The sequence below is a fragment of the Biomphalaria glabrata genome, chromosome 2 (assembly GCF_947242115.1).
Source record: "Biomphalaria glabrata chromosome 2, xgBioGlab47.1, whole genome shotgun sequence".
Classification (NCBI taxonomy): Eukaryota; Metazoa; Mollusca; class Gastropoda; family Planorbidae; genus Biomphalaria; species Biomphalaria glabrata.
In genome coordinates, this window is record NC_074712.1 from 35585957 (window position 1) to 35658045 (window position 72089).

General features: G+C 36.0%; 1 protein-coding gene and 1 long non-coding RNA gene across 2 annotated transcripts; one reads left to right on the forward strand and one right to left on the reverse strand.

Annotated features, from left to right (window-relative positions):
• The first annotated feature begins 3024 nt into the window (after positions 1-3024).
• Positions 3025-4842, forward strand: LOC106055269 (THAP domain-containing protein 1-like). The gene is made up of 3 exons (XM_056020269.1): positions 3025-3292; positions 4267-4357; positions 4474-4842. The coding sequence occupies exons 1-3, from the start codon at positions 3184-3186 to the stop codon at positions 4706-4708; spliced, it is 435 nt and encodes a 144-aa protein (XP_055876244.1). The 5' UTR covers positions 3025-3183; the 3' UTR covers positions 4709-4842.
• Positions 4843-5181: 339 nt separating this feature from the next.
• Positions 5182-7146, reverse strand: LOC129924582 (uncharacterized). Its single transcript, XR_008776562.1, has 2 exons — positions 6981-7146; positions 5182-5465 (listed from the first exon to the last, which is right to left on the reverse strand). It is a non-coding gene; the product is annotated as an uncharacterized LOC129924582 (long non-coding RNA).
• Between the last annotated feature and the right edge of the window lie 64943 nt (positions 7147-72089).

Below are 72089 nucleotides of genomic sequence, written 5' to 3' on the forward strand. Positions count from 1 at the left end.
TACTGATGTTTGTAACATTTTACGTTTCGAGAGATAGTCTTTTCCCTTTGCAACTTCTTGTGTGACTAAAGAGGCCAATCCTTGATACACAGCTGCGGTCACAGATTGGGCATCTGTAATCTCCAGGCACCGCTGCACTTTCATCCTTCTTTCTGCTACTGCACGTTGTCTATGGCATCTGCAATCGGGGACCCTTCCTTATGCTCGCTCTTCATGTGGATCTACCCAGTGCCACTTTTGATTTAGAAGAGCTTCATGTCACGTTTGCATACATCAGCATACCGTAAATGTGGACGACCAGGGGATCTCCTGCCTTCTGTACAGAATGTTTTTTTGGAAGTCGACCTTGTGGCATTCTATGAACGTGACAGAGCCAGCCAGTGCGTCTGGTGCTGATAACACAGCAAATGTCCTGGCACCCTGCTCTTCGTAGCATTTCCTCATTGGTTATTTTATCTTGCCACCTATATAGATATATATTTCCACATTCTAAACAGCAGTTCCCTGAAGTAGGCCATAATATAGATCACCTCTCCAGTCTCAATTACTCAGTTACTCATGGTAACAAAATAGATAAAACATCATATACACCTTTCATGTTGAATAAATAATGTCCACGTCTTGGTTATCATGTTCTTATGTTTCGGTAATTAGATTCTACTCATATTTCCACACTTACGTTTAGTGGTGGGAGGCTTGTGGTGAAGTGATTTATATTTTCTATTTATAGTTGCACCTTCCAATGTCCAATTTCACACGAGCGCACTAAACTATCTTGGCGGTAAACAAAAGACCACCACGTAATCATTTTATTCCTCTGGGGAAGTATTACATTGTATAGCACTTTAGATTGGGTTATAGACATGCACGCGCTTAGACATGCGTGTTCAGCATGACGAATAATTTCCGGGTTTAATTCTGTCTGACACTGGCGAATCTAACCATGAAACAGGAGAGGGTATAGTCAGCCGGGAAGACGTATTTGTTGGTAGAGAATTTGCACAAGGTCTGAAAATAAGTAGTTAATATTATAAGAAATTTATTATTATTAATAATAATTATTATTTAAATGTTCTTAATCTGCTGTAGCGCTCCGCTATTGGGCTCACGGAGGCGCGATAACCTGACAAAAGTTGGGGTGGGGGGGGGGGAGGAGCCGGTCAATTTCTTTTTCAAGGTCAAAAATTTGTATTTTCATTGAAGATGTTAATCGCTGTTTGATTATGAGCCAATAATAATGACATTAAGTAAATCTTATCTTAATTTATATACTACAGATCGTATTGTATCGTTTTCATGAGAAGCGTCTGCAACAATATTGATTCAAAATATCGACTTTTGAAGAAAAAACTAAAAAACTTTGCAACATAGCTTATATTAAGTGTATCAATTAGCTTGTATTAGTCATGTAATTAAATTTGTAATAGATCTATACTAACAATAATAAATCTGTGCGAATATAAATGTTTTTTTTTTACCTTTTTTTTTTTGTTTAGCGCAATTTCATGCTTTTAGCTTTCTCAATACGCTATGATCCTATCACTTGTCTGGACCAGTTGGAAGGATAGTTTTATACTTTTACACATGAACATACTAATTATAGACCATTCATTTCATATTTTAATCAAATTAACATTCAAATTTGTTTTTCTAAAGCATTTTTTACACATTCGTTCGCTATAGCTGCAAAGCCGTGTTGACATACATTTTAATAGTTCCATTCATGAGTCGCGTACATCTAACAAGAAAGGTCACGCATGCGCAGAGCGAAGGCTCCACGCACGCGCAGAACGAAATTTATCCAAACCAATATTTAACTTTAGATCTATATTTAACTATAGATCTAGTTCAAAGATGATAAATCTACTTAATACTTTAACAAATGAACATACAAAATAAAGTCCATTTCATATTTTAATCAAATATATGTCGGCTTACAAGCAAATATTTTTATTTAAAAAATGATTTAGGTCGATTAACTACTTTGATAGCTCCATTCATACTATTTTTACATTCACGCATTCGCTTTACTTATAACATTATTATTTCGTTTAATTGTTTCCAAAACACTCTCAGTGATTGTATCGATAGTGATACGCAAATTATGGGCCGCGGATAACATATTGCTAGTAGCTTATAATTGTGAGAGATTTTTTTTACACGAATTGTTTCATTTCTCAACTAAAATACTAGTATGATTAGCGTTGGGTGGGTGGGTGGGGGGTCGATAAATGCACCCCTCCCACACGCCCACCGCACCCCACCGTATCCGGCAACATAATATAACAAGGTTACAAAAGACAGTTTGTGTGGAAAAACAAACTCAAAATCGGCCCCCGAGGTTTACCACCCAGGCAAGCTTCAATATTTTCAGAAAGAACATCCGAATAAAATTATATCAAAGACAAATAAGAGATAAGAATGGAGAAAGAAGGTTAACAGATCTTGTGTAGTGCCCCGACGGTCCCGCAGATCAAAGGAAAGGTGAAAGTGAATGTAAAGTTAGATGTGAACCTGGCCTAACTAGTTCCCCTTTCAGACCTTGTGGTCTATAGGGCAGATGATGTAAAGTTCATCTGTTTTTGTGGCCCACGATTAACGAGGGTGTCATGTAGCCAGCACAACGACCAACCGCCGTTACTTTTCCCCAAATAATGTCAGGTACCCAGGGGCGGACTGGGTATCAAAATCGGTCCGGGCATTACCATATAAACCGGCCCACAAATGGCATGTCATATATTTTCGGTGGGAGAGGGGGGATTTTTATCCTACTCCGCAATTTATATTTTATATATTAGTGTGTGTGTATATGTAATTAATCTTCATTATATTCTGATCTTTCATTCTTTCAAACGTTTTTTCTTCCCTAGAATACTCTCTTCCTATAATTAGTGGAAAGACAGTACACACCACCAATGGATAGCTAGCAGGGCCGGTCCTACAGGTTGCGGGGCCCTATGCGAAACGGATTGCGCGGGGCCCATTGGGCCTCATTCACCGAAACGTACGGTCACGTGACAACCATCAACTATTCACTTGTGTGTATAGAATAGTATAGATTAGTACTGGAAAGATGGGGAAGCAATGCGTTGCATTTGACTAATAATTATGAACATAAAAAGAATGGAAAAAAAAAAAAGGTTTTCATCGTTTTCCTGTGAACAATCCAAAGCTATGTAAAGAATGGGTTGTCAAACTGCAATGAAACGAAAAAACTTCACTGCAAGTGTACACTCTGTAATATGTTCAGAGCATTTTGAGGAGGACTGTTTTATTTACCAGCCTTTTACAAGTAAGTAGATAGATCTATAATCTATAGAATCTATATATATAGATCTAATCTATATTTATATTCTAGATCTAGAAGTATTATACTAATATAATAGTAGTAGTAATACGATGATATTTAAGTCTTTGACAAGTAGGCCTAGAAAAAAATGGCCTAGATCTACATGATAAGAATCTAGATTGACTAGAATCACTAGTCACTAGATCTATACAAGTCTAGAGAATCTAGATCTAGACAAAATAGTTTAAAATATTAATTAGATCTAGTAATCTAGATTATTCTAGATCTACTCAAATCTATACTGTATAATCTGAATCTGTAGACCTATTCTACTATTCTAGACTAGTGACTAGAGTCTAGAACTCTAGATCTATATTTTTTATATTCTAATTCTATTAAATTTACAATCAGAATTAGATCTAGACCTAGATTTTTAAATCTGATTATTATTCAAAGTTTATAAATTAAATTTAAAGAGCATGTAAATAATAAAAGAACTAGATCTAGTCTAGATAGAATATTTCATATTTCTAGATTAGACTAGTGTCATTAGTGACTAGACTAGAAATTAGTAGCAGTAGATCTACTAGTAACTAGATGGATCTAGTCAATCTATAGAATAAGATATAGACTATAGAATTCTATTAGCGTTGATTCGACTTTAAATAATACTAAACAGCCTATTATTATTACTATTAATATTTGCTAAATTCTGATCTAGTTACAATCTAGTACGGTAGTAGTATATTAAATATCAACTTAGATGCCTACAAGTAGGAAAAAATAGTGGATCTAATGTTAATATTTAATCAGTAGGCCTCCCTATTCATATATATTATTAGGTTTATATGGCTTATTTTCAGATGGTATATAGATCTATAGGTCTAGTAACTTTCATGTAGATTATTTTGAAAAAAAAAATTTTGTTTTATAACTAATATACATTATTACAATATATTATTATATATTCCATTTAGATCGCAGACTTCTAAAGCCTGGTGCTGTGCCGACCAAGTTTTCTTTTTCCAAAAGTACACCAAGCCGAAAAAAGACCAAATATGAATTTAGGTAAATGTTTTGAAATACTTCAGTAATTATGTTTTACATTTTTTTATCTTAATTGTAAATATTTTTATGATGATCATGTTTGACTGTACACTTAAATATATTTTGTTTCCTTTTAGACAACCTCTTTTACCCCAGGACACCACCATTGAGGAGAAGACTAGAGATGTCACTGTGCAAACTAATGAAGACTTTATTACAGATCTTCTAAAGAGGGTAAATACTTTGGAACCAGGCAATGCTAGCCTTCTGGAAGAAGTTGCTCAGTTGAAATTGTGTTATGACTCTTTGAAACTAAAAGGAGATAACTTTTTTTGTTTAAGTAGCTGTTTAGAAGACAAATTATTGTTATGACTTATGAATTTTAGCAACATTTAAATTTAAAATTGGTGTGTATATATTTTATTAATATTTATTAATATAAACTTTTTTATTATGTACTTCTACAGATCAGTGCCCAAAAATATTAAATATTATTTCCTTATTTATATAGTTTTCCTCTTACAATGTTGTTACTTTGGTTTATTATGACTTATCAATTTTTCTCTGGCAACTTGAAATAATTGGTGTGCACATTTTATTAATATAAGCTTGTTTATTTCATGTTTAAAATATGTATATATTTTTAGTAATAATATCAGCTTCCTTGTGTACGATATACTTTTCACATCATTCAATAAAATAATACACTTATAAAGAAACAAAGATTTTATTTTGATTTAAATGAACTACAAAATGAATCGCAAACATCACAAAGCTAAAAAAATATAGATGGTAATGGTATAGTTCTGTCATAGAAGACAATGTCCGAGGTTAATCTTTTAGGATCGGCTTGTAGAACTGAAAATATAGGAGTGTTCTGAGGTAAGGCAGCCAAAGCAGACATTGAAACACTGGTATCAAAATTTTGTAGACCAGTCTTATCACAGCTAAAACTATCCTTCGTTTTCTGAGGCTTTAGGTGCAGGTTGATGCCATGTCTGAATTTTGTCTGTTGGTGCTGCATACATTTCTTTTTTGCTATAGTCTTCTAGAGCAGACAGAAGACCAAAAAGATGTTTACAACAGGCGGGCTTGCAACCCCTGCACACTGACACTCTCCTTCAATGACCTGAAAGAATAAATTTTTTTTTTTAAATTAATAAATACATATATTAATGCATTAAATGTTTTAAAATTAATAGGTGTGCATAGACTAATTTTATAAACCCCCCACGCACAGGTTGTAGATTATGCCCACTTCGCATACCTCTTGCACTGCCTCAGAATATATGATTTCTAATTTAAACTAAATCTATAATGTAGATAAAATGTAGTAGACATCTAGATTTATCAGTTTAGAATTATATTGGATCCTACAATGTTCATGACTTAAATTGTGTTAATTAGATTATAAATCTTGTCACTCTATTCTAGGTGATAAGTAAATGCTATATAAATATATTATATCTTGAATTCTAGAACTAGCCTTATTCCAGAAATAATCTCTAGAATCACTCTAGATAGAGACAAGTGTTTCTCAAAATGTGTTCCGCAGAACCTTACACCTGAATAAGTGTTCCATGAACTACTGGAATAATTAATTAGTAGGCTACCATGTGAATAAATCTTTAAAAAAAAATAAGAAAAGTTTTCCGCTAAATACTCATAGTGTGCGAAGTGTTCCGTTTTGAAGGAAAAGGTTTGGGAAACACTGCTCTAGACAGTCTAGACTAGGACTATAAGTATAGATCTATATATAGCTAGATCTAGTAAAGAAGGTCTTAACTACAATAAAGAATTACATAGCATAGGCCTCTAATTCTATATCTCAAAGTAATCTAGATCCAGGTAGATCTAGAGACTATATTACTAGCTATATTTATAATCTATATGTTATTATTTATAATGTAGATCTATTACATAATTAATAAATTAGTAGATCTATAATCATACATTTTCAACATTTCTAAATTTTCAAAGATCAATTCACAGGACCAGATCTAGGTCTAGAATAGATTAAAATTATAATATTATAGATTTAGAGACTATTAGAGATCTAGTTGTTGTTTTTTTTTTTACTAGTTTAGATCTAGAATCTAAATCTAGATGTTCTAAGTTTGATCTATCAACTTAAGTTAATCTTGTGAGTCTAAGTCAGTCTAGAGTACGAGAGTCTACAGCAAGATATAGAATCTAGATGTATATTTATATTAGATCTAGAGGCTAGTCTATCTAAAAAAAAATCTAGATTAGATAGAGCTAAGTAGATCTAGATCTAGATGGTTACTAAATTCTAGAATTTCTATCTAGACTAGTCTAGAGTCTAGATCTAAAAGTCTCAGTAGATCTAGACTAGATTAGATCTAGTCATAATAGTGCCTGGTAATCTATTGTATTCTAGATCTAGACCTAGTAGGCCTAACTAATCAGTTAAATAAGTCAATAACTGAATAAGTACTAGACTCTAGATCTAGTCTTTAACTTTAAGTAAGTAGATTGACTAATCTAGACAGATCATAGATCTATAGCTATACTGTATAGTGTATAGATCTAGTTATCTAGACTAGTAACAGTAAGATTTACTAAGATAAAGATAGTCATAGATTCTATCATATTCTATAATGGTAATTTGAAAAGAGCTTACCTTTCCATTGTAGCTAATCAGTCCAGTAACATTGTAATTAAATTACGTGTCTGTAATCATTTTCACATGCATATGCTGCATTTATAACATCGCAATATTCTAACAAGTTAACAAAAGTAAAATTTACAAGCAAGAGTGGTTTTCAAACAATAGATTCCATGTTGGTGTCTAGTTAAACTGATGGTTGTCACGTGACTTTAGGGGTGTTTGTTTACGATTGGTGAATGAGGTCCATTTGGTTTGTCATAAGGATAATAAGGGAAAAATAAGATTTTGTATTAGAAAATAAATTCTTTGCATTTTATTCATTCTTTACTAAGTACAAAATCACTGTCAAATTAACTTTACGAGCCATCTACAGTAGATATATCTATAGTAGTTTTCCAACAAAAAGAAGATTTGCATTTTAGATTTAAAATCGACTAGCGAGTAGGATTTGCGTTTTCTATATTGAATGACACCCCGAAATGACAATTTTGTCTGTTTTAAGGAGATTTATAAGATTTTAATAATCTCAGGACATTTTCATGACTTTTTCTTATATTTTTTAATTTTAGGAGAATTCCTGGAACCTTTTAATAATAAGTTAAATGGTTTAATTTAATAAATTACACCTAGAATTCGCATCGCGCGGGGCCTATGAAAGTGCGGGCCCACTGCGGCCACAAAGGTTGCAGTGGCCTAAGACCGACCCTGATAGCTAGGGAGTCCGGGGGAGCTCAGAGCTGTGAGCTCGCCCAGTGGGGTCCTGGGCTTCGCCCCGGAACCAAGCATTATTTCCGTTATTTTAAGCTTTAAAAATGCATATTCTGAGGTAATTAGCCTGCTACTCTTCCGCTAAAAAAATTCAAAAACCAAATCTGCTATTCATTGGAGTCCAGCGACTGGTAGAAAATGGTAAAATGCTTTAGTTTTTGTATTGGAGGGGAAGGGAAACCACAAAACCCCTTTTGGCTATGCTCATAAAATTTGGTGACTGTAGTTTGCTTAATTTGGCTGCACTGGGCAGTAAATAAAGTTTCCCTTTCAGACAATGAGGTCTGAGATAAGTGATGGTTTGAAGACCCTCCCCTCCCGGCTACGCCCATGTGTTATATTATAGGTGTAAGCCTAATTCTCATCAAAATATATAAAGTTTGATAACGCATCGAAAACTCAATGTATGCATTTGTATGATTACATAATGTATTCAATTTATACATGTATGTAGTCAGAAAACTATAAACAATATAATAGCAGCCTAATGAGTTTGAAGCTTTTTGATATTACTTATAAATTACAGACGTTTCTTCAAAAAATGCGATTGTTACATCTTACGCATTTCATGTGTCAATCTAGTCATGCATGTTATATGTGACTTAAAATATGCTAAATCATTGGTTTTCCTGGCTGACTCAGGCAACCCATTCCATTAAAAGAGAAGAGAAAGCAGAACGGTTAGAGAGGCACTTACTTAATGTGAAAATCTCTTGCTTCATCCTAGTACATTCTCAAAAAACGCGATTTTTTAAAGAATATACCATGACCCATTATTTAAAATATAAATCTCCTTTCATTAAATATCGGATGTGACAGCGCTTTATAAATTATTGTAATTATTGTTATAATTTTCATCATTAATGACTTCATACATGGCATAAGTTTGCCATTAATTATAATAGTTTAAAAATTGATTTAGATCTAGATTTATTTTTTAATTAAATATTTTTTTTTGTAAGCCTTAAGTGTAGTATTTTTAGATCTATGTTATAAAAATAAACAAAAAGAAACTTACTTTTTCTTTTCAAATCGCAGAAAAAGAGCTTTTTACCCATATTGGGTGATTTGCAATTTCGCGTCTGTGTGTATGTGTTAAAGATCATTACTATTAAGAAAACGTGTTCGGACCTTTGTGTCTTGCTGCTGTCACTTATTTTTTTTTAAGTTGTCTGCAATGAAATTTTTTTTTTATTTGGTCGCGACCAGACCGGCCCATTTGCAACCGGCCCACCGGGCATTTGCCCGTTTGCCCATATAGCCAGTCCGCCCCTGAACCCATTAGAGCTGAGTGGACTCTGAGGCGAAAAAGATTCCAAAGTTGAAATTCCCAGTCTTAACCAGGATTCGAACCCAGGACCCCCGGTTCGGAAGCCAAGCGCTTTACTGGTCAGTCACCGCGCCTCCCCTGGCCTAACTGATGTCTTATAATTGATCTAATTGTTTTGAAAAAGCTCAATCTCTTATTCGAACCCTCAAAAAAAAAAAAAAAAAAAAAAAAAAAAAAAAAAAATTCCGCAATTACATAAAAAAAGTTCAGAAAAATTAAGTTTACAAGATTACTATTCGTTTCTAATTAGGTCTAACTTATAATGCATACTAATTAGCTTTTTCTCTTTAAAAAACTGCTTGCATAACTGATTTTAAAAATTAGATCTTTCGCTTTCAGAAAAAAAAAAGTAGCCATTGCACCAGAACTTTGAATGGTCTAAAATATTGTGCTGTCGGATTTTCAATATCTTTTCTAGTTTACGAGATCTAAACGGGACGGACGGACAGATGGACAGACATTTCGCACAAAACTAATAGCGTCTTTTCCCCTTAACTATAGAAATAATTTGTGTATATTATTAGTGTGGTGACACGGTTGCTGTGTGGTCAACCGTGACACACGGTCAAGTGTTGAGTATCGAGAGTTAGGGGACTTGGGGGAAGTGACTAGTGTGTAAACACGAGAGAGAGAAAGGTCAGCGAGTGAAGCAGGAGATCTGTACATAACGTTGCCGTGTATATATATGTATTTGTTAAAATGTTCCACAATTAAAAAGACACTTTAAACGTAAAAGGACTTGTTTCTTCACAACTGGCGACCCCGACGAGATTCGAACTCGCAATCTTCTGATACAAATACATATATATACACGGCAACGTTATGTACAGATCTCCTGCTTCACTCGCTGACCTTTCTCTCTCTCGTGTTTACACACTAGTCACTTCCCCCAAGTCCCCTAACTCTCGATACTCAACACTTGACCGTGTGTCACGGTTGACCACACAGCAACCGTGTCACCACAATTAGTATATATTATTAAGATAAGTACATACTTTTGTGTAATTTCTCCACCGAAAATCGCCATGCGGGTCGGGTGTCGTTCAGTAGGCGGGGGGCGATCGCCCCTACCGCACCACGCCCTGGATCCACCATTAGTTCACCATAGATAGGCCTCTATACTATAAATCTAGGTCTATGGGCCCACTTTCCTTAATATGTCAATGCGCTCTTCTGTTGAGTAGTGCATCCAGAACAATGGTCAAGACGACCTCGTTGCTGTAAAGGACATCAGGCCGGCTCAGTGATACAGAGGTCACTTGTTAAGTTGATCTGTATACACGTACACGTTGAACTTGACTCTAAGAAAGCCTTTGATTATTTCTTAAGTCTAGATGAAACCAAAAAAAAAAAGGTTGTACAAATAATCTCCTCCTCCTTTTTCTGCTACGCCTCTAGCTGAGCTACATCTAGTTCAAGTGTGGAGGCAAGGGCACCACTTTTGTATATTCTTTTTTTCCTTTTGAGTTTACACCAATTACTCCCCTTTATGGGAGCTCTTCAATAAAAGTATGTTTTCAAAAATATCCTGTCTGGCTTCTGTTTAAATTCTGCTAACGTCCAGTTTAGTAGTGCAGCTATTTAGATGTAAATACCAGTGACGTAGTCATGTGATAATTTGTACAGTGCAAGTAATGACCACTTTCTTCTGCACTTTTAATTTTAAAAAAATAAGCTTATATCGACTCACTGTCTGGTAAAATGTTTGTACACGTTATTTCTCCCACACACAATCTCGGATCAAGAATCAATAAAAATTAACTAATTAGTTAATTAATTATTGTTAATTGTTTTGTTCGGAATCGAAAAAGGGGAATAAATGCTACTTTTATACAGAACAAAATTTCGCTCACTTCCTACTCTCGGATCAAACTAAAAATTTTGCCTAATTATTCATAGTCGATGACAATATATGATTGAATCAATAAACAAAAAAAAACCCCAATGAATTAATTAGTTAATTTATTTTGTTTTATATAGAAAAGGGGAGCTTATCCTTGCAGTCTTAATATACATAGTGGCTCTTTCCCTTGAATAAGCTTGTTAAAAATATTAGGGATTTTCCTATTTCGTTTACATTATATTACTACTAAAAACAAAACTGGGTCTTCCAGAAATGAACACTATATCTTATGACCGAATTGGTTATGCACAAGTCCGGATTACGTTTTAAAGTACTACATTTATTTTCTCCAATACTTGACGTCAATAGAACTGCATGCTGCGTTAGCTACTGCATAGTGTAAGAGACCCTTGTCGGGTCGCTTAATCAGGGGCGGACTGGCTATATGGGCAAACGGGCACATGCCCGGTGGGCCGGTACCAAATGGGCCGGTCTGGTCGCGACCAAAGAAAAAAAAATGTCAATGCAGACAACTTTAAAAAAAAAGTGACAGCAGCAAGACACAAAGGCCAGAACACGTTTTCTTGTTTGTTGGTTTTTAATTATTATTACAATTAATTTAATTTTAAATTCAACAAGAATGTCAAGAAAAATACAATATACACTGTATCATTTGCAAAACGTTAGACTTTACTTTCTACTATGCACGAGCGGCATAGACTGCTTGATGTCTTCGAGGCGGCTGTGTTTGGCCTAATCATTTTGCTGGTCGGCATGGACCTTTGATGGCGCTCCCATTTTTTTTCACCTCCTCCCCCCCCCCAATCTTGACAGTTAACGAAAAAGAGAGATGAGATATTTTAGGTTAGAAAACATTGATATATGCAGCAAATATATATATATATATATATAAAATAGGCTTAACAATACTCTTTAACAATACTTAATAGAAATTAACTTTAACACATACACACAGCCGCAAAATTGCAAACCGCCCAACTTATTCACAGCTCAATATGGGTATAAAGTTCTACTTTCTGCGATTTGAAAAGAAATAATAAGTTTCTTTTTGTTTATTTTTAAAAACATTTTCTAAAAATACTACACTTAAGGCTTACAAAAAAAATATTATTTAAAAAAAAATAGATCTAAATAAATTTGTATACTGTTACAATTAATGGCAAACTTATGCTTAGTATGAAGTCATTAATGATGAAAATTATTACAATAATTACAATAATTTATACATGGGCGTAGCCAGGATTTTTTTTCGGGGGGGGGGGGGTACAACCCTTTCCCGCGAATTTTTTTTTATATGTATTCATGTGTGTGTGTACATAATCTTTAATTGCATTCTGACCCTTCATTCTTTCGGAAGACGTTTATTGTGCCCTAGAATAGTGGGAAAATTCTAGATTCCCCGCCAATACTAGCAAGAGGGTCTGGGGGAGCGCAAGGAGCTCCCCCAGCGCGGGGCGAAGCCCCGCCGCCAAGCACTATTTCTGATATTGAAAGTCAACAAAATGCATATTCTAAGGTATCTACAGTGCATTTTCCTGCTATTGAAAAGTTTTATTTCAAATACCTAATGTGCTATTCTTACAGACTTAGACTCTCCCTCGACGTTTGGCGCATTTGCCGTCAAGCTGTTTCCATAAAATTGTAGATTCCCAGCCATTACTAGTAATGGGGTCTGGGGAGAGCGCTAGGAGCTCCCTTATCGCGGGGCGAAGCCCCGCCGCCAAGCACTATTTCTGGTCTTGAAAGCCAACAAAATGCATGTTCTGAGGTATCTACAGTGCATTTTCCTGCTATTAAAAAGTTTTATTTCAAAAACCTAATGTGCTATTCTTACTGACTTAGACCCTACCGCGCCATTCGGAGCATTTGACGTCAAGCTGTTTCCATAAAAATCTGTCACTGGTAATGTCTGAAGCCTCTTCCCACCTGTCATTAGGACCTCAATGAATAAGTGGCGTCAAGTTGTACTAGGTTATCATTGCAACTCTTCTTATGCGTAATTCATTTTGTCGGAGAACATGTCCCGCAAACCTCATGCGTCGTTCTCTCACAATCTTACTAAAGGGTCGACTCCCAGTTCGGCATAGGATTTCCTTGATTTAAACCCGATCTCTATAACTGACTCCTAAAATCTGTCTTAGCCATCTTTGTTGAGCCACATTTAGTGTTTTTCAATTTCGGCAGATGACTATTCACTGCAGTTTATTAAGGGAGCCCTGCCACTGGTAAAAATGTGTAACCTCTCTTGAATACGCTCTTGGAATTAAATGACTGTAGTTTGCTTTAGATTTTATATCGAAAAGAGAAGTTTTATCGTCAAAATCATCTGTTGGGGGTTTTCCAACTCAAAATGCGCTGTAGGGGGATCTTAAACTCAAAACCATCTGGAGGGGTTTTAAACTTTAAACAAACTCCATCTGTAGAAGAGGGGTTTAAACTCAAAACCCCCGGTTGGATTGGCTACGCTCAAATAATTTTAGTGTGTAATTTGCTTTTTTTTTAATATTGAAGAGGTATTTATTAGCATTAAACCCATCTGAATGGGGGTTTAAACTTAAATTCTTTTGGCAACGCTCATAGCATTTTGAGTTCGTAATTTGCTTTTTTCTTATACTGAAGATGTATTTTTTAGCCTCAAACCCCCTTAGCGGGGGGTTTAAACTCAAAACCCCTTTGGCTGCGCTCATAGATTTTAGAGTGAGTAATTTGCTTTTATTTATATTGAAGATGTACTTTTTAGCTTCAAACTCCACTGGAGGGGAGTTTAAACTTAAAACCCCTTTGACTACACTCATAACATTTTGAGTGTATAATTTGCTTTGTTTTTATTATTAAAGAGGTATTTTTTACCTCCAAACCCCGCTGAAGTGGGGTTTAAACTCAAAACTATGTCAAAACCCATTTAGCTACGCTCATAACATTTTGAGTGCCTAATTAGCTTTTTTTTATATTGAAGAGGGGGTTTATCGTAAATTTTGGAGGGGGTTTTAAAATCAAAATCTCCCTTAACTGTGCTCTTGGAATTAGGGGATTTTCGTTTGCATTTTTTTGTTTTGTTTTATAGAAGAGGGGGAGTTAACTGCAAAAACCCCAAGTAAGCGGTTTTAAACTCAAAGCCCCTAGTAAGGGATTTTAAACTCAAAACTCCTGGTAGGGGTTTTTAAACTCAAAACCCCCTGGTAGGGGGTTTTAAACTCAAAACCCCCTGGTAGGGGGTTTTAAACTCAAAACCCCATTGGTTGTGCTGGGGCAAGTGATGGTTTAGTATTAAAATCTCACCTAAAATAAACAAAATCAAAACAAAAAATCATTCACTAAATTCTGATCTTTATATAGCGCTGTCACATCCGATATTTAATGAAAGGAGATTTAATTTATATTTTAAATAATGAGTCATGGTATATTCATATATATAACGAATCGCGTTTTTGAGAATGTACTTGGACGAAGCAAGAGCTTTTCACATTAAGTAAGTACCTCTTTAACCGCGAGTTCTGCTTTCTCCTATATTTTAATGGAATGGGTTGCCTGAGTCAGACAGGAAACAAATGATTTAGCATATTTTAAGTCACAGATCAACATGCATGACTAGATTGACACATGAAATGCGTAGGACGTAACTATCTTATTTTTTTAGGAAACGTCTGTAATCTATAAGTAATACCAAAAAGCTTCAAACTCATTAGTCTGCTATTGCATTGTTTATAGTTTCCAGACTACATACATGTATAAATTGAATACATTATGTAATCCTACGAATGCATACATCCAGTTTTCGATGCGTTATCAAACTTTATATCTTTTGTAGAGAATTAGGCTTACACCTATAATATAACACGTGGGCGTAGTCGAGAGGGAAGGGGTTCAAACCATCACTTGCCTCAGACCTTATTGTCTGAAAGGGAAACTTTACTTACTGCCCGAGTGCAGCCAACTTAAGCAAACTACAATCACCAAATTTCATGAGAGTAGCCAAAAGAGGTTTTGTGGTTTCCCTTCCTCTCCAATACAAAAACTAAAGCATTTTACCATTTTCTACCAGTCGCTGAACTCCAGTGAATAGCAAATTTAGTTTTTGAATTTTTTTTAGCGGAAGAGTAGCAGGCTAATTGCACTGTATATACCTCAGAATATGCATTTTTTAAAGCTTGAAATAAAGGAAATGATGCTTGATTCCGGGGCTTCGCCCCGGACCCTACTGGAGGAGCAGACAGTGCTCCCCCGGACTCCCTACCTCTCCCTTAGCGGTGTGTACTGTCTTTCCACTAATTATAGGAAGAGAGTATTCTAGGGTAGAAAAAACGTTTGAAAGAATGAAAGATCAGAATATTAATTACACACACACACACACACACACACACACACACACACACACACACACACACACACACACACACACACACACACACACACACACACACACACACACACACACACACACACACACACACACACACACACACACACACACACACACACACACACACACACACACACACACACACACACACACACACACACACACATATATATATATATATATATATATATATATATATATATATATATATATATATATATATATATATATATATATATATATATATATATATATGTCACGAGTCAAGTCTGTGACCTATTTCGACCAGTTTCTAGAAGCTCGAGTTCAAACCAGTGCAAGTGTCCAGCGTAAACAAGTTAATTTTAGGTATCCAATCAAAGAAAGAGGTTAAGGGAAAAAATAGCACACGTCAGCTTCTAGAAGGTCAAAGTTACTAAAATAATTATCTGAGAAGGTTCCATGATTCTGGAATGTACGATCAAAGAAAGTATAAATAAGGGGAAAGTCAGTTAGTCGGGGTCCTCGCTCAGTTCTTGATTAGTAATAAGTTTTGTGTTATTAGCGGGTCCATTAAGTAAAGTTTTAGTAGTTGAAGTTGAAGTTATACTAAGTGAAGTTTTATGTATCTTTAAGTTTTATTTATGAAGTGTCAAGTTGTTATTGAATTAAGAAGTTAATTTGATGTGAAAGTTGAAGAAGTTATTAAAGAAGTTTGAAGATAATACAGAGAGATGTTTCTTTCTTCATTTCATTGAATTGTCAAGTTTAATCATATAATCCTCGGCAAGTGTGATCGTCATTTCATATGAATTCATCAACTTATTAATACAATCCTTTCGGACAGTTCATCACAATATATATATATATATATATATATATATATATAATATATAAATTGTGGAGTGGGGTAAAAATCGCCCCCCCCCCCCCCCCACCGAAAATATATGACATGCCCTTTGTGAGCAGGTTTATATGGTAATGCCCGGGCCGATTTTGATACCCAGTCCGTCCCTGCGCTTAATCATGTCACTTCGGGTGACTATAGTGGTCCTTCAATTTTTAATTGTCGCGAGAGTTGAGTTGTAGACTCTTGAAACTCTAGCTCGTCAAGAAGCTCCCTTCCGCCGGCCTGGCTGAACGATATTCTGTCTGCAAGAGGTCCAAGAAGATGTAAATGGTTCACATCCCTATTTTCAGTGATTCGAACCCCAAGATTCTAAGACTAGAGGCGAGGCCGAAGGCCGAGCATGCCGGGGGAAAGTTGCACAAATTTCATGCAATTTACCACTCTATTCGTGCTATTACTCCAATTATGTTTCATGAGTTTAATTATTACTTGGTATAAATCACAGATTTGAAATTAAATGGAAATAATTTATTGAAAATAAAATCTAGACAATGCGGAATTTTTTTTATTCGTAGTGAATAAATATGTAGTTATATCTGTTAGCCATGTATAACAAGCTAGACCGAGCAAGTTATATACGTCACTATCTCATTAGGACCGCAAGTCTTACAAGTTGGCTTAGATCTGTCCAGACCTAGGACATTACTGAAGAAGGCACATCAATCTTGGAATTAACTAGCCCTTTTGAAAGAGTTTCTTCTATATTGCTTTAATCTGTAATGAGATATGACCTACCAGGTTTTCTTGTATAGTATTTATTGTCTACGATATAGCTGATCATTTCCAAAGAAATGTTGCTTACATTCTGAAAGTTTTAAAGGTCTTGTGCAAGAGCTGATTGGCTTACCTCACTCATGTAGCCTATTAGGCAGAGGCAAATTAAGTTTAGTTTGGCCCATGGTTTTACATCATACATACGGCTATAAAAAGAAAGAGAGGGAGAGAGAGAGAGAGAAAGTTCTTGAGTTCTCTCTATCAATCAATCGTTTTTACCCCTTGAACGCTGCTTCAAGACAGAGGTGTTCAGCAACAAAACACAAACACAATGTCGTCCATTATTCATTATTTATAGTAAGACGATTCATTTTACAACTTTTGATATCTTTGTGTCTTGAAGACACTATTTTCAACTTTCAGCTGTTTTTTCCCCACATTTTCCTTTCCTCCATTTTCTTTCCATGTAACTCTCCAATTTTTTTGTCAATCTTTCTATTTTGTTTCTTTTTTTTTTCTTTTTTTTTTCTATCTAATCTTTTTTTTTTCTAGATCTATCTTTCTTTTTTTTACTCTTTTCTGATACATTTTTACAAAATTCACTAAAAAATATTCTCAACCGACAGCCCGTGAAAGAAAAGCTAATTACACCTGTAAAAAAAAACCAGCCCAGGCTTAGACAAAAACTCTAGAAGGCTCTATCATTTTGAAAGAATAAGAAAAGAAAAACAACACTTGATTTAACTGGACATGAACAGAAGGGGGAGGGGGAGGTCTATCAACGGGCTAATGATTTTAATTAGTTTCAATGTTTCGATGTATTTAAGTGAGACTCTACCATAGTTATTAGAAGTGAAGTGCATTTTTTAACCTTACCGATGTAACATACAATTTCATGTTTCAATCTAGATCTAGTAATTGAACATCAATAATCAAAGCATTCTCGTCCACTAGCGGATCCAGAACTTTGGAGTGGGGGGGGGGAGCGATTTTTTTCCAAACCCTTACCTTAATGCCCAGTAAAAACTAACCCTATGGATAAACGCGCCTAAAAAAATATATATATAAAAATATATATATATACAAGCCTGACATTACCCGCGGCCTGCGGGTCTAAGTTTGTGTTTACTAATCTAGTGGATTGGATTTAGATGTATGTTAAACTTAGCTAATAATCCTTTCAAGTTTTTTTCTCTTTCGCTACGAAAATAAAATTAGTTTTGCGAAAAATGGGTTTACCCGAAGCCGATACATTCATATCCTATACTCTTAAGCGAGCAATTCTTGTATGTATGTATGTATAGGATATATTTATATTTATATATATATATAAATTTTATTTCGAAAACGGCTCTAACGATTTTCTTTAAAATTTCAAGGTATGTGCATATTAGTGAGAAAAAAATTCTCAACTCATTGGCCGCATCGGGAAAACTCGAGGTCGACCGTTATATCAGTTTGAAAATGCCTCATTATCGAAAAATTAATTTTGGCTAGAATGTTTTATGAATGAAAATTTTCCATGACGTAAACGGGAAAAACGCTGTTTACGTCACTAGGCTTACCGCAGTATACTAAAATATGTCTTTGCAAACAATAACGAGTTTTAAAGGATCAATAGACCTAATTAAACATTTGCGCACCATCTTACTGTAGATTGATTTATTATAGAACTATGAAGGAAAAGTAATGAAATTAAATGTGCCGATATATGATTAGTTATTGTGTTTTAAGTGCTTAATAAGTTGTTTACACTTTAATTGTGTAGAGCGGTGTAGATACCTTTTACTTTGTTGTTTATTTTGCTGGTGACCTCCAGCTGTCTCGTTCTGAGGTTGCATGCAACCATGTGCTCTCTTCTATGTCAGCTAAGGCAAGTTGGCGCCTAAACTGGTCTTTTAAGGGTTTCGGTGTTACGTCGACCACTTTTTAGCTCACCAAAAAAGACTGCCTTTGGCATGCGTTCGTCTGAGATTCGTCTCCCATACAGGATACTGCTCTGTCCAGCGTAACTGTCGGACTTTAAGAATTCCCTCTATACAAAGGCCGCGGATACACATTTGAGACCAAAAGAAAATTTGCTGCCGATGACAGACGCAGACGCTAAAAGAAAATCTTAATCGAGCATCGCGGACAATGGTTATGCTTGCCCTGGATGTGGCAAGATATGTAGGTCACAGCTGCAATCCTCATTAATTTTCGGACTCTAAGACAAGCCTTATTATTAATTTTCGGACTCTAAGACAAGCCTTATTATTATTATTATTTTGCTGGTGAATTATTACCATGTGTTCATGCTTCAGTGTCTAGCTCTCCTGTACCAAAACAAAGGAAATGGTCATAACACAACTTCTCTACGCCTTACTTGCTCACACTAAACATGATATCCATCTAGCGGTCAACGAGTTTGCGTACACTGCAGCCTCTTTTGATTTAACTATAAACCTCGGTAAAAAGCTTGGAGTTAGGGCCAGGAGAGATCTGAATGGATGGATGTGTAAAAGCAGGCCATAGCACCACTAGGATGGATGGATGGCAAAAGCCGGTATGAACTTCCTATAGTCCGACAGTCAGGCTGGGCAGGGCACGTAACCCGTATGGGTAACGAGCATATTGTTTGGCGTAACAGAGGTGCCCCACGGAAACGTTTCTTTAGAAAACTAATGCCATGATTTAAGTCTAATAAGAAAAAATGCGCCATTTTACTTTGTCACTAAGTGCATGTTTTACCCTATAACGTAGAGAAGTTACATTGCAAAGACTTTCTTCCAAGACAATAATAGTAAGCCTACAATAGTTTTACGCAAAAGATGGATTGTAAAACTATAAGACGGACGTGAGCTGTAGTTTGTCTAGACTGTAGGAGGACTTTAAATTTAATCGACATGTACAATTAGGCCTACAATTAGAACTAACAGAACACTAAAACAACTCTTCAGATTAGTAGTCTTTATCCGATCGTTCATTTTCGTAATTACAAGAATATTCCCAAAATGACTTCGGGTATATAACCTTCCGAAATTATTTAACAGAGCGAGGTTCGGCCACCTGGTACAAAAATATTCTCAAAATGACTTCGGGTATATATCCTTCCTTAACAAATTATTCATCCGAGCGAGGCTCGGTCACCTGATATTCTATTAAAAACGAAAAGAGCGATAGCTTTGTTAAATGAATGGGATTATAAAGTGAACAATGGACCTCATTCACCAATCGTAAACAAACAACATTTAGTCACGAGATCTTATTGATAAAAACAACGGAAAAAACTGTCACGTGACAACCATCATGAATTAAACATGAGATCGTAAATTATATAGAAGAGATAGAGCACCACGTGGCTAAATGTTGTTTGTTTACGATTGGTGAATCAGGTCCATTAAACGAAATAATTTTTAGTAAACGATTTATGAATGAATATAGATCTAGGCCAGGGGGCGGCAACCTTTTGAGTCGGAAGAGCCAAAAATTACAATTTACAAAATTTTTAAATTTTAAAGAGCCACAACGTTTTTTTTTTTTTCTTGCCAACAATACGTAGTACTCACATAACTATTTTTTTTATGGAAAAAAAAAAGAATCTTTTCATAAGACAAAATATTTATTTATTTATTCATGTATAGGCCTAAGTAGTGTTTTCACAGCAAAAGTAGATAATATATATATATATATATATATATATATATATATATATATATATATATATATTTATATATATATATATTTTATATATATATATATATATATGGCATTATCGGATCATTATGTAGTATGCGTTGGTAGCAAATACAGCAGTTAATCATTTATTTGCAACACTAACTTGTACTTCAATAACAAGCAATTAAGCAAACAAATTCAATGGGAGCGATGGCTTTGGTTTTAGAAAGTTTGGATACATTTGGCTCATAACTTGTTGTTTTTAGTTTTAAACACGACTCTAAATTTTCATTTTTTTGTACATGCATTTATGGACTTTCAACTCTTCCAACTTGCTTTTCAACTCTTTAAATTTTCAACTCCACAAAGTTTTTCTTTCAATCCATGGCATTTCTAGAAATCCAGTATCAATTTCAACAGTTGTATTGATATTATCGCGATATTTCTTTAGACATTTAATAAAAAAGTAAATTACCGCTATTCTGCAAAATTTTTTTTTTTTAAAGAAGCCTAATCTTCTACCTTCTACCATCGGCTGGGTTTCCATTTCCTTGTGGTTTAACATTCAGCTCATTTAATTTCGCTGTTATGTAAAGTTAAAAATTTTGCAACCTTTTGCTGTTCTCTAATTCAGGGTGATAAATATCTTTTTTTTAAATTTAGGAATGTATTTTATTCATTCAAGCACAAGCCAAAACGTTTCAACATCTTACCTTTGGAAAGCCATCACACTTTATTGTGAAGGAGATCGGAATACAAAGTTTCCATTTCGCTTAAGAATTCTTTAAACTGACGATGGTTAAGTGCTTTTGACAAGATGCTAATAACAATCTTGACTACCGAACTTATGACCTCAACTATTTCGGCCTGATTCATTTGGTCAAAAAGCGCTTCTTGATGTATTATTCAGTGAAACGTAAGAATTTCGCAATTTATTTTGCTTCGAAGAATCGTAGTTGCTCCTTTATTTTTTCCTGTCTGGCTCAATCAGTTGTTATTTAAACGATTTTAATGTCTTCAAGGTATTTTTGCTCGGCATACGCTCTATCATCCCCTCTAGTTTGTCTCCAGAGCGGTAGCAATCCAAGTTCTTCTTTTGGAACTTGGGAAGACATACATGACAAAAGGATCAACTTATGCTGTCTTTTATGTTGCCAATTCATCTATAGCAAGTGATAAGACAGAAGAATATTGAATATCTTCCACCTGCAAATATGTTACATTTAAAGACATATTAGCTATTCTATCTTGTACTGTTTTAGCTTTGATTTTTTTTCAAGTTTTTTTTTTCGAAATCATGAAAATGTTTTCCAGATACACGTATAAAGCAGTCTTTGACATACCATATGTAAATGGTTTGCCTTTTTGTGCAAGTTCTAGTGGTACGTACTCAGAGGCGTAACTAGGGATTTGGGGGCCCGGGGGGATTGACCTCTTTGGGGCCCCTTGCATTTTGACATTAGACATATGACATGAGATAATGTACGCAAAAATAAATAAGCCACTAAAAAAAAATAGTTCAGTATATCAGTAAACTTAACAAAAAGTAATCATCAAGACTCTTAATGAATAATACCGTTGTTTATTAGTTAAATATTGCACAAGTGACAAATCTAAATTGATATCGCTTCACGTCGTGCATTCTGTGCAGCAAAGACATCTATAACATCAACTACATCGATACTTTCTAGTATTTGTAACTTCACTGACATTAAAACCATGATAAGCCTTTCTTGCGTCATTGTGCTCCGGAAATAGTGTTTGATAAACTTGAGCTTTGAGAATGATCTCTCACATGACGTAATGGAAGTGGCCTGAGTTAGTGGTATTCGGTATTGCGAGCTTTCATTTGATAAAAATTTATTACAAAGACGAAAGTAGGCCTATTTTCTAATTAAAAAAAAAAATTTTGACATTATGCTTATCCCTACCCAGACTAGGCCCCGCGCGATCCGTTTCGCATAGGGCCCCGCAAATGCTAGGGCCGGCCCTGCTAGTAGATATCACTCTTAAGAACTTTAAAAGGAAGGGCGTGATAATAACTTCAAAAGGAAGGATGTGTTAATATTGTATGATATTACGTCATTATTTTTTGTTTATGTTTTGTGCGAACGCAAAAGGATTAGATGTAAATAAAAAGAGAGTTTCCATTGGATTGAGGAAAGATGAATAAAGGGGTAATAACTCGAGTGTGAAGTATAATTCTGAAATTATAGACGCCAAACCCGAATAATGGACAATTTTAGCATTATTAAGAATAACTTTTAGATCTGTTATACTCGATTCTGTAAATTTTGCTTCAAGGTTAATTAGTGTAGCCATATAATACTCGCCATTTAGCTCTATTATTTGTAAAGGTAACAAGATACCTGGAATTCAATGTATATCATGCAGTTTTATTCGTAGCAACAAAGTTTAAAATATAGGACTAATGTTTAAAAAAAAATTTGATCTCTGTGGGAAAAAATATTTTTAAAATGTCAACAAAGTCAACGTACTGATAGACCTAGATCTAGTCTTTGTGATAAATTTAATCCATAAATGTTGCAAAAAAAGACACCCGTTGACACTATTTGTCAATCAAATATATTAATTTATGTATTTACAAATTTATTTCGGACACCCATTTGGGGGCCCCCCCTAGGTGGGGGCCCGGGGGGATTTTAAAATTCTCCCCCCATCCCCCCCTTAGTTACGCCACTGTACGTACTGGTACCCAAGGTAGATTGCTTAAATTCTAACGTTGAGAAGATAATTCGCTTCTAACTCATTTACCTGAAACAATAAACTATACGTCACAGCCAAAAGCGAATTAAAGCGTACATAGAAGCATCAGACGACGGCGTCATTCAAGAGCTTCCGACGGACTGATTACAGTGACGACGCGTGTAATGGGGGAGGGGTGTGGTGAAAGGCGAGTACAAGTGGCTGAAAAAGATAGAATCAGTGCCTAATCCTCGTTAAACGATTCAGAACTTTTTGAAAAAAAAAATTCGATAAAATAAATATTATTTGCGTATGGAACGAAAGAGCCGCAGCTTTACATCCAAAGAGCCGCATGTGGCTCGCGAGCCGTAGCTTGCCGACCCCTGATCTAGGCCTATCTCAACTCGGCTTCGCAGCTTTAGTAAACGAATGTAGTCTCTTAAAAAATTCAAAAAACAAATATGAATGTATTTTTGATCAAAATATGAAATGAATGGACTATAATTACATGGGCGTAGCCAGGGGGGGGGGTGTTCAACCCCCCCCCCCGAAATGAAATCCCCCCCCCCCGAAAGGGGGGGGGAGTGGGAATTTAGTGATTGATTTTTTGCTTTGATTTTGTTTATTTTAGGTGAGATTTTAATACTAAACCATCACTTGCCCCAGCACAACCAAAAAGGTTTTGAGTTTAAAAACCCCTACCAGGGGGTTTTGAGTTTAAAAACCCCCTACCAGGGGGGTTTTGAGTTTGAAAACCCCCTACCAGGGGGGGTTCGAGTTTAAAAACCCCTACCAGAGGGGTTCGAGTTTAAAACCCCCTACTAGGGGTTTGAGTTTAAAACCCCCTACCAGGGGTTTTGAGTTTTAAACCCCCTACCTGGGGTTTTTGCAGTTAACTCCCCCTCTTCTATAAAACAAAACAACAAAAAATGCAAACTAAAATCCCCTAATTCCAAGAGCACAGTTAAGGAAGATTTTGATTTTAAAACCCCGTCTAAAATTTACGATAAACCCCCTCTTTAATATAAAAAAAAAGCTAATTACGCACTCAAAATGTTATGAGCGTAGCCAAATGGGTTTTGACTCAGTTTTGAGTTTAAACCCCACTTCAGCGGGGTTTGAAGGTAAAAAATACCTCTTTAATAATAAAAACAAAGCAAATTATACACTAAAAATGTTATGAGTGTAGTCTAAGGGGTTTTGAGTTTAAACTCCCCTCCAGTGGAGTTTAAAGCTAAAAAAGTACCTCTTCAATATAAATAAAAGAAAATTACTCACTCTAAAATCTATGAGCGTAGACAAAGGGGTTTTGAGTTTAAACCCCCCGCCAGGGGGGTTTGAGGATAAAAAATACATCTTCAGTGTAAGAAAAAAAGCAAATTACGCACTCAAAATGCTATGAGCGTTGCCGAAAGGGTTTTGAGTTTAAACCCCCATTTAGAGGGGTTTGATGCTAAAAATACATCTCCAATATAAAAAAAAGCAAATTACACACTAAAATTATTTAAGCGTAGCCAAGCCAGATGGCTTTTTTTTTTAAAGTTTAAAACCCCTCCAGATGGTTTTGAGTCTAAGGTCCCCATACAGAGCATTTTGAGGTGGAAACCCCCCAGCAGAAGATTTTGACGATAAAACTTCTCTTTTCGATATAAAATCTAAAGCAAACTACAGTCACTTAATTCCAAGAGAGTAATCAAGAGAGGTTACACATTTTTACCAGTGGCAGGGCTCCATTAATAAACTGCAGTGAATAGTCATCTACCGAAATCGAAAAACACTAAATGTAGCTCAACAAAGATGGCTAAGACAGATTTTAGGAGTCAGTTATAGAGATCGGGTCTAAATCAAGGAAATCTTATGCCGAACTGGGAGTCGACCCCTTACTAAGATTGTGAGAGAACGACGCATGAGGTTTGCGGGACATGTTCTCTGACAAAATGTATTACGCATAAGAAGAGTTGCAATGATATCCTAGTACAACTTGACGCCACTCATTCATGGAGGTCCTCATGGTAGGTGGGAAGAGGCTTCAGACATTACCAGTGACAGATTTTTATGGAAACAGCTTGACGTCAAATGCTCCGAACGGCGAGGTAGTGTCTAAGTCAGTAAGAATAGCACATTAGGTTTTTGAAATAAAACTTTTTAATAGCAGGAAAATGCAGTGTAGATACCTCAGAATATGCATTTTGTTGGCTTTCAATACCAGAAATAGTGCTTGGGACGGGGCTTCGCCCCGCGCTGGGGAGCTCCTAGCGCTCCCCAGACCCCTTGCTAATAATGGCGGGGAGTCTACAATTTTATGAAAACAGCTTGATGGCAAATGCGCCGAACGACGAGGGAGGGTCTAAGTCAGTAAGAATAGCACATTAGTTTTTGAAATAGAACTTTTTAATAGCAGGAAAATGCACTGTAGATACCTCAGAATATGCATTTTGTTGGTTTTCAATATCAGAAATAGTGCTTGGCGGCGGGGCTTCTCCCCGCGCTGGGGAGCACCTAGCGCTCCCCCAGATCACTTTGCTAGTAATGTCGGGGAATATATTTTCCACAAACTCATGGAAGAACCTATTCTAGGGCACAATAAACGTCTTCCGAAAGAATGAAGGGTCAGAATGTAATAAAGATTATATACACACACACACACACATAAATACATATATTTTTTTTCGCGGGGGGGGGGGGGGGGGGGTCAGGGGGGGATTCACCCCCCCCCAACCCCCCCCCCCCGAAAAAAATTCCTGGCTACGCCCATGTATAATTAGTATGTTCATGTTAAAGTATAAAACTATCTGTGCGAAGAGAAGTTTTATCATCTTAGAGTTGAATTAGAGTTTTAGATCTAGGGATGGGATTATAAAGTAAACAATTAAACGAATTAATATTTAGTACGCGATTCATTACGGTATTGTCTAATGAAAGAATGTTCGTCAGAAAATCTGTAGTCACAGATGTAAGGAACTAATTTATGTAAAAAATGCTTTTGAAACACAAAATTGAAGGTTAATTCTATTATATAATGAAATCAATGGATGTACTTTTGTATTTTCATTTGTCAAAGTAAAAAACTATCTGCGCAAAGTGTATTTCTTAAAATTAGATCTAGGTCTAAATCCTTTCGATCTTTTCTAATGTCAACATTGTAGACATGGCCTAGATCCATAAAATACTACAGCTGTAATAGAGTCGGACAACTTTATTTTTTTTAGGGTCTTAAGTTTGTTTTAGGGCTACAATACATACACTACGGTCTAAGTTTGTACCCAAGAAACATTCCTGCCAAGTTTTATCAAGATTGGTCAAGCGGTTTTGATGTCTATAAGTCACATACATACATACGCCTTACTTTGTACTTTTCTAGCCTGACATTACCCGCGGCCTGGGGTCAAAGTTTGTGTTTACTAAACTAGTGTATTGGATTTAGATGTATGTTAAACTTAGCTAATGATCCTTTCAAGTTTTTTCTCTTTCGATACGAAAATAAAATTAGTTTTGCGAAAATGGGTTTACCCGAAGCCGATACATTCATATCTATTAAAAACGAAAAGAGCGATAGCTTTGTTAAATGAATGGGATTATAAAGTGAACAATTAAACGAAATAATTTTTAGTACGCGATTCATCAATGAATATAGATCTAGGCCTATCTCAACTCGGCTTCGCAGCTTTCGTAAACGAATGTAGTCTCTTAAAAATGCTTTGGAAAACCAAATTTGAATGTTAATTTGATCAAAATATGAAATGAATGGACTATAATTAGTATTTTCATGTTTTTAAGTATAAAACTATCTGTGCGAAGAGAAGTTTTATCATCTTAGAGTTGAATTAGAGTTTTAGATCTAGTAGGGATGGGATTATAAAGTAAACAATTAAACGAATTAATTTTTAGTATGCGATTCATTACGGTATTGTCTAATGAAAGAATGTTCGTCTGGAAATTTGTAGTCTCAGAAATAAGGAACTAATTTATGTAAAATATGCTTTTGAAACACAAAATTGAAGGTTAATTTTATTATATAATGAAATCAATGGATCTTCTTTTGCATTTTCATGTGTCATCTGCGCAAAGTGTATTTCTTAAAATTAGATCTAGGTCTAAATCCTTTCGATCTTTTCTCATGTCAACATTGTAGACATGGCCTAGATTCATAAAATACTATAGCTGTAATAGAGTCGGACAACTTTATTTTTTTTTAAGGTCTTAAGTTTGTTTTAGGGCTACAATACATACACTACGGTCTAAGTTTGTACCCAAGAAACATTCCTGCCAAGTTTTATCAAGATTGGTCAAGCGGTTTTGATGTCTATAAGTCACATACATACATACACCTCACATTCTACTTTATAATATAGATAGCATGGGCGTAGCCAGGTGGGGGGGGTGTTCTTGGGGGTTCAACCCCCCCCCCCCCGAAATGAAATCCCCCCCTTGGGGGGGGGGGGAGTCGGAATTTAGTGACTGATTTTTTGCTTTGATTTTGTTTATTTTAGGTGAGATTTTAATACTAAACTATCACTTGCCCTAGCACAACCAAAAGGGTTTTGAGTTTAAAACCCCCTACTAGGGGGGTTGGAGTTTAAAAACCCCTACCTGGGGGGTTCGAATTTAAAAACCCCTACCAGGGGGGTTCGAGTTTAAAACCCCTACCAGAGCGGTTCGAGTTTAAAAACCCTACCAGGGGTTTTGAGTTTAAAACCCCCTACCAAGGGTTTTGAGTTTTAAACCCCCTACCTGGGTTTTTTGCAGTTAACTCCCCCTCTTCTATAAAACAAAACAAAAAAAATGCAAACGAAAATCCCCTAATTCCAAGAGCACAGTTAAGGAAGATTTTGATTTTAAAACCCCGTCTAAAATTTACGATAAACCCCCTCTTTAATATAAAAAAAAAGCTAATTACGCACTCAAAATGTTATGAGCGTAGCTAAATGGGTTTTGACTCAGCTTTGATTTTAAACCCCACTTGTAAAAAATACCTCTTTTTAATAATAAAAAAAAAAGCAAATTATACCCTAAAATGTTATTAGTGTAGTCTATGGGGTTTTGAGTTTAAACTCCCCTCCAGTGGATTTTAAAGCTAAAAAGTACCTCTTCAATATAAATAAAAGAAAATTACTCACTCTAAAATCTATGAGCGTAGTCAAAGGGTTTTTGAGTTTAAACCCCCCGTCATCTTCAGTGTAAGAAAAAAAGCAAATTACGCACTCAAAATGCTATGAGCGTTGCCGAAAGGGGTTTTGAGTTTAAACCCCCATTCAGAGGGGTTTGGTGCTAAAAATACATCTTCAATATAAAAAAAAAGCAAATTACACACTAAAATTATTTGAGCGTAGCCAAGCCAATCGCGGGTTTTGAGTTTATTCTACAGATGGCTTTTTTTTTAAAGTTTAAAACCCCTCCAGATGGTTTTGAGTCTAAGATCCCCCTACAGAGCATTTTGAGGTGGAAAACCCCCAACAAAAGATTTTGACGATAAAACTTCTCTTTTCGATATAAAATCTAAATGCAAACTACAGTCACTTAATTCCAAGAGCGTATTCAAGAGAGGTTACACATTTTTACATGTGGCAGGGCTCCATTAATAAACTGCAGTGAATAGTCATCTACCGAAATCGAAAAACACTAAATATAGCTCAACAAAGATGGCTAAGACAGATTTTAGGAGTCAGTTATAGAGATCGGATCTAAATCAAGGAAATCCTATGCCGAACTGGGAGTCGACCCCTTAGTAAGATTGTGAGAGAACGACGCATGAAGTTTGCGGGACATGTTCTCCGACAAAATGAATTACGCATAAGAAGAGTTGCAATGATAACCTAGTACAACTTTACGCCACTCATTCATGGAGGTCCTCATGGTAGGTGGGAAGAGGCTTCAGACATTACCAATGACAGATTTTTATGGAAACTGCTTGACGTCCAATGCTCCGAACGGCGTGGGAGAGTCTAAGTCAGTAAGAATAGCACATTAGGTTTTTAAAATAAAACTTTTTAATAGCATTAAAATGGACTGTAGATACCTCAGAATATGCATTTTGTTGGTTTTCAATATCAGAAATAGTGCTTGGCGGTGGGGCTTCGCCCCGCGCTGGGGAGCTCCTGGCGCGCCCCCAGACCCCCTTGCTCTAAATGGCGGTGAGTCCACAATTTTATGGAAACAGCTTGACGGCAAATGCGCCGAACGACGAGGGAGGGTCTAAGTCAGTAAGAATAGCACATTAGGTTTTTTAAATAGAACATTTTAATAGCAGGAAAATGCACTGTAGATACCTCAGAATATGCATTTTGTTGGTTTTCAATATCAGAAATAGTGCTTGTTGGCGGGGCTTTGCCCCGCGCTGGGGGAGCTCCTAGCGCTCCCCCAGACCCCTTTGCTAGTAATGGAAGAACCTATTCTAGAGCACAATAAACGTCTTCCGAAAGAATGAAGGGTCAGAATGTAATAAAGATTATGTACACACACACACACACACACACATAAATACATATAAAAAAGTCACCCCCCCAACCCCCCCCCCCCCCGAAAAAAATATGGTTACGCCCATGATAGATAGTTTATATACATATGGAAGACGTTTATTGTAGACTCCCCTTGCCAGCAAGGGGGTCTGGCGGAGCTCTCAGCGCTCCCCTAGCGCGGAGCGAAGCCCCGCCTCCGAGCACTATTTCTGGTATTGAAAGCCAACAAAATGCATATTCTGAGGTATCTACAGTGCATTATCTTGCTATTAAAAAGTTTTATTTCAAAAACCTAATGTGCTATTTTTTCTGACTTAGACCCTCTCGCGCCACTCGGCGCATTTTCCGGCAAGCTGTTATTTTGCTAAATTCATTTTGTCGGAGAACTTGCGACGTTCTGTCACAACCTTTCTAAGGATTCGACTCCCAGTTCGGCATATGATTTTTTTGATTTAGACCCGATCTCTATGACTGACTCCTAAAATCTGTCTTAGCCATCTTTGTTGAGCCACATTTAATGTTTTTCAATTTCGGCAGATGACTATTCACACTTTATTAATGGAGCCCAAGCCACTGGTAGAAATTTGTAACCTTTCTTGACTAATGGGTACCTGACATTAGTTGGCAAAAAGTAAAGGCGGTTGGTCGTTGTGCTGGCTACATGATACCCTCGTTAACCGTAGGCCACAAAAACAAATGAACTTTACATCATCTGCCCTATAGACCACAAGGTCTGAAAGGGGAACTAGTTAGGCAAGGTTCACATCTAACTTTACATTTACTTTCACCTATCCTTTGATCTGCGGGACCGTTGGGGCACTACACAAGATCTGTCAACCTTCTTTCTCCATTCTTATCTCTCATTAGTCTTTGATATAATTTCATTCGGATGTTCTTTCTGAAAATATTGGAGCCTGCCTGGGTGGACCACTTCGGGGGCCGATTTTGAGTTTGTGTTTCCACACAAACTGTCTTTTGTAACCTTGTTAAAATTATTTTTATTGTTTTTAAAATTCTATTCTGTCACTTCGCCAATGTATTTACTGCTTCGTGTACAGAAATAATTACCTCTCCATAAATAGAACTCATATACGAATAAAAAATATAACTCGTCTAGACAGCTATTACTAAATCAAGAGTGATCCGTCCTTTCATAGTAAACTATTCTTGACCTGTTGGTCTGCAGTGGAGTCAACTTGAAATACAATTTCAAAGATAGAATTAAGGAAGTCTAAATTTTAAGTGGTGATTTTTCCTTTAATTACTGTCATACATCAGTACTCGATTAATTAGAAGAAAACAAAAGGACAATCGGTTCTACCGTAGAGAATTATAATACTTGATATCAACTCGTTAAGTGTCGAAAGAGATTTTTAGGTCAAAACAAGTTTTTTTTTCTTCTGATTTTGGCCTGGGCACCATTTCTCTATAAGTACACATTTTCCTGTGCCTAGAATCCTATTGTCTATGAATCTATTTTATTTGTTTTAGAAAGTAAAAATGTTTGAGGGGCACGGTTGTCGAGTTTTAAGCTGCATGACTTCCAAACAGAGTTATCTAGAGTTCAATTTTCAGAAGCCACAAGTCAACTCAAATCCGATGGCTACCCAATGCCCTTCTTGACATTAGTTGGCTAAAGTTTACTATCAAGGGGACTAGAATTCGCATTCCCAACACGAGTTGAGCTTTGTGTTTTCTGAGTGCAGCACAGAATTCATCGCCCAGATACCCCCCCCCCCCTCTCCTTCGTCTATATGGCCATCAAAGAGATTGGACCGTAGCTTACTGAGCGTAGTAGAGCAGGAAAGATGCCTTATACAAAAGTCATTTAAAAACAATAGTAAATAATAAAACAAAATGGCCGTTATGTCGGTCTCATGACACCCTCATTAGCCGTAAAACATAACAAAACTGAACGTCTCATCCCCTTCGTTATGGGCCGCAAGGGAGACGTCATTAATTTATAGAAATGTTCGAAGAACTGGGTTTTTAAAGGGAACTAAATTTAGGATATAATTAAAAGATTCTCTGGCCTAATATGACAATGTTTAATAGCCTAAAAATGCTACTTTTAGACCCTTATTCTATCTTTTAGATCCCTATTAGATCTATATATTTTTGACCCCTGATGCTACCTTTAGACCCCTATTCTATTTTCTAGACACTTATCGCTACTTTTAGACCCCTATTCTATCTTTAAGATCCCAATTTCTGCTTATAGACCCCAATTATACCTTTTAAATCCCTTTTCCATCTTTTTGACCCCTATTCTTTCTTTGAGGCCCCTATTGCTACTTTTAGAACCCCATTTTTTCTTTCAAAATAACTTTTCTAAGTGTCTGATAAATGTCTCAAGTCAGTGTCCACCTTTGTAAAATCGCTGACCAATACAATATTAGGTAAGACCACTCCAAGAAACACAAAATGTCCGGTCCTATTTGTCAGGCAACAAATCCAGAGCTGGCTATTATGGGAGAGATCTTTGTAATGAACGCTTCTTTGTACACATCGTCTTCGGGACACGGGAGGATTGCCAAACACGAAGGAGAAATTTCTGAACCGCCATTATAGTCATTCCTCCAGTCATACGGCAGTCACCAGGGAGCTGGGACTCGGACTTGAAGATGTCAGCGGTAAGCGCTCAAATTGTCCACCATCTTCTGCCAACCTAATTATTTCGTAAGGCGGCGGGAAGATCGAGGTCGTTTGATTGGTTGGCCTGCGTCACGTGCGATAATACCAGCCATTAGCTGGACGCGAAGAGTGAACCGCCACAATCTCCACAGGAAAGTGCTTGTCAGGGACTCTTACTCTCAACAGGGACGACTAAAAGATGTGGTGGTGCTGGGAGGGAGGGAGGAGGGGGGAGTGGTAAGGCAAATCCATGGAACTTTTTTTTTTGTTTTTTGTTGGTTCACCTTCAGTATTCTTCTCGTTAATCTGACTTATGACGCTGACAAGAGCCATCATGAAGTGGCTACTTTGGGCTATATTTGTAGGTAATGAATGGTGACAAATAATTACTTTAAAATTTATTGTCCATTGTATACAGCTCACAAAGACACTAAAATAAATACAAAAAACTGAGTAACGGAAGTAAATAGCAGAGAATGCTTAACATCGGAGATGTACTGAAAAAAAAAATCTTTTGTAAATTTAATTATTCATTAGTAATTTTGTTTAAAGCTTTTATTCATCTGATGTATATTTAGTTTATAGAATGCCTGGGTGATTGAAGCAATGTAATTATTATTTAAGTATTACTATAATAAAGAATGGCAGGACAGACACAACTGAGGGAAATCGCCCAGAATTGAGTTAGATGACGTAGTACTGTTGCCTCCTATTCTCTGCTGAGAATCAAAAGGATTAAGTAAGTGAAATAAATGTTCTTGTGATTAACTTCTAAATTACAGTTGTTAAGACTTTGCTAGTTCTTCTTTGTGGAGGGAAAAAAGCTCTTCTGCTAAAATTGTATTTCCCCCATACATCAGAAAAACAAATACCCCAATCCTCAAACAAACATAGGCCCTAATGTCTAAGTATTTTATGTGTCAGCCTATTCCTGAGAAAGGTTATCAAAAATACTTTGAGAAGTTTTAGAAGAATTTTGCTCTACTCTGTGAGAAGCATCTCTTCACTGAGCTCCATTACCCCTTCAAACTATTGTCTCTGGGCATCAGGGTATCGTTGAAAACAAACTTCTGTCATCAGTCTAGCACTCTACACGTTCTTTGACCATATCACCATATTCTTCAGATAAGCATGTAATAAGGCTTGTCTTCGAGTCCGAAGATTAGTGAGGAATGCAATATTTCCAGTGGCTGCGCAGCCCTAACTGTGACCTACATTATTTAGCCACATCCAGGGCAAGCATTACCATTGTACGCAGGTGGTCGATTTAGATTCTCTTTTCGCCCCCTGCGTCTGTATTCGGCAGCGGATTTTTCAGATGACCATAAATAAAACTCAAAGGTATAAGTATAATAAACTCAGATGTACTTTATAAAATTCTGTGTATCCATGTAGGAATATTTATTGTATTAAAAAAAAAATGAAATTTCAATTTCAGGTTTATTTTTTCTGAAATCGAAATGTGAATACTAAATCTCATTTTTTTTTATAGTCTACATTGCACATGACATATGCCGGAATTTCCTTTTCTTTTCTGGCGTATACATTTTGCTTTGCTTTCAAATAATTTTTTTCTAAATATTTTAGTTCTTTTTTGCAATATCTCTATTCAAATTACAACTATATGGAGGGTGGAGGAACCTGGACAAAGATCTCGAAAAATTGCTGTAACGATTTTCCCAGAAACTTAACAGCTGATTATATCGCTGAGAAAAGATGAATTATTAGCTTGTTGGCCACATTGGGAAAAGTCTAGTTTGACCTTTAAAATTTTTCAAAGTAAAAATAGAAATAAATTTACATTTTGCTAGAGAACTAGGTCTAGATCTAGACCCAACATCGGTTTCAAAAGAACCAAAGCGTTCTTGAAACAACTATCGCGTTCGTGAATTTCCGAATGTAAGGCATTACTGATTTTTCATGAAAATTTTGCACATCGTCCTTCTAAATGTACATCTAAAAGCCTATCATTGGAATATTATTAAGTGTTGTAGATCTATTCATTCACTTAACCAGGATTCTTTCTCGGTGGTTTCGTGGGGTGGGGGTATTGGGGAAGGGGTAAAAATGTTCCATTTTTTTAAAGCTAACATTCGTAAGTTATTAACAGCAAAAAATCGCTCCCTAAAGCTGTTTAAAGGTGGTATCATCTTTTTAAAAACATATTTGTAAATGTTATTCTTGTTCCTTTATCACTGACTTTTTTCCCCCTTTATTTTCGTTATTGTTTTTTTTATTTTTTTTTTACCCCAAATTTCTGTTCCGACACTACTCACTACACTAATGCTTTGCTTTGGGGAGTGAACATTATTTCATATTGTCAGTGCACCTTGACCCTGTCCTTGAATCTGATTGGCTACTAGCGAGTTCATTGACTGGACACTTCAGTTGTTTACATTTCCCCAAATTAACCTCCAATCAAAAGTCACAACGCCCTTACACCGCGCAACTTTCCGGCACACCCAGACATCAATGGAGTGATGATTGAGATAAGGAGGCCCGACAGACTGATTGAGTTAGCCTGTTTAACAAACATAACATTCAAACCAGCGTGTTTATGCTTCATTAAACTATACGAAAAGAGGTTCATATACGTCAAAGCAATGTGATTTATGTGACTATAACAGACTATTACGTGGCGTACGTATCACGGATATCAACAACCGGGCCGACTCGGATTCGATGTCATGGGAGGCACGAGTGACGTCACTAGGGCTGGTGTTACCAGGTGCGGTTAGCTCATAGTGTGACCCACAATTCAAATCCCCCTCCCCCCCAAAAAAAAACCTATCGTAATTTTATTTTTGGGAAACATAACTTAGCTAATTATATCTTTAAAATGAGAGTAGATGGCTATAGTATAAAAATCGTTTGATTATGACATTTAATCAATATTTAGACCTAGACATATATTAAAATATGCGATTACTAAGATAAGAAAAAAGACTAAACATTATAATAATTTCTTTATTACACGTATTTATACCAGTATTTCTCAAAGTTTGATCAGTGACGCTCACTCAGACCAGTGCTTCTCAAATTTTGACTAGTGACTATCACCTATACAAATTCTTCTCAAACTTTAGTTTCGCTAAACAAAAACAATTAATAAAATATTTCCAAACGCTGAAAAAATATTATAAATTTGTTAGTCGTCTGCTTCTACAATAGTGCATTTGTTCCTACTTGGGTGTCACCTCCTGGTGTGTGTCCGCAGCCCCCCGCACAACAAATAATGACTCTACTGACGACTGAAACAAGTTCTGGACTGTCGATCGGTCGTCTAGATGGTCCCGGGTTCATACCCTGCTCGTTGCCATCCCCGGTGGTCCTGCGGGAGGTTTTGACTAGGAAGTAGATTATCATCAACTCTTAAGGAACATACGAAACATCTCCCCAAAAATCAGCCAAATAATAGATACAGTTCCAGATTAGAGGAAGATTCAAACCAATGCAATAAGTTGGCAGAAGACAACGAAGACGAAATAAACATCATAATATTTGGCATTTGGAGACATTTTGTAATCAAATATAAAATGTCCTTTAAAAAAAAAACAACAACTCTTAACTGAATGAATCTGATTTTTATAATCAGATATAAAATGCAATTCCAAAATCGTAACTGAATAAATCTAGCAATAAATGCTTTATTTCATCACACAGGTTAATGCCAGGCGGGCTATTCCGAAACTTCTCTGCTTTGAATGTGACCAGGCTTTCTCTACTAAATATAATTATTTAATTGGAATGATGTTTTTAACAAATACTATATATATATATATCATGGGCGTAGCCAGGATTGTTTTTCGGGGGGATCTCCCCCCCCCCCCCCGGCCACCACCTCCCCCCCCCCCCCGGCTGAAAAAAATTATATATATATGTGTGTGTGTACATAATTAATCTTTATTACATTCTGACCCTTTCGGAAGACGTTTACTGTGCCCTATAATAGGTTCTTCCTGGAATTAGTGGAAAACTTGTAAACTCCCCGCCCTTGTTAGCAAGGGGGTCTAGGGGAGCTCGCAGCGCTCCCCCAGCGCGGGGCGAAGCCCCTCCGCCAAGCACTATTTCAGGTATTGAAAGCCAACAGAATGCATATTCTGAGGTATCTACAGTGTATTATCTTGCAATTAAAATGTTTTATTTCAAAAACCTAATATGCTTTTCTTACTGACTTAGACCCTCTCGCGCCGTTTGGCGCATTTTCCGGCAAGCGGTTTCCGCAACTTTTATTATGCGTAATTCATTTTGTCGGAGAACATGTCCCGCAAAACCTCATGCGACGCTCTGTCACAACCTTACTAAGGGTTCGACTCCCAGTTCGGTATATGATTTCTTTGATTTATACCCGATCTCTAAAACTGACTTCTAAAATCTGCCTTAGCCATCTTTGTTGAGCCACATTTACTGTTTTTCAATTCGGCAGATGACTATTCACACTTTATTAATGGAGCCCAGCCACTGGTAGAAATTTGTAACCTCTCTTGACTACGCTCTTGGAATTACATGCCTGTATTTTGCTTTAGACTTTATCGAAGCAGGACGTTTTGGCGCCGCCGTTTTGGCATCGCCGTTTTGGCGCGAAGGTCGTTTTGGCGCGAGCCGTTTTGGCGACGGGACGTTTTGGCGCGAAACACATTATGTACGTTTATTGTATTATTTCTTTTAAAAGAATTATTCATATCTATGTTTTGCATGAGTGTTTGTGTTAAGACATATTTTTCACGTTCTAAATGTAAATGTGTGTTTGTTTTTCAGATCATTTTCTTTAATAAACATTTCTGCTTGCGTATGTGTGTTTATTAAGAGGCACACTTTATTTTCAAAAAGTTTTTAAACATATTACTTTAAAAATTAAAAACAAAATGAAATGATGAAAGACTAAAAATTGATGGAATTATTTGTTTACATTAACATTGGTTTATTTAATAACTGTATGGTATCTCCAACTATACATACCAAACACTTGCTAATATAAGTAAAAATATAATACCATGTTTCTCAAAATACTTTAAATTACGTATACATAGACACCATGGTTATTTGCCTTAGTCGCTGGAATTCAAGGGTTCATTTAAAAAAAGCTACGTGCTTATTAAATTATCGTCAAATGATATCTCGCGCCAAAACGTCCCGTCGCCAAAACGGCTCGCGCCAAAACGTCCCGTCGCCAAAACGGCGGCGCCAAAACGTCACGTACCGAGACTTTATATCGAAAAGGAAAGTTTTATGGTCAAAATCATCTGTTGAGGGGTTTTAAACTAAAACATCTCTGGAGTTTTTTTTTTTTTTTTTTATTCAAAACCCCCTTTAGCTACGGTCATAGAATTTGGTGACTGTAGTTTGCTTTAAAATAATATTGAAGAGAGAGGTTTTCAACTCAAAACGCTCTGTAGGGGAATTTTAAACTCAAAACCATCTGGAGGGGTTTTAAATTTTAAAAAAAGCCATCTGGAGGATGTAGATTTAAACTCAAAACCCCTCATTATCTTAGCTATGCTCAAAGAATTTTAGTGTAATTTGCTTTTTTTTTATATTGAAGAGGTATTTTTTAACATCAAAACCCTTAAACTCAAACCCCCCTTTGGCTACACTCATAGCATTTTGAGTGTGTAATTTGCTTTTTTTTTAATATTGAAGAGGTATTTTTCAGCTTCAAACCCCGCTGGCAGGAGGTTTTAAACTCAAAACTCCTTTGGCTACGCTCATAGATTTTATAGTGTGTAATTTGCTTTTTTATATTGAAGAGGTACTTTTTAGCTTCAAACTCCAACTGGAGGTGGGTGGGGGTTAAACCCAAAACCCTTTTGGCTACGCTCATAAAATTTTGAGTGTGAAATTTGCGTTTTTTATATTAATTTTTGGAGGCGGTTTTAAAGTCAAAATCTTCCTTAGCTGTTTTCTTGGAATTTGGGGATTGTCGTTTGCATTTTTTTAGTTTTGTTTATAGAAGAGGAGGATTTAACTGCAAAACCCCTGGTAGGGGGTTTTAAAAGTCAAAACCCCTGGTAGGGGGTTTTAAACTCAAAACCCCTGGTAGGGGGTTTTAAACTCAAAACCCCCTGGTAGAGGGATTTTTATCTCAAAAACCCCCTGATAGGGTTTTTTGACTCAAAACCCTCTGGTAGGGGAGTTTAAACTCAAAACCCCCTCGGCTGTGCTGTGGTAAGTGATGATTTAGCATTAAAATCTCACCTAAAATAAACAAAATGAAAGCAAAAAATCATTCACTGAATTCCGTCCCCCCCCCCCCCTTTCTGGGGGGGGATTTCATTTCGTGGGGGGGGGGGGTTGGGTTATATATATATATATATAAGTATATATATATAATAGTAAATAGGGCCTATTAAAAAAAGTAGACCAAACTGAATTACTGGCTGGTCGTGCATTATGCGCGCTGGACTATCGTTCGGACTTGTCGATGGTCCCGGGTTCATACCCTGCCCTCTTCCATCCCCCGTCGTCCTGTGGGAGGTTTGGACCATGAAGTAAATTATCTTCAACTCTGAAGGAACATTCGAAACATGTCAAACATTTTACAAACATTTTTAAATTTTTAGCAGAAAAAGCTATATTTGACACTTTTTAAAACGGGTTTTATTTTCGTTAAAAAAACTTGTTTCTTTCTTAATTCTTCCTGCCATTTACTTCTACTACTACTTACTTCACACTACTTTATATCATAGAGTTATACAAAATGTAGATATAAATGTTGTAAATGCTGTCTAGGACTTGATCTCGATCTACAACTCATCATCATCATCATCATCAAACTCCATTAGAGTGAGGGCTTAAGAGGCTCAAATCCTCTCTTGCAAAAGCCCTGGACAGAAACCCTGCTGTCTTGCGTAGTGCATAAATGTCGCCGTACAGGTCGAGAATTTTGAGTTTCCCAGACCTGTCGAGACGGAGATCAGCAAGTCTGGGGCAGTCAAACAGAATATGAGGCACGGTTTCCTCTTTTTCCCCGCAGCGGGGGCACCGTGAATCAAAATTTGGCCAAAGCCGCGAAAAAGATGAGCCAACAGGATAATGGCCTGCCCTGCACTGTGCTATAATAGCTTGCTCAGGCCTGGACAGCCTCTACAACTAGAATAGTCAATTTAAAATCTTTCAAAGACATCGTTTCCTTACTCTACTATGAATAGAAAGAACAAATTATGAAATGAGTTGTATTGTATTTAAATGTAATAATACAGTTTGGTTTAGAATCTATAATTGATTTAGATCTACTAAACCTATAGACTTTTTCATTCGCAAAGCTATTATTATAATCTCATACACAAAAATTAAAAGTTTGTAGATATGTGAACAGTGCCTACCCAGTGGCGTCACTAGGGTTGGTGTCACCCGGTGCGGTAAGCTAGGGGTGTCACCCCCCCTTAACCACAGGAAAAAAAATAATCTTCCCCTCAAAAACAAACAACTTTCTTTATGTTGAACACTAAAACTGTCAGCTAGTTAATAAATTGGTTCTACTCGAAAAATGGTTTTCGATTCTATTTTATTATGTCGCTGTTTTTCACATTTTATCAAATGTTATTGTATAAATTAAAATTGTACAATCATAGAATTAAGAAATATTGAGTTGAACATATTTTTTTTTACTAGAGATTATTTAAGAGCTCCTTACGGAAAAGGTCTTAAATTATACTAGTGTGTCTCAGCTGCTCCCAAAAAGGCAAATCAAGCACTGAACAGGTTTACGTCCTGCGAAACATCGTCAAAAAAAAGGTCCAGAATACCAACAAAGGACGAAAATTCAGTTTTGAAGATTAAAAAAAAAGTTTGATAGCGTCCAGCGGAATCACTCTGGAAAATAGCAAGAGAGTAAGGTATCTTGCAACAATTTGTCCAGATTCAGCGACATGTCTAAAGCAAACCAAGCTGTTTTCTCACAACAGACGGTGGAATTCTTTAAGATCGATACGGATATGAGATTAGGCTGTATCTTATCCCCATTTTTTTTCTGTAGCCATCGAGGATGTCATTAAACAGGCTGCCTTCGGATTTCAATGGCATAAACCAAACCGAGTTGGATTTTCAGACGAAATACAATTAAATGTATAGGCCTACACGATATGATGCCTTCAAAGTTATGCATACTGGGTGCTGGTTACCAAGTACATCCATCAACATTTTTCAGACGACATAGTATTACTTTGAAATACAATTAAATGTATATACGAGATGACGGATAAAGACGCCCTCAAAGTAATACATATAGGGTGCAGGTTATCCAGTTCCCGATCAACATGGGTCATACAGATTTTGAACAAATAGTAAAGTTAACCAATTTAGGGCAGTGTTATCTCAAGTGATGGAAATATATATCATGGTGTTGCATGTTGGATTAGAAAGCAGGAGCCGTCTTTCAATAAGTACGGCCTATCTGAACAAAAAAATAAATTAGATTAAAATCCACCTACTCAATACAACCATTGTCCCAACGGCCATCTACGCTTCGAGGTGTGGAAGGTTGAAAAGTGGCTAAGTAGTGATGGCTGAGAAGGATCCTACAAATCCTCCTGAGATAATGTTACCATTAGATAAATCTTTTCGCACACAGATATTCGCATTGACATTGATGTTTGTGGGACATAACATGAGACAAAACGAAACACATTGACTTAAGTCAGACTTAAGATAAAAGCCGAAAAGAGGAAATAAAAAACATGGCCGTCCACGTATAACCTGACGTCACACCTTTGTAGAAGTCCTGAATTTCTTAGGCACCTGCTGAGAAGTGGCTATGAAAGTTGCCTTAGACTGATTTCCGTGGAGAAAGCTTGCAGACTTATGCATCGATTGATGTGCGAGAGGCATACGTCTATGTGTTTTTCAACGCATTGCAACAAAATATGTTACGTTCCCCACTCAACTGGTCAGATAAGATGTTTGGGGGAGTGCTTTAAATGAACTCAAAGTTGTCCGGTGCGAAGCCCCGGGAGCCAAGCGTTTTTCTACATTTCTGAGCTTCAGAAACTCTTTCTCCTGGAGTCTACAAAACATGATAAAGTCAACTAGAATTAAATTAAAAAGGGTTGGGACATGTTGATACTAAATTGTGAGAGACATTTGTGGCAGTAATTTTTTTTTATAAAGTTTCATTTTGAAAAAGTGTATTTTTCCCACTTGAGTGTCATCTCAAATGTGATGGATGTCACCCGGTGCGGTCCGCACCTGCCTAGTGACGCCACTGTGCCTACCTACATATATTCTCCTAAATTTACTTTCGTAACTACAATTGGCGTAATGTGGATCAAACTGCGACTGTCATAGAGAGACAGCGGGAGGGAGGAAGAGACGATATGTTAAAACTAAAAGGACTGTTTTAGATCCGGTTGAAGAGACCTGCAGTTATGAGAGTCTGAGCTGTCTAGGACTAAGAGACATCATTCGTGCTATTAGTGAGCTGTATTGAGGACCTGAACCGACACTGAGAAGTGTCTCGGTGGTCTGTAATAATGTTTAGGTAGAAATTGACTTGTACAAATTAATAAGAAAAGAAATTATGTACCCTTGCCATTGATTAGCTTCATCTAAGTTTAACCTTATTTTAAATAGACTTATAGAAGACATCCATAGAAGTGTGGCTAAAATGCATTCTTTTCTAGTCAGTGGCGTAGAAAAATGCTTATAGTTTGACAGTTACGCTAGGCAGAGCAAGCATATATCCAGCATTAGGAACGACCTTGCGCAAGGGTAATAACTTTGGCAAGCTAGAAGTTGTTAGGCGTAACATTGGTGACTCCCGAAAACATTTAAATACCAGCTTATGCGCCATCTCGCTTCAAATTACATAGAAGAGAGAAACATAGATGCAGGCGAATCTGTGACTTGTAGAAATATTTTGCAAGTGCAGTGGCGGTGCAACGGGTAGGCGACGTAAGAAACCACCTACGGCAACGTGGTTTGTGGGACCTCGCGCAGAGACATGAGTTCAAAATAGCAATGCAGACAATGTTCAGGCATTCACCCACAAATGCTTACGACATAAAATGGGTGCTAAATGGCCAATAAAATAGACAAACTACAATCTGTTGGAAACAGCACAGCAAACATCAATAGAGCAGGAAATTAATTGATGCAAATGGAACTGGATTTGGATGACCATGTTGGAGGATAAGGAAAGAAATGTTGCAAAGAAGGCTTAGAGCTGGAACTCACATGGGAAGATAAAGGCTGTAAGACCAAAGTAAACATGGAAGAGAGCAACATAAATCAAAGAAAAGAAAGCAAGGTGGACATGGACCCAACAGTCATTGCCAGTAAACAGTGTACCATGGCGAAGTACTAATGTGGCCCTATGCCTCACTGGAACTTTAAAGGGCTCAATCAAATAAATCAATTGAATGAATGAAATAGTTTGTTTTTGTTTTTATTCACAGGGCACATCCAGCCATACTCGGTGATTGCGATTCGCTTATACACAAAATGTCAGTTTAAAATTTATCTTATCTATGGTATGTGATGTTAATGCATGTCAAAACGTGCTTTCTGTACAAGTCCATTTAATTCTATGTTCTTGAACAGTTATTCCCGACCTAATTCGACCTCATCGCAAATGTTAATTTCCGATAATTGTGTCGCGGGCCATAGGAATGAAAAGTTACAGAGATTAAATTGACCTGAAACTATTTTATTAGTAGCCCACGGATCTAATACTTACATTAATTAATTGTATATTTCACGTTTATCTTTTTTTTATTTGCGTTAGAAAATGCCTTTATTTCTCTACTTAAAAAAAAGAAAAACTTTGTAGCTAGCTATACCACCGACTCATTTTGTTGTTTCTTTTTGGTAAATATCCCCAACGATCCTCCAATCTCTATGCATAGTTTAGTAATTTTTTTTTCGCTTTTCAAATCAAGAATACCGTCATTTTTGTTGTATAATGCCTTTTATATGTTGATCTTTTCTTTTTAAAGTACTTGTTTGATCATATTATTAGACAAGACTAGCTGTTAAAAACATTATTTAAGATACAGAACTAATAAAAGTACAAAGAAAGCTAGATGAACATATTGAAATAATAATTCTACCTTTCTCATCATTTTAAGCTAAGAATATATATTTATTTAGACAAAATTATTATCTTTTAGGTTATCGTAGTAGAAATTCTCATTTTTTTACACACTAAAAAAAAAGTTTATTAAAAAAATGCGAGAACGAGACTTTGTACCATGTACCTTTGGCGCTAAAATGCAACATTCAACGTACATGCCACAGTAGCTATGTAAATATTACAAATTGAGGTTATATAAACATACTTTGAATTAAATTTTTTTTGTAAAAGATAAATCTAAAAATTTTTCTATACTATTTTACAAAATATTCCTTGAATATTTCTTCAAAATGCAGACATTTTAAAAAATTAAAACATTATATTTGATTTAAGACAGTTTAGTAAAAGAAAAGATAATGTTTTATGAAGTTGACATTTAAAATTAAATTGAAAAACTAGTCATTTTTATATAAATTAAAAATAGATGACATCTCTTTCCAACAGTTATCAGCCTTTGACGATGACCTTTCGGTAGATTATTTTCGTAGTACTATGATATAGAGAACTCTATGGACATTTATAATAGCAAAATTTTGCATATTTCGTCCAAAAAAATTGTTATTCAAAGTAAGTAGAAAAATTATCATAACATACATCATTTCCGTTTTAGCATTGTATATTATAAAACATTTAACAAACAAATTATATATTATTTATCTATTTAAAACATAATAATAAAATGTTTAAACTTGTACTATTTCAATAAAAACCAATTTTACCTTGTATATTTTTTTTTTATAAAATTTCAAAGAAATTGATCTCCCTATATATCACACTATAAACTATAACATCATTCATCCCTATTTATTTGACGTGGACAGGAATAATCCATTTGGTTACACAACAACAAACAAGCACTAACATCTATAAAAAGGTTGTTCTAAAAACAAACGAGTTGAAAGGCGATTCGTACTTCAAATTGTCCTCTCCATAAGTAATGTAAAAGTTTTGCTTAAGACTATACATCCTGTGGCTTGATATCTGAAATCTATGTCTGTGTATTTTGTAATTATAAATAAATACATCATCTATTTATACTTCCTTAAATGACCCTGCATTTTACATAAGAAACCTCATACAATAGTTAAATATTGATTAAAAAGAAGAAACAAAAAACGACCAAAAAAGATTTAAAATACAAACTACAGTGTGCGAGTTGAACCACACGAAAGCACTGATTTATTAGAATTAGATCAATGAGATTAAAGTGACGGATGTTTAAATGAATATTTCCAACGAGATTCTCAAATTTGTTCAAATTCCCTGGGATTGGGGAGCGAAGAATTATGATTAGAGGGTAGTGGGCTTAGCTACTAATAAAATGCCCCGACACCCTCCTCTCCCACTTCCATCTCCTTGTTGTCTGTCGGATGACTCCAAGCGAACGTCGACTACAGACGGAGTCATCCAAAATATTTGCATAGGTTTGAAAAGAGCAAACACCGGCATATTGAGGAACAAGACATGAGATCGATTCCACTGGATACACGTGGACATAAGGATTGAAATGAATGCCCTCGACGGGGATGGATTAGAAAAAGGAGATGTTTTTTTTATTCTTTTTTGTGAGCATTAAATGTTTGCACCCTGCGTGACGTAAGGTTGACAGGATGTCATTGAGTTGTGCATCACGAGGAGAGAGTGACGTCAATAGTTTGGGGCTAAGCAAAAAAAATAAAAATACAAGCAATAATAAGACATGTGCATGAGGATTAAGTAAGAGTGCAGTAGATCACGTGGCTACGCAGACACAGCTATGACCTACATATAATGTCACATCTGATCAGACGATGCCGTTGTCAGCCGCGGGTCTATTTAAATTCCCTTTTTCGACGTCACCGCATGTCTTTAGCAAGCAATAAATGCATGTCAAGGTGCATATACAGTTAAGAAAAATACAGTGCTTCGCAGACCTATGTCTTTAGAATGCTTGGAGTTAATGTCAACTTGATACAAACAATGTTTATGTTATGTGTCTTTTGTGCAAAAGAATTTTACGAATTAATGTTGATGTTTTTTTCAAGTAATTTGTACAAAGCTTACATCAATTCACTCTGTCTGGTAAAAAGTTTGTACACGTGATTTTTCCTACACACGTTCTCGGATCAAGTTGATTTTTGAACAATTATTTATTGTACCTAACAAAACTTGAATCAATTAAAAAATATTTTGTTTGATGTCGAATAAGGAAAATAAGGTCTACATTATTAATAGATATAGTTCTAAGGGCGGAGTTCTTTCCCTTAGATAAGCTTTGTTTTTTTTAAAAATGATTTTAACAAATATATTTTACTTTTTTTCCTTGTACGTTGAGTACATGTTTTTTTTCCAACTTCTCATTCTCGGATCAAGTTGCATAACAATTCATATTCCATGACAATACTTGAATAAAAAAATATTAAATTATTAAATGAATTAGTAGTAATTACTAATTTATTTAGTTTTATTTACAAAAGGGAGCTTATTCCCTCAGTATTGAGATATATGGCAGTGATTTTGCGGTTAAAACCGTAGGTAATCTTAGTTTTTTTTTTAAAAAAGAGTTTTTAAATATTTTGCTTGTTTTCTTTTCTGTCATACTCGAAATTGATCTATCTCTTCTATCTCCATTTCTCTCTCTCTCTCTCTCTCTCTCTGTATATATATATATATGTGTGTGTGTGTGTGTGTGTGCGTGTGTGTTTTTAAATATGTTTTGTATATTTATGTTTTTATCTTATAAACGTAAGCCTATAGAAAAAAAAAACGAACTGTTCTTGTACCATCAGATCTATTGGTTGTACAATGAATATTAAACGCAGACCATGTTCTCATAATTTGTGTATATAGGCAATACATTTAGAGAGACCACTGTCCATTGTTTCTCTAAATTACTGTCAACGTAACTATGTCATTTTTGGAATGCAACACATTTGTAACTGGCCTAGGTAAACATATTCACACTGTACTAACACCATTCTAGATCTCTATAACATGCATGGATGGCATGGCCAACAGAGTCAGACCAAGTTAATACCGCTATAGAAGTTTGTTGGACATTTATTGTGATCCATTGCATGCAATCTCCACACGAAGTGTTCACGTCACTGAAATAAATCCCAATATAGAACAGTATTATACTCTGATGTAATAACAATAAGCTGCAGACAAATGTTGGTACAGAAGAGTAAACGCACGTTGTTACAGAAGAGAGATTACTCTTTGCTACAGAGGAGATAACACTTTTTGTTCCAGAAGAGAAATCGCTGGTTGTTACAGAGGATAAAGCGAATGCTGTAACAAAAGATGGAAAGAAGAAAAAGCAGAGCCACTAGCCTGGACAACATCCTTAAATCAAGCTAAAAAATATAAACAGTCATTCTATCTATCTATCTATCTATCTATCTATCTATCTATCTATCTATCTATCTATCTATCTATCTATCTATCTATCTATCTATCTATTTACCTCTCTCTCTCTCTCTCTCTCTATTTCTCTCTCTCTCTCTCTCTCTCTCTCTATATATATATATATATATATATATATATATATATATATATATATAATATATATATATATATAAAGCATCAATGAGTTGAAACTTTCAAGTATTTTAAATGTATTTCTATAAACATGTCACAATCTTAAGATAATTTTTATTAATAAGTGCATTTTTATTAAAACATCAAAATCATGGTAGGAGCCTCAACATCGATCGTGCCATAGTCGTCACTTCCTTAAACCCGGCCCTGATTAGACAGATTCATGACGTTACACTTATCACTTGGTCTAAATGCATTACTTCAAAATTTAAAAAAATTTGAAGTAGTTTTTTTGTATTTATTTTGAACATTATATTCGTTAGTTCGATAATTTTTTTTTATTCTACTAATCAACGGAGGGAGTTGCTTTTCCTGCAGACGTCACTGAATTTGGCGCCAGCTCTAACGTAATCTCTCTGAACATTAATTACAAGATGAATGTCTAAGATAGCGAGTCTGGGCATGCTCTGTAAACCCCAGGCACAGGGGGGTCAGTTCATCTAATTATTACCTATCTAATTTGAAGCAGGCGAACAAAATGTATGATCACAACGAGGCTGGGAACAAAATGAGGTTAGGTTATGGGGCGATAGGGATGTTTGTAAAGTAGGCTGAGAGGTAGGGGCATTGAGGGAGCAAACAGAAATAGAAAGAGAAGGAGACAGACAGACAGACAGAAAACAAGAAAACATTTTATTTCAAAAGTCTAGCTACACTTTCTTCTTTAAAACAGTGGTATATCTATCACATCTCTACAAGAGATAATCTATTCACCACATCTTTTACATTTTTTCGTTATAAGTCATTGGGACATGTTATAAGGTTAAAACACCAATTAGAATACGACAATAGCATCATCCTCCTTCTCATCAGCCCTTGATTTTTTTCCGCAGAGGTGCTATGACGGTAGAGATGCTATGACGGTAGAAGTGCGCTGATGGTAGAGGTGCTATGACGGTAGAGGGGCTATGACGGTAGAGGGGCTGTGATGGTAGAGGTGCTATGACGGTAGAGATGCTATGACGGTAGAAGTGCGCTGATGGTAGAGGTGCTATGGCGGTAGAGATGCTATGACGGTAGAAGTGCGCTGATGGTAGAGGTGCTGTGACGGTAGAGGTGCTATGACGGTAGAGGTGCTGTGATGGTAGAGGTGCAATGACGGTAGAGGTGCTATGACGGTAGAGGTGCTATGACGGTAGAGGTGCTATGACGGTAGAGGTGCTATGACGGTAGAGGTGCTATGACGGTAGAGATGCTATGACGGTAGAAGTGCGCTGATGGTAGAGGTGCTGTGACGGTAAGGGCTTAGTAAATATAGATCATGTGAAACACAACTAATGGGACTAATAGATGATTTTTCAAAATGTTTAGATCAGTGGTTCCCAAACTTTTTTGTCTCGTAGACCCCTTGCCATGTTTTCTGCTTTTCGGTAGACCTCCTGCTTAATTTGTATTGCTTTTTTGCAAATTTTTAAAAACTTATTTCTAATTTTAGTGAGTTGAAGAGTGAATATTTATTTTAAAGCTACATATTAAGTATTAAATAGTAACTAATTTTTATTGATAAAATTCAAATTTAAAGCAATGAAATTAACATAAAAATGTATTGCTGGAATCATCAAACACACTGGAAATGTTTTTTTTTTTTACCCAGGCTTATCATCTGTTCCCATGGATGTTATGGTTCATATATTCTATGTAGAAGTCACTCAAACATTACATATTAATTAATTAATTTGCCTTAAGTATCATTGTAGAAGATTTCTCAAAGAGTTTCTAGTGTATTTCTTGATCTTGTACATGTCCGCGGAACTATTTTCATTAAGGGAGAAGGAGCAAAGGCGAGTAACTGGCGCCTTAGCCAGTAGGCTTCAGCAGGAAGGGCTCATTAGCCGCCTAGTAGAAGGAAAACTAATTCAAACCTCTGCTGCCTTGCAACCATCCCAAACATGGGAAGGTTTCGTGGGTCAAATCTGAGGAAAAATAAGGAGCTGGCGACCCTTGGGCAGTTTTCAGCACACAGCTCATCACCCTGTCAGAGCCTGTGACGCCGCTGATCCCAAACTGTATATATGTCGTTTGCAAAGAATCCCATAAGAAGCTTTTAATTTGATAACTCATGCCACCGATGTTTCATTGATCTGTATTGTTGCTATAAAGAAATTATTTTAATAATATCAGATGTAGGTGTGTGTAAAACAGTTTTTACAACTACAATGGCTGGTAAAATCATGTTTTACCTTTAGCGTTTTCCGTATTTTGTTATATGTAAAGAGATATTGTAAGACTCAGAAACCATCATCTTCTCTAAATGATGTCAAGAGAGAATTTGTAGATCTATTCTGAGAGTTCGAAAAGTTGTTCAAATCTTGATCTATTTTGTCAGGGTGGCATAGTCTCTGATGATCCTTCAGCATAATTGATTCCGTATCGTTCTAAAAAAAGTCACTTAGGCCAATGTTTGTTTGACAAGGAATCCCAATTTTAAATAATCAACTCTGTGCAGTCTACATTTCTTTTTGTTAAACATTAATTAAAACTAGACAAAATTAAGCTTTATAAATAAGTATTGAGATTAAATACAACAATTCTTTGCTTTCATTAGCAGGATAAATATTTAAAAGGATTTACCAATGTACAAATCATATATTAGTGTATACAATAATTACATTAATGGAATGTAAAAATTAAAGTCACTACCTGCTTAAATGAAATCTATAATCGTAGACCCCCGTGGACATCTCAATGCCCCCAATTTATATTTTCACTTTCGTAGATCCCTTGGAAGTCTTCGTAGACCCCTGGGGGTCTATATAGATCAATATGGGAATCACTGGTTTAGTTAGATGATAGTGAGCAAATCTTACTAGATTTTTCCAAGGCTTTTGTTAAAGTTCACCACCATAGTTTGCTTCAAAAATTAAAATAATTTGGCCTTAATGGTCCATTACATCAGTAGATTAAAGATTTTCTGATAGGAAGAGAACAAACTGTTATAAATAAATAATAAATGGCTCTAAATCAACACCAATAATTATTTTTTGTAAAATTTCATTATCTTGTGTTGTTTTTATTGTTCTATATATTATGCAATCGCCTGCAAATAATGGTGTTTGCTCCTGAACTAATGCAAAATGATGTAAAATTATTTAAAAAAAGAAACAGAAGTGGGCCTAAGACTGTTCCTTGAGATACACCTGAGTTTACTTTTATTGGTGTTGATTGGAAGCCATTTATTATGCCAGGTTAGTCTCGATATAACGGAGGTAAAAACTTTGATTGCATATCTCCAGATTGTCCCAAATGAAGCTTCCTGGAGTTTGTGTTCCATCGTTTGAGAACCCTTCTCCTTCGCTAGACCCGGGACATTGCATTATTAGCTCCACGTCTTAGCATCCCTCTCACGTAAAGCACTTTTCGGGTTCCGGCTTGCCTTATTTGATCAGACTATTGAAATCTGTGTTTGGGCAACACTCTGAGAGAGCCCGTCAGGTAAACATTGGTCTGATCACGTGCCGTATTCATCCGCCCTGGACAAGGCAAATTGCAGAACAGTTCGCATAAGCAAGTAGTTCTGACAGTGCCCACGAGATGTCTCCCGCTGCAAAGGAAGAACATAAAATAAAATTTCTAGCCACACTTTCTCTTACAGCAGACGACTAGAAATGTAACAGGAAGTTATCACAGTTCTGGGAAAGTTACACAAGACTGCGTGGGTGTCTGAGTTACTTTACTGAAACAGAAACTATGTTACTATTATTAGATTTTAGACAACTGAAATGATACGTTAACTTATTGGAACTAATGAAAGACAGATAGATTGGTTCAATGGTTACCAGAATACTCTACTGTTACCTGCGCATCGTAGTGTTCATGTGGAATGCGTGTTAAATGGAGAGGAGACCAAAAACGGAAGACTACAAACAAAATAGTGTTGACAGTGTTAATGGAGATTAAATTATATATAAACTATGACTTTGTCGTTTTGTGTTAGTTTATTGTTCAAAGAGTCTCATCACTATAATAAGACGTAACAACTACTATAATAATAATAATAACGCTTGTCTTCGAGTCCGAAGATTAATGAGGAATGCAGTATTTCTCGTGGATACGCAGCCCCAGCTGTGACCTACATATTTTGCCACACCCAGGGCAATCATAACCATTGTCCGCCGCTGGTCGATTAAAATTTTCTTTTCGCCGTCTGCGTCTGTCCGCGGCAGCGGATTTCTCTTTTGGTCTCAAATGTGTATCCCGCGACCTTTGTGAGTGACCTCCAGCTGTCTCGTTCTAAAGTGCTCTCTTGTATGTCAACGAAGGCAAGCTGGCGCCTAGATCTAGATACATTACTACTAAACTGTCACTTAAAAAACGGATTGGGTGTTAAAATCGGCCCGGGTATTTCTGTACAATCCGGTCCACAAATTGTATATCATATGATGGTCTAGCCACACCTGTCCTCAAAATCATTATGTTAAGTTTGATAATTTATCAATAACTACGCATGCTCTATATCTTTGTAAGAAATATAGGTCATTTGTTGCTTTTTAATCGCTAAGTATGTACCCCCCTAAAGCCTACAAATAGCACTTTCTACGGATGTAGGCTATTACATTATTCCTAAAAATGGATTAGACTAACGTAGTATTGCTCTGTAGAGTTTGTAAAAGATGTCTTTAAACACTTTTTTAATAAGAGAATATTATTAAACCTTTAACACGTGTCATAGTGGCATCCATGTGGTCCTTTCGGTGGCCCTACCGGCCCATTTGGTACTGGCCCACAGGGCATTTGCCCGAATGCCTATATAGCCAGTCCGCCCCTGTATTTACAGTTACATGAGATAGCTGGGTTTTTTATTTGGTTTCCTACTGTTACTTACACTTTTGATTTCGTTTTATTATTTGTGTGTATCTATTTTTGAAGTCCAAAAAGGTTTTTTAGATCTAATATGTAGTCTTATGGTTTAGACAGATTCCTTTTCATAGTGTCATAACGTATCATACAATTTGTTTCCTTTTTGTTCCTTTATAAACTTATCATAACATTCTCTCATCCACTTGTAAAGTTCTTCCCTAGTTATTGGTCCTACGTTTTTTTCAAGATTTTGTTTTAAACTTTTTTTTTGTTCTTTTACTTTTCTTTTCTGAACCTATATTCTCAGAGTCTCATTCAATTCAAACAAACTCGTTTCTAAGGCAGCCAACGTAAATCTATAGCTTTCAAACAAATACCTTTTCAACAATGAACTTCAGCAGTTCTTCTGTTTTGAACATCAATCTCCACCAAGGCGAGAAATAGCAGAACGGCGTTCTGCTCGCGTTTCACATCTCTAAATATGATACTGTTGAAGTTTATAGGAGAGTGGAGGCGAGGGCGGATCCAGATCTTTAAGTGGTAGGGTCGCCATTTTTTTTAGTGTAAATCCTTTCCCTCCCCTGCTAGAGAGGTGTATCCCCAGAATTTTTCGTGTTCTTAGGTGTTCGCGGTAGAAAGATATCTTTGATTTGTGGTTCTTGGTGTCAACGAGTTTTGCGTATTTATGACTTCACCACTAAGAGTACTTCTATTCATATTAATACAGAGAATATTTATTTAATAAATCATTTAAAAATCAGATGTAGTGATTTTTTTGTTACAAGGCTAAGAGATAAAGAACCAAACTATTGTACAGAGAAACATTGCAAAACAGGCTCTAGACTGGAACCCACAGAGGGAAGAGACAGGACGCTACAACAAACGTAGATCAAAGAAGCACAGGATGGATCCAACTGAAGGGAATAGCCCAGAACATGGATCCAACTGAAGGGCATAGCCCAGAACATGGATCCAACTGAAGGGAATAGCCCAGAACATGGATCCAACTGAAGGGAATAGCCCAGAACATGGATCCAACTGAAGGGAATAGCCCAGAACATGGATCCAACTGAAGGGAATAGCCCAGAACAGAGTCCGACGGCAAAGTTCTTGTCGAGCTCCCCTGAGATTGAAAAGAGTTGAAGACAAGTCTAATGTCGAGCTCCCCTGAGATTGAAAAGAGTTGAAGACAAGTCTAATGTCGAGCTCCCCTGAGATTGAAAAGAGTTGAAGACAAGTCTAATGTCGAGCTCCCTTGAGATTGAAAAGAGTTGAAGACAAGTCTAATGTCGAGCTCCCCTGAGATTGAAAAGAGTTGAAGACAAGTCTAATGTCGAGCTCCCCTGAGATTGAAAAGAGTTGAAGACAAGTCTAATGTCGAGCTCCCCTGAGATTGAAAAGAGTTGAAGACAAGTCTAATGTCGAGCTCCCCTGAGATTGAAAAGAGTTGAAGACAAGTCTAAGTCAAGCAAGTCAAACAAGCCATTGTACAGAGACGGACGTTTCCATTGAACAAAAAACAACAACCTTTAACCTCGTTGCAATTAAGATTCAGACTATTCATTTAACTATTCGAATTGCATGAACTAAATGTTTAAACTATTTGGTCGAATATAAAGAGTTCCAGTTTTCCTATTACCCTACAATGAAACCCCATTCTGTTATTATAAATCAAATGTTTATCTATTTCTTGTGATAGTTATATCATCAAATGCTCACATAAGAGATAGAAGCCTGGATAGAGGAGACCTAATACGTGGACAGATACATTGTCATATCAATGTAGCATTACAATGAAGAAATGAATATTAAGGCAATGTCTTCAATTCCGACGACTAAGGATGAGTGCAGTATGTCACGTGGTCACAATAATGCAGACAAAACTGTTACCCGCCCTTGCCCAAACTACACACATACACTACACACAAAATACATTCTCAAAGAAACACGCCAAGAAAATACGCTGAATCATAATTTTCACACAAATAGATTACACAAAAACATACCGCCACCCTTTTAAACAAAAAACACCAACAAAAACAACTTCAAAATAATTGAAGAAAATGAGAGTAATTATATTTATAACTCAGTTCACATAATGATTCATCCCCAATGTATAGATAGCTAAAGTTCCTTCACTGACATATTCTGTCTAGCATTAAAAGAATAAATACATGAATGATGACATAATGCTATACAACTAAACATTACATTGTTTTCTTTTATTAATTTCCCAAGTAAGTTTTTTTAAAAACCTAGTCTAGTGGTGAGTTGGAGTAGAAGGGAACTCGAGACAAAAGCTGGATTTCATGAGTCAAGTGAATGTGTGAGCCAGCAGGGAGCCATAGCTAGTGTGTAAATCAGTCTCTATTTCCCCCAGCTTCTCACACTAATGGGCCACAAATTCTTTTCAATGAGCTACTTAGGCCTGACCCCGGGCTTACAAAACCCAATACGCTGCTCAGTCGGACTTCATTCCGGGATACCCTTGTCAAGCATGCCTTCTCTGCTGCCCTCCACAGGTCGGCTTGTCATCGACCATCGGGCCGGTCGGCGAGAAAACAAATAAATAACATCCAAGATCTCAGACGCTGCGCCCGCTCAATCCATCGGCGCCCTGACGGTGCAGGCGAGATGTTAAGTCAGGTATGTGTACCCATGGGGGCAGTGTATCCGCTACTGAGGTTACCTGTCGGGTAGTGGCGCCGTTTCAATACCGTAATCGCTTCCATCAAAGAAACTGAAAATATGTTAACCGAGAGAATCGATACCATTTTAAAACTTTTTTATTTTAGCTCACGTAAGTAAAAAAAGAGAGAGAGAAAAAAAAGCTAATGTTACGACCAAGTCATTTTGAGTTTTAAGCGCTCACTGCTAAACCTGGGCAACAAGTAGGCAAACACATATCAATATCTAAATACGTGTTTACCTAGACACACATTACGTAGTTGTAAAAGTAATCTTTGTTATTTTCTGTGCAACTTTCTTACTTTGCAGTACTTAAAAGGGAAAAGCAGCTTTTAGTTTTTAGTGGTCTGACCCATTTAACGGTCAGACACGTTTAGATCTAAAAAAAACTACTTTTTCTATAAGATTTTATGCATACAAATTTGTTACTATTTTTGTTAAGCACTAGACCGGTGTCTGGAAATTTGGTCACTAAAAATTTAGGCACCTGTAATTTGAGCACCCGGAAATTAAGGCACCGGGAAATTGTAAAATTATTATTAAAATTAGGGCCGCTATTAAAGAGTGAGCCTAATTTTTCGCTGCCTTATTTTCCGCCTTGTCATAAATGCTTAATTTAACGATGCCTAAATTTCCGGGTGCCTAAATTTCCGGGTACCTAAATATCAGGTGCCTAAATTGCCGGTGCATAAATTTACAGTGCTTAAATTTCCTAGATTCGCACTAGACCAAAGTGTAGACTCTCTTTAAGAGGCTATATTTGAAAGAGTGTTTACCAACTCCTTTAATAGTACTCCAATCACTAATTAAATGATCAATCGATCACATCCGTTCATGGATTGCTTTGAAATTGAACAATATAATAATACTAATAACCACAACGTAAACCGGCCAAATAATACATTGACATCGGCAGCTCTTTCTCGTGTCTTCTGTGTATGTAGGGAGACTGTGTTTGTTGATAGTTTGTACTGCATAGATAACAATATTGAGGTCTCCTTTGTTACCTAGCAGAGGATCCCATCGGTGGCCTAATATGAGTTTGTGTGAAAACACAAAACTTTCTTAATAATGTTTTTTTTTTAAGCTTTACATTTCAGGGCTGTTTGTGAATGTTATTTTCGTTATAAATGTGAAAAAATCTTTTTGAATTAGAGCTACTACTTAAAAAAATAAAACATACTCAAAAAGTAAAACAGCAAATACAAAGACTACTAATCTCGAGATCATTGGAGTATCGATCTTTACGGTTTCCAAAGACAATATAGTAGGAATAGTATCGTATCTGGAATCGCCCATCACCGCAGTCAGGTCATGAATTCACCCAAGGGTGTGTGCGGAATTCGGAGAAATTACAAGTTGAGAAAAGAAAATATCGATAATCATGATACTGGTATGAGACTAGGGATTTCTGGGAAGGTTAGTTTTTGGCAAATATTTAACATTGTTTACCTTGGCAACCGTTGATTTCTTAATATGAACTCCTCATAACAAGGGTATTAACTCTCTTTCTTTTTCAAATGAACAACAAATTGTCATTTTATTATGTCGGCTTGACGTAAATACATTTTGTTTATTATTTGTTCAATCCATACTGCTAAGTAGATTTAGATCCATGGGTTCACAGTTATTATTTGTTCAATCCATACTGCTAAGTAGATTTAGATCCATGGGTTCACAGTTATTATTTGTTCAATCCATACTGCTAAGTAGATTTAGATCCATGGGTTCACAGTTATTATTTGTTCAATCCATACTGCTAAGTAGATTTAGATCCATGGGTTCACAGTTATTATTTGTTCAATCCATACTGCTAAGTAGATTTAGATCCATGGGTTCACAGTTATTATTTGTTCAATCCATACTGCTAAGTAGATTTAGATCCATGGGTTCACAGTTATTATTTGTTCAATCCATACTGCTAAGTAGATTTAGATCCATGGGTTCACAGTTATTATTTGTTCAATCCATACTGCTAAGTAGATTTAGATCCATGGGTTCACAGTTATTATTTGTTCAATCCATACTGCTAAGTAGATTTAGATCCATGGGTTCACAGTTATTATTTGTTCAATCCATACTGCTAAGTAGATTTAGATCCATGGGTTCACAGTTATTATTTGTTCAATCCATACTGCTAAGTAGATTTAGATCCATGGGTTCACAGTTATTATTTGTTCAATCCATACTGCTAAGTAGATTTAGATCCATGGGTTCACAGTTATTATTTGTTCAATCCATACTGCTAAGTAGATTTAGATCCATGGGTTCACAGTTATTATTTGTTCAATCCATACTGCTAAGTAGATTTAGATCCATGGGTTCACAGTTATTATTTGTTCAATCCATACTGCTAAGTAGATTTAGATCCATGGGTTCACAGTTATTATTTGTTCAATCCATACTGCTAAGTAGATTTAGATCCATGGGTTCACAGTTATTATTTGTTCAATCCATACTGCTAAGTAGATTTAGATCCATGGGTTCACAGTTATTATTTGTTCAATCCATACTGCTAAGTAGATTTAGATCCATGGGTTCACAGTTATTATTTGTTCAATCCATACTGCTAAGTAGATTTAGATCCATGGGTTCACAGTTATTATTTGTTCAATCCATACTGCTAAGTAGATTTAGATCCATGGGTTCACAGTTATTATTTGTTCAATCCATACTGCTAAGTAGATTTAGATCCATGGGTTCACAGTTATTATTTGTTCAATCCATACTGCTAAGTAGATTTAGATCCATGGGTTCACAGTCTGCGGTTATCGCAACTCTTGGTGTGCGTAATTCATTTTGACGTAGAACATGTCCCGCAAACCTCATGCGACGCTCAGTCACAACCTCACTAAGTGTTCTACTCCCAGTTCGGCATAGGATTTCCTTGTTTGAGACCCGATCTGTGTAACTGACTCCCAAAATCCGTCTCAGCCATCTCTGTTGAGCCACATTTAGTCTTTTCTCAATTTTGACAGATGACTTCCACGTCTCACATGCATATGTAGCAGTTGGAATGACGATTGTGTTGAGAAGGTGTATTTTTGTTAGTTTTTTTTAACTTTAACACACACAATTAGAAAAGATCTAGTGGATCAAATAATTTTATAAGCTTTGAATAAAAAAAAAGAATATTTCAAAATTGTGAACTTTAATTTCTTTTTATTGATCACGTGTTTTAAACATTTCAAAATATTGGATTCTTGTTATAGATCATTTTTACATTAATTAAATAAACATAGACGCAAAACATTTAGTAGAATTGTGCATGAAATATTTATTTTCAAACAGCTAAGCCTACTTGGTGAGTATTTCGGGGGCGCGGTGGCTGAGTTGTATAGCGCTGAGCTTCTGAAGCGACAGGTCTCTGGTTCGAGCCTCGACGAAGACTCTGATTTTTTTATTTTGGGACATAAGGGACCTTAACGGCGTCTGAAGTCTATTGGGTGCCTGATATTGGGTTGGGCAAAAGTAAAGGCGGTTGGTCATTGTGCTTGCCACATGACACTGTCTTTACCGTCAGCCATAGAAACAGATGACCTGTACATCATCCGCCCTAGAACTCGTAAGGTTCTTGGTGGGTATTTAATATCATTCATACATTTTAATATTTGAAGACGTCCATTAAACAGACGCTAATTTATAAACAAAAATTATGTATGACGTAGTTGTCGTAAATCGATATTGCGACCTCATTCAGGAAAGGGTTAAGGTTAAAACAAGTTCACAGAAGTAAACACGTGTTCATTATAATTAGCCAATCAGTGAAAGAGGCCAGAAAAAAAAAGTAGCAGACGTCAGTTTCAGGTAAGGTGATAGATAATAGAAATATTTGGGGTTCTAGAAAAGACGATTTAAAAAGGGGGGGGGGAAGTGAGTTAGTCGTGGGGGGTCCTGTAGTTGTAGTGCGTTCCGGAGCTTCCAACGTCCTTGAGTTGTAGCCAGTGGCGTAGCTACCAATGTGCGGGTGGTGCGGGCCGCACAGGACACCAAGTGGAGAGGGGCACCAAAATTCCCCCAGTGTGTATTAATTTCCTATTTCCCTGAGCTTTTCAGTAAAAACGACTAATTGTATGGACACGAACAAACATAAACTACTGTATTTTAAACATGAACTAACGAGTTATAAACTAGTCATGTTGCTATTTTGTTTCATCTCCTAGACTATTTCTTCAATACAATGTAAGCTATAGAACAGTTTGAATCTAATTTACTACATTTTACATTTAATGTAGATATTCAGTTTACAAATATATTTCTAAACTCTAGCTCTAAACAATTGTCTTAGTTTATTCATTTCTTTATGATCCTTAATAGTTTAATTTTTGAAATAATTCTATTGTAATGTCAATATTTTTAAATAAGCTAACCTTTGTTTTCTACGAGTTTTTTTTTTTAAACTAACTAGTTAATTGTAATACTGTAACGTAAACAAAATGATGAACAGTGCTCAAGACTGACTAGTCTGGCTGACGCCTCAAAACCCTTTTAAGCTCAGACGGAGAAATCGGCATCTCTGGTTCTGTCCAGTCTGTGTAGTCTATAAGGGCCCCATACCCAGATCTATCGGGGTCCCTCATTACCGACCCATCGGTGTAGCAGAAAATGGTATCTGATGGGTAGGACTTTAGTGTAGCTGATGCCAAGTTTTGGATTATGGCAGGTGTTAATCGCCTCTTGGTGGCTCCCTCTTGTCCTATAAGGGACATGTTTATTTGTGGGGCTGGCAATCTCCTCCACGGAGGGCAAGTATTAATACTTCTAATAGGAATTCTATCAGTGGAGAGCCCAGATGATTTTGACAAATTGGCCGCTATATGGAGGAACGATCGCATTTTTATGCGGTTCCTCTCTCTCCACTGTTGCACTAAGATTGTGGTGGGTAGCCTAGAGTCGCCCCTTTTGTAGCGCTCGTAGGCCGTAAGTACCGCCCTCTCTCTCCTTAAATGTAAAGGGGCCACGTTTGTTAAGCTTTCATCATCTTCATTTAAATCCAAAGATGGATTCAATGAGTGGTGGAGGTTACCCCCGAAAATAGAAAAACATGAGACCAGCAGAGCTTACATTCAGTCATCGCTTGCTTGGAGGGAACTTGAAGTTCGCCTGAGAGTAGGAAACAATATGGACAACAAGGCCCAAGATTTGATTATACAAGAGACGAAAACCTGGAGAGTTAGTAAATTTTTTTTTACTATCAAAGTACGATCCACTCTTGACGGAGCAAATGCTTCGAACTAACCTTTGTTCCAGACCGAATACATACATGTCTCCACAAATACAAAATGAATTTATTACAAAATTGGGGGATCACGCTAAAAAAACAAATCATACAGCAAGTAAAACAAGCCAAATATTTCTCTATTATTTTTGACAGTACACCTGACATCTTAAAGCGGGATCAACTTCCCAAATTTTACGGTACATTGTCATGGAGAATGACGGGGTGCAGGTTCGTGAGTCTTTTATTGACTTCATCGACACAAAGGACAAGCATGCTGCTGGAATCGCTGAGATGATTCTAGAGAAACAACGTTCGGATGGCTTAGACATAATGGACTGCAGGGGTCAAGGCTATGATAATGCTGCGGTCATGAAAGGTCAAAACTACGGTGTCCAAAAACGTATTCTAGAAGTCACTATTCATTGCCTGCTCAAACTCTCGAGACATTAACTAGCAGAGATGAAAAGTCATCGACTAGATCTGAAGCAGGTCGATTATTGGTTGCTGTTCAGTCTTTTAATTTTCTCACCTATCTTGGATTTTGGGCTCCTGTATTAACTGAAATTAGTGATGCGCAATTCTACCTTCAAACAAAAAGGATTGTCTATTCGAGACTGCTCACTCAAACTAAAAACATTAGAGACATTTTAAAGAAGTAATCGAGAGGACATCGCTGAAGCCAGCATTACTTTTGCCGAAAGCGTGTGTTCAGATCTGAGAATCAGTACAGAACCTCAAAAACGTATTGGCCATAAGAAAAAGATGCCTGGTGAGAAAAGAAACTACTCTGTACTTACACACAAAGAAGAGCTACGAAGGGAAATTTATTCTACCTTGGACAGGATTGTTCAAGAAATAATCACCCAATTCTAGCAACTTCATGATGTAGCAGATAGATATGAATTTTTGTCGCCTTCCCAGCTATTAAATCCTCAGGTCGAAATCAATCTCGATAGTACTCCTAGCGACATTGATAAAAACAAATTTCTGCTGGAGCGAAAGAGGCTTAACGGTTTGTCACAGTTTCATCAGAAGCCTCTAAACTTCCAAAACCTGTTGAGCTCTTGAAATTTATAAATAAATATCAGCCTGATGATTCAGTCCCGAATATCGTCATCATGATTCGCATATTTTTGACTATTGTGGTAAGCGTCGCTACATGCGAGAGAAGTTTTTCCAAACTTAAACTGATCAAGAATTACTTGCAATGAACGATGACTCACTAATTTGGCCTTTTTGTCCATTGAAAAAGAGCTGGTGGAAAAAAAATGGATTTCGATAAAATTATTGATACTTTTGCCAGCAAGAAAGCGCGTAAAATTCATTTGTAGTATGTTTATGTAAAAGTGATTTTTTTTTAATTAACAATATTTGATTTATGAATACATATTATTTTGAACAGGTTTTGCAATGTTATTAATTAGTTAGTTTTTTTTTTTGGGGGGGGGGGGGCATCAAGATGAGGTACCGCACCAGGCATCATATACTTTAGCTACGCCACTGGTTGTAGCGGATTCATAAGTTGTTTTAAGTCTTGAGTACTTTATAGCTTTGAAGTCAGTTTCTGGTACTTAATATATTTGAAGTCAAGATCTAGTACTTTATAGATTTGAAGTGAATTATTATCGAAAGTAAAGTTAAGAAGATAGAAAAGATCATGATGTCTATGTTCTCTAAAAGAAAAGACCATGATGTCTATGTTCTCTAAAAGAAAAGATCATGATATCTATGTTCTCTAAAAGAAAAGATCATGATGTCTATGTTCTCTAAAAGAAAAGACCATGATGTCTATGTTCTCTAAAAGAAAAGATCATGATGTCTATGTTCTCTATAAGAAAATATCATGATGTCTATGTTCTCTATAAGAAAAGATCATGATATCTATGTTCTCTTAAAGAAAAGATCATGATGTCTATGTTCTCTAAAAGAAAAGATCATGATAAATATGTTCTATATAAGAAAAGATCATGATATCTATGTTCTCTTAAAGAAAAGATCATGATGTCTATGTTCTCTATAAGAAAAGATCATGATATCTATGTTCTCTTAAAGAAAAGATCATGATGTCTATGTTCACTTAAAGAAAAGATCATGATGTCTATGTTCACTTAAAGAAAAGATCATGATATCTATGTTCTCTTAAAGAAAAGATCATGATATCTATGTTCACTATAAGAAAAGATCATGATATCTATGTTCTCTAAAAGAAAAGATCATGATATTCATGTTCTCTAAAAGAAAAGATCATGATATCTATGTTCTCTTAAAGAAAAGATCATGATATCTATGTTCACTATAAGAAAAGATCATGATATCTATGTTCTCTAAAAGAAAAGATCATGATATTCATGTTCTCTAAAAGAAAAGATCATGATATCTATGTTCATTATAAGAAAAGATCATGATATCTATTTCTCTAAAAGAAAAGATCATGATATCTATGTTCTCTAAAAGAAAGGTTCATGATATCTATGTTCACTTAAAGAAAAGATCATGATATCTATGTTCTCTAAAAGAAAACATCATGATATCTATGTTCTCTAAAAGAAAAGATCATGATATCTATGTTCTCTAAAAGAAAGGTCCATGATATCTATGTTCACTATAAGAAAAGATCATGATATCTATGTTCTCTAAAAGAAAAGATCATGATGTCTATGTTCACTTAAAGAAAAGATCATGATGTCTATGTTCACTTAAAGAAAAGATCATGATATCTATGTTCACTATAAGAAAAGATCATGATATCTATGTTCTCTAAAAGAAAGGTTCATGATATCTATGTTCACTATAAGAAAAGATCATGATATCTATGTTCTCTAAAAGAAAAGATCATGATGTCTATGTTCACTTAAAGAAAAGATCATGATGTCTATGTTCACTTAAAGAAAAGATCATGATATCTATGTTCACTATAAGAAAAGACCATGATGTCTATGTTCTCTAAAAGAAAAGATCATGATGTCTATGTTCTCTATAAGAAAAAATCATGATGTCTATGTTCTCTATAAGAAAAGATCATGATATCTATGTTCTCTTAAAGAAAAGATCATGATGTCTATGTTCTCTAAAACAAAAGATCATGATATCTATGTTCTCTATAAGAAAAGATCATGATATCTATGTTCTCTTAAAGAAAAGATCATGATGTCTATGTTCTCTATAAGAAAAGATCATGATATCTATGTTCTCTTAAAGAAAAGATCATGATGTCTATGTTCTCTAAAAGAAAAGATCATGATATCTATGTTCTCTAAAAGAAAAGATCATGATGTCTATGTTCTCTATAAGAAAAGACCACGATGTCTATGTTCTCTATAAGAAAAGATCATGATGTCTATGTTCTCTATAAGAAAAGATCATGATATCTATGTTCTCTTAAAGAAAAGATCATGATGTCTATGTTCTCTAAAAGAAAAGATCATGATATCTATGTTCTCTAAAAGAAAAGATCATGATGTCTATGTTCTTTATAAGAAAAGACCATGATGTCTATGTTCTCTATAAGAAAAGATCATGATGTCTATGTTCTCTATAAGAAAAGATCATGATATCTATGTTCTCTTAAAGAAAAGATCATGATGTCTATGTTCTCTAAAAGAAAAGATCATGATGTCTATGTTCTCTATAAGAAAAGATCATGATATCTATGTTCTCTTAAAGAAAAGATCATGATGTCTATGTTCTCTAAAAGAAAAGACCATGATGTCTATGTTCTCTAAAAGAAAAGATCATGATGTCTATGTTCTCTATAAGAAAAGACCATGATGTCTATGTTCTCTATAAGAAAAGATCATGATGTCTATGTTCTCTATAAGAAAAGATCATGATGTCTATGTTCTCTAAAAGAAAAGACCATGATGTCTATGTTCTCTAAAAGAAAGGTTCATGATATCTATGTTCACTTAAAGAAAAGATCATGATGTCTATGTTCACTTAAAGAAAAGATCACGATGTCTATGTTCACTTAAAGAAAAGATCATGATATCTATGTTCTCTTAAAGAAAAGATCATGATATCTATGTTCACTATAAGAAAAGATCATGATATCTATTTCTCTAAAAGAAAAGATCATGATATCTATGTTCTCTAAAAGAAAGGTTCATGATATCTATGTTCACTTAAAGAAAAGATCATGATATCTATGTTCTCTAAAAGAAAACATCATGATATCTATGTTCTCTAAAAGAAAAGATCATGATATCTATGTTCTCTAAAAGAAAGGTTCATGATATCTATGTTCACTATAAGAAAAGATCATGATATCTATGTTCTCTAAAAGAAAAGATCATGATGTCTATGTTCACTTAAAGAAAAGATCATGATGTCTATGTTCACTTAAAGAAAAGATCATGATATCTATGTTCTCTAAAAGAAAAGATCATGATATCTATGTTCACTTAAAGAAAAGATCATGATATCTATGTTCACTATAAGAAAAGATCATGATATCTATTTCTCTAAAAGAAAAGATCATGATATCTATGTTCTCTAAAAGAAAGGTTCATGATATCTATGTTCACTTAAAGAAAAGATCATGATATCTATGTTCTCTAAAAGAAAACATCATGATATCTATGTTCTCTAAAAGAAAAGATCATGATATCTATGTTCTCTAAAAGAAAAGATCATGATATCTATGTTCTTTAAAAGAAAAGATCATGATATCTATGTTCTCTTAAAGAAAAGATCATGATATCTATGTTCTCTAAAAGAAAAGATCATGATATCTATGTTCTCTAAAAGAAAAGATCATGATATCTATGTTCTCTAAAAGAAAAGATCATGATATCTATGTTCTCTAAAAGAAAGGTTCATGATATCTATGTTCTCTTAAAGAAAAGATCATGATATCTATGTTCTCTTAAACAAAAGATCATCATATCTATGTTCTCTAAAAGAAAAGATCATGATATCTATGTTCTTTAAAAGAAAAGATCATGATATCTATGTTCTCTTAAAGAAAAGATCATGATATCTATGTTCTCTAAAAGAAAAGATCATGATATCTATGTTCTCTAAAAGAAAAGATCATGATATCTATGTTCTCTAAAAGAAAAGATCATGATATCTATGTTCTCTTAAAGAAAAGATAATGACATCTTTGTTCTCCATAAGAAGATATCCTCACAAAACATTCTTGCCATCTAACGAATCAAAGAAGCCAGTACCAACACTGATACGCAACCTTGCGTTAAACCATTTCTGATCCCTTTGGTTTGGTCAAAGAAGGGAAACAACTCATTATTGTGTGTAGCTTTGATCCGAGTATTAGTTGGTTTTCTTTTACTTGAGCATCGAACTAAAGAAATCAATCCCATACACAAGTCAAACAGAAGGCTACAGAGTTAATCTCTCCTGTGTCATACATAGAAGTCAAGCATTCTAGCTTACACAAGGGGAGTAGGTCTAGCATTACAGACTAGACAGGGGAAGTAAGTCTAGCAGTCATTCTAACATATAAATCCTTTTTCTGTGTATGGAGGAAGGTGTATGGGATGAGAAAGTTTTCTAGTCCGGATGAAACATATAAGTAGATTATGATTTAATAAGTGATTCATTACATTTCTATTCTGTGCTCTATCTGGATGATTGAATTTTGCAACACTAGCAGCTAAACACTTTCTTTTCACATTTTTTTTGGTTGAATAAAAAACAATTACATTTTTATCTTTCAATAACAATTCTACGGATAACAAAAAAGTGACTTTATATGGGATTATATGTATTATATATCAAGACAACATAAGGTGATATAACATAAAGACACGATGATGTATAAAGACAACATATGTGATAATAGAGGATGTATCAAGACAACATATGTGATAATAGAGGATGTATAAAAGCAATCCAAGATGAGTTATATTAGTAAAGTTCCCCTTTCAGACTTTGTGGTCTATATATCATATAATGTAGAGGTCTGTGGCCTACGGTTAACGTGGGTATCATGTGGCTATCACAACGACCAACCTCCTTTACTTTTCTCCAAATAATGTCAGATACCCATTATAACTGGGTGGACTCAGAATCCAAAATTTAAAAAATTCCTGTCTCACCAGCATTCGAACCCGGGATCCCCGGCTCGTAAGCTAAGCACTTTATCCCTCAGCCACCGCGTTTCCATGTGTTGTTTTACATGGTCGTCTTTCATGTCAGGAGCGGGTTGCCTTGTGCATAATTAGTTTTAAAAAATCATTTATGCGTATAGATATTAGTAAATACATTATATAAATTTCCCGATGAATTATTTTGGAGAAGACTTCGTTCTTCTTATGAAGACACTCCTCAATGCAAATGGCACATATTTAACACTTTTTTTTTTGTTGTAGAAATTTAGACTGAAGGACTCAGATTCCATGACTGAAAAATACCAACATGAAACTCATTGGCATTATGTCTGTTATGAGTGAGAGAATAGCTCAGGTTAAAGGTCAAAACAGTTGGTTAGCCGAGTTGTCCCTGACAGGTGAAATGATATTATGGCCATTGTGTCCGATGTGACACTCAGGCAGGTTTATGCTACCCACTAAAGGGCCAGACAGGGCATTATGGACATCGATCGATCCTCTCTGAAATGAAATCATCTGAGCATACTAGGCAGGGGTGGGGTGGAAGGAGCACTGCACGCCACGTAGGCCTGAGACATACACACTAATAGAATTACTACCCCAGACAAATATTCCGTCAAGCATGAAATCCGGTTAAAGTGACCTTAAATGAACTGACATCTGATTCTGGGATGAGATTTGAAAAGAAAAAGGCGGGAATTCGATTATAAAATGTTTCAGAGACAAAAACACGTTGTTTTAGAGTCTCGTTTCAGACTGGATGAAAGCTGCCTAAATGTATTTGGCCACTGCGATTGCTGAATAATATCTTAATAATACATTTAGATACAAATATTTCCCTCCATGAAATTTGCCTTAGAAGAAAGAGTTGACCAAATAATGTCACGCTTTAAAAAAAAATCAAGTCTGTGTTTCTTGGATTTTCTCATAGCTCTGAATCAAGTTCTTGTTTCATTTGGGTTTATTGAAATTCTGATTCAAATCATTGCTTCATTTGATTCGTTGAAACTCATATTACAGACACAACTTTATTTGATTGCTTGACACTCTTCACGTCATTGTTTTATTAGATTCATTGAAACTCAAAATCAAAGGATTGCTTCCTTGCTTCATTTGATTTTTCAAAACTCTAATTCAAGGGAATATAATTCATCCATCGTGCTTCGATGGCACTGGGGCTTTGTACTTCCTCGTGTAGCTGGTGAGATCTATGTGAGTCAGGAATGTTCGGCTGCACACTGGATAGGTTATTCCAGCTGAAGCTAGTGTTATTGGCTTGGAGGGATATATGGATTTAGTTATTCCAGCTGAAGCTAGTGCTATTTTCCTTGGAGGGATATTTGGATTTAGTTATTCCAGCTGAAGCTAGTGCTATTTTCCTTGGAGGCATATATGGATTTAGTTATTCCAGCTGAAGCTAGTGCTATTTTCCTTGGAGGGATATATGGATTTAGTTATTCCAGCTGAAACTAGTGCTATTTTCCTTGGAGGGATATATGGATTTAGTTATTCCAGCTGAAGCTAGTGCTATTTTCCTTGGAGGGATATATGGATTTAGTTATTCCAGCTGAAGCTAGTGCTATTTTCCTTGGAGGGATATATGGATTTAGTTATTCCAGCTGAAGCTAGTGCTATTTTCCTTGGAGGGATATATGGATTTAGTTATTCCAGCTGAAGCTAGTGTTACTGGCTTGGAGGGATATATGGATTTAGTTATTCCAGCTGAAGCTAGTGCTATTGGCCTTGGAGGGATATATGGATTTAGTTATTCCAGCTGAAGCTAGTGTTATTGGCCTTGGAGGGATATATGGATTTAGTTATTCCAGCTGAAGCTAGTGTTATTGGCCTTGATGTATAAATGGATTTAGTTATTCCAGCTGAAGCTAGTGTTATTGGCCTTGGAGGGATATATGGATTTAGTTATTCCAGCTGAAGCTAGTGTTATTGGCCTTGATGTATATATGGATTTAGTTATTCCAGCTGAAGCTAGTGTTATTGGCCTTGATGTATATATGGATTTAGTTATTCCAGCTGAAGCTAGTGTTATTGGCCTTGATGTATATATGGATTTAGTTATTCCAGCTGAAACTAGTGCTATTTTCCTTGGAGGGATATATGGATTTAGTTATTCCAGCTGAAGCTAGTGCTATTTTCCTTGGAGGTATATATGGATTTAGTTATTCCAGCTGAAGCTAGTGCTATTTTCCTTGGAGGGATATATGGATTTAGTTATTCCAGATGAAGCTAGTGCTATTTTCCTTGGAGGGATATATGGATTTAGTTATTCCAGCTGAAGCTAGTGTTACTGGCTTGGAGGGATATATGGATTTAGTTATTCCAGCTGAAGCTAGTGCTATTGGCCTTGGAGGGATATATGGATTTAGTTATTCCAGCTGAAGCTAGTGTTATTGGCCTTGGAGGGATATATGGATTTAGTTATTCCAGCTGAAGCTAGTGTTACTGGCTTGGAGGGATATATGGATTTAGTTATTCCAGCTGAAGCTAGTGTTATTGGCCTTGGAGGGATATATGGATTTAGTTATTCCAGCTGAAGCTAGTGTTATTGGCCTTGATGTATATATGGATTTAGTTATTCCAGCTGAAGCTAGTGTTATTGGCCTTGGAGGGATATATGGATTTAGTTATTCCAGCTGAAGCTAGTGTTATTGGCCTTGATGTATATATGGATTTAGTTATTCCAGCTGAAGCTAGTGTTATTGGCCTTGGAGGGATATATGGATTTAGTTATTCCAGCTGAAGCTAGTGTTATTGGCCTTGATGTATATATGGATTTAGTTATTCCAGCTGAAGCTAGTGTTATTGGCCTTGGAGGGATATATGGATTTAGTTATTCCAGCTGAAGCTAGTGTTATTGGCCTTGATGTATATATGGATTTAGTTATTCCAGCTGAAGCTAGTGTTATTGGCCTTGATGTATATATGGATTTAGTTATTCCAGCTGAAGCTAGTGTTATTGGCCTTGGTGTATATATGGATTTAGTTATTCCAGCTGAAGCTAGTGTTATTGGCCTTGATGTATATATGGATTTAGTTATTCCAGCTGAAGCTAGTGTTATTGGCCTTGATGTATATATGGATTTAGTTATTCCAGCTGAAGCTAGTGTTATTGGCCTTGATGTATATGGATTTAGTCCCCTTATTACGTCTCGACACGTTTTTCTCCCACTTTTCATTCTCGAATGAAGTTGAAATTTTGCATAGTCAATAAAATGCACGAATCAATCCAAAAATTAACCAACTAGTTAAAGATTTAGAACTAATTAATTAATTTTCTTTTATATAACAGAAATTGAGCTAAACCCTGTAATTTTCAGATAAATGGCACTAAATAAATGGCACTTCTTTTCCTTAAAAAAGCATTGCTTTTAAAAAGTATTATTTTTTCTATTGCTTGTTCTCTGACACTTCTGCCAGCGCTGTTCCCTTGTCCTCTCCGACTTGTGCGCCAGTTTTCACAGCGTGACGACATGATGCTCTATCAGGTGGCAGGGTCAATACTGCAGGCTTTCAGATACGCTTTGAGTGTGTGTCCTGAAGTGTTTTCTTTTTACATTTGTGATCGCTTCCCTTTCTTTCATTGACCATACAGGAGTCGTTTAGGGATGCAAGAGTCTTTCATTTTGCAGACGTGGGGCAGGCCACATTTACGATGATTATTGTTATTAAAAGTGGTCCGTTCGACGACCCCGCCTGCCCATTTGGTTGCCGACCCACTGCCCATATAGTCAGTCCGCCTCCTGGAATTGTTCACTCATCATAACATTGACGTCTATAAAACACTCGTTGTCTAATCCTCAGCCCTTTCAATGTAACAAACAAGCTTGTAACCTAATAATCTTGTATTCTGAATATAAGACAATAAATATAGAAATGATTATAATTTGAAATCAGTTTTTCGATATTGTTTATAAACGAACAATATCTATTACACCAAACATCACCAGACAACTGTTGCAATACAGACACAAACACTCTTTTGTTCCCCTGGCAATCAAATCATTAAATAAGAACAATCTGGTATAAACTTTGTCACATGTAAATTATGAGTGAGTCTGGTGTGAATGTACACTTTGGTTTCTTATAGTTATAATGTTTTTTGTTTGGTGTAATGCACAAATTGTAAGACAAATTTCCATACGCATAATAAAGATTATTATTATTATTATTATTATTATTAATTGTCCGGCTATTTCCTTTATATAAGCTTTGTTTTTTATAAGTTTTTATTTTTATTTTGCGCGTTTTATAAGTCAGTTCCTACTTTATGATCAAATCATATAGTCATCTAAACATTGAGAGTTATTTTGTCAGAGAAGAATGAAGAAAAATAAATAATTGAACGAGCGACAAGCTTTAAATTTAACAACTCAGTTCACTGAACGTACTACAAAAGATGATGATCTAGATCAGTGATTCCCAAAGTGGTCTATATAGTCCCCCAGGGGTCTACAAAGACTTCCAAGAGGTCTACGAAAGTGAAAAAATAAATTGGGGCTCTATGAGATGTCCACGGTAGTCTACGATTATAGATTTAATTAAAGCAGGTCGTGACTTTAATTTTTGACATCCCATTAATTAATTACATTATATTATTTGTACTTTAGTTAATCCTTTAAATATTCCTGCTATTCAAATGAGACATTATTGTATTTAATTCCAATACTTATTTAAAGAGCTTAATTTAGTCTACATGCAACTAATGTTTAGCATAAAGAAATGTAGACTGTACAACAGGGGTTCTCAGCCTGTGGGTCGCGACCCCCTTGGGGGTCGATTGACAATTTGCCAGGGGTCGCCAAAGACCATTGAAAAAATTGATTGTTATTGTCTATTCTTCAATTGCTGTGTGTGTGCGGGGGAGGGGGGGGTCGCGGCTAAGTGGGGGATTGTAAAAAGGGGTCTCCGAGCATAAAAGGTTGAGAACCGCTGCTGTACAAAAAATGATTATTTAAAATTCTTCTTTCCTTGTCAAACAAGCGGTTGCCTAAGTGCCTTTTTATGATGATACGAAACACATTACGCTGGAGGATCATCTGAGACGATGCCACCCTGACAAAATAAAGATTTGATAAATATTTGAAAAACTTTTGAACACTCAAAGATAAAGATTAGAACTACAAAATCTACAAATTCTCTCTTGACATCATGTAAAGAAGATGATGGTTTCTGAGAGTCTTACAATATCTCTTTATAGCAAAATGAGGAAAACACTATAGATAAAACATTGATTTTACCAGCCGTTGTAGTTTTAACAACTGTTTTACACACACCTACAACTGATATTATTATTATTTTGTGTAAAGCAACACTACAGATCAACACTACAGATCAACACTACAGATCAACAGATCAACACTACAGATCAACACTACAGATCAACACTACAGATCAACAGATCAACACTACAGATCAACACTACAGATCAACACTACAGATCAACAGATCAACAATACAGATCAACACTACAGATCAACACTACAGATCAACACTACAGATCAAAGGCACATCGCTGGCACGAGTAATACAATTAAAGCTTCTTATAATTTTTGCAAACGACATATTTACAGTTTGGTATCAGCGGTGTTACAGGCTCTGACAGGGTGTAGCGCTGTGTGCTGTAAACTGCCTAAGGGTCGCCTGCTCCTAATATTTTTCTTAGGGTTGACCCACGAAAGCCTTTCCATGTTTGGGTATAATTGCAAGGTAGCAGAGTTTTCAATTCAGGTGGGTAGCATCTCAATTGCATTGCTAAGATCCTCCTCTCTAACTCTACAATCAGCCTCCAAGACTTGCAAGCATATTGGAATGTGGTCATGACCATGGAGCGCATCAGTCTGGCTTTGGTGTCGAGCGGTATGCCTTTGTCGTAGCGCCAGCATTAGTGTATTTCGACACTTAGCCAGATAAGTCAGATAAATGTCAATCCTAAGGTTACTTAGTTATATGAACAATGACGTTAATAGTGCATGAAGTGACCTGTCATGAACCTTTAGGTCGATTGGCACATTTACTGAAGCCCGGAGATGTACGCTACAGTACATCCATTCGGTGTCAACTAGTTTATATTGGGAACACTTAAGGGTCGATAAAGCCACTGGTACAGCCTCTATTTTAACAATTCTCACTTAGGCGAAATTTCTTTTCTCCTTGGTGTGGCAATCGGCCATTTTATGAGATAATGTTTGAGATTTTACAAGAAGCACTTTTAAAGCTTCTACTTACGTGCTAATTACAGGTAGTCTCCATTTGTTTTAAATCACGCACGAATCAGGATCATTGGCTATCTTTAAGCTAGC

What these genes read in the sequence shown, in the direction of transcription:
- LOC106055269 (XM_056020269.1), top strand. Translation starts at nt 3,184, where the DNA reads ATGGGTTGTCAAACTGCAATGAAACGAAAAAACTTCACTGCAAGTGTA. An exon ending in TATTTACCAGCCTTTTACAA is followed by an intron (nt 3,293 to 4,266) that starts GTAAGTAGATAG and finishes TATTCCATTTAG; the next exon opens with ATCGCAGACTTCTAAAGCCT. An exon ending in AAGACCAAATATGAATTTAG is followed by an intron (nt 4,358 to 4,473) that starts GTAAATGTTTTG and finishes GTTTCCTTTTAG; the next exon opens with ACAACCTCTTTTACCCCAGG.